The following is a 72,089-nucleotide window of genomic DNA, read 5'->3' as shown; positions in this document are numbered from 1 at the left end:
GGAGAGAAGCCTAGCTCTTCTGCTTAATTAGTTCTGTAATATTAGAGGAAATTATTTACCTCACTTGAATCTCTATCTCTTCATCTATAAAATTAGATATAGGGACTTCCACTTCCAAGAAAAATTTCCTATTCCTCCTGCAAAGTACAACTAACAATCCTAAACATTATAAACATAAAAAATAAGAAACATTTTGTATATATATTTATGTATGTTTATATATATAAACATAAGAAAACTCTGAAAAGTCGAGAGTGGAGAGTAGAAGGAAGACCAGCTAGAAACCTCAAGACTCAAGAAACAACACAACAGTGAGTCCTCTGGGCTTTCTTTTTTTCATATGTTGCACACTGGACGCTAAAGAAGCCAGCAACCTGGAAATGCCAAGGAGTGCAGAAAAAAAATCCTGTTCTATCTTGCCATAGGACCATGAAAGAGGCAGCCTATTGAGACAAGAAACTTTTAGGAAATAAGGGCTTGAATCTAGCCTGACACCATGGAACAAACTGTGATCTCAGCACTACCAGGGTGTAACAGAGCATCCCCAGATTCCCAGTATATGAATCTTTTCTTTACTCAGAAAATGCTGAGTAAAGATCCAGGACTTTCAACCACACCAGAAAGTAACAAGCACTCCCCAACTGCAGTGATACTTTCCCCATCCTACTGCTAGAAAGGTGTCAGAGGAAGCCAGCTAAAACAGAAGATTCAAATAAGACTCTGAGTCTCACAGTATAATATACAGATTGTCAAGCTCTCAATAGAAAATTATGAAATATATGAAGAAACAGGAGAATCTTAAACTGAATGAAAAAACCAATCAATAGATACCAACACCAAGATGACAGAATGTCAGTTTCTGACAAAGAAACTAAAGCGGCCATAATACTTTGACAAGCAATAATGTACATGCTTTAAACAAATGAAAAAAAGAAGAATGGCTCATCAAACAAATCGAATTTATTCAGAAAAATACAATAACTAAAATTTTAAAACCTCAGTGGATGGACCCAAGAGTTAAATGAAGGACATGGAGAAAAGAATCAATGAACTCAATGACAGAAAACTAGAAATCATCCAACCAGAACAACAGAAAGAAAACAGACTGAAAAAAAAAATAGCAAAGCCTCAGAGGATTGTGGGATTATAACAAAAGGTCTAACATTCATGTCATTGCAGTCCCAGAAGGAGAAGGGGAAGAAAGTGGAGCTCAAAACGTATTCAGAGATAAGTTTTTGGTCTGGAAACTTCCCTAATTTGACAAAAAAATAAAGCCACAAAACATGAAACTACAGATTCAAGAACCTAAGAGGTGTACAAACATGATAAACTCCAAGAAATTAACACTAAAACACATCATAATCAAGACTCTAAAAACTGAGGGAAAAACCTTAAAAGCAGCCAGAGACAAACAACACATTACTTATAGGAGAAAGATAAAATGACAGTGGATTTACCAACAGAAAACATGGAGTCCACAAGGAATTGGCACAATATTTTTCAAGTGCTAAAATAAAAGAACCATAACCCAAAATCCTATATCCAGCAAAAATAGCTTTCAGGAATAAGAGGAAATCAAGGCATTCTCACATGAAGGAAAATGAAGAGTTTGTCACTGACAGACTTATACTAAAAGAATGGCTAGAGGGAGTTCCCTAACAAAGGGGGAGTGATAAAAAGAATAACACAGTATGTAAAAATATGAGTGAATCCAGTAGACTTTTCTTCTCCTCTTGGGTTTTTTAAATCATATTGGATGGTTGAAACAAAAATTATAATATTGTATGATGATGTCATAGATAGTGATTCCTCTAATGGATCTGGGCAGAGTCAAATGAAAATCTTCTAGAAAGGATGCACCATTCTAGATGCCATTAAGAACATTTGTGATTCATGGGAAGAGGTCAAAGTATCAACATTCACAGGAGTTTGGAAGAAGTTGATTCCAATCCTCATGGATGACTTTGAGGGCTTCAAGACATTAGTGAAGGAACTCACTGCAGATGTGGTGAAAATAGCAAGAGAATTAGACTTAGAACTGGAGACTGATGATGTGCCTGAATTGCTGCAACCTCCTGATAAAACTTGAAAGAATGAGGATAAGCAAAAAGGTGGTTTCTTGAGACAGAATCTACTCCTGGTGAAGATTACTGAAATAACAAGGGTTTAGAATATTACATAAACTTAGTTGATAAAGCAGCCGCAGGGTTTGAGAAGATCGACTCCACTTTAGAAGAGGTTTTACTGTGGGTAAAATGCTATCAAACAGCATTGCATGCTACAGAGGAATCCTTCGTGAAGGGAAGAGTCAATGTGGCAAACCTCATTGTTGTCTTATTTTAAGAAACTGCCACAGCCATTCCAACCTTCAGCAAGCATCCACCCTGATCATTCAGCAGCCATCAACATCAAGGCAACACCCTCCACTGGTAAAGATTATAACTAGCTTAAGTTTCAGATGATAGGTAGCATTTTTTAGCAATAAAGTATTTTTAATTAAGGGATACACACTGGTTTTTTTTAGATGTAATACTACTGCACACTTAAGAGACTATAGTATACTGTAAACATAACTTTTATATGCACTGGAAAACCAAAATATCAGTGTGACAAGATTGCAACATTCCCTTTATTGTGGTGATCTGGAACAAAATCTCTGATATATACATGTGCACATATTTCCATGTGTGTTGTACCTTGCCTCCACCTGTAACTACCAAGCTCAAGCCTCATCTTTTCCAAGAAATATTACTTAATTCTTAATTCCTTTCCCTTTCTCTACTATCCTATATCCATTTTGTTCTATCTCCTTCTTGTCTTCCCACCAAACTAGATTATAATCTTAGATATAAGGATTGTGTCATTACTTGTGTCTTCCACATTTTCATGAAGATATAAAAGCTAGACATGTTTAGTCGGAGCAGGTATAGAGATGGAGAACACATTGTCTGGCATGCTCTACCTACCTAATGGATAGGCCCATGGACTTGAAAACCTCTACTAGGTTACTGGATTGCATCTTGGGAATTATACAATATCTTTTCTTGAATTCATTGTTTATTGCTTTATCATGAAGATAAAACTTGGGAGAAAATGAGCATTTTCAAACAGCAGCCAGTGAAAATATTATAGGCTTTGGAGTAAGAGAGACTTGGGAATAAAACTGAACTGCTGCCAATTAGTTACATGATCTTAAGCAAGTTATTTAACTTCTTTGTGCCTGAGTTTATCTTATATAAAATGGGGATTATGATAGCACCTACTCTACTGGATGCCTGTGAAAATTAATTGAAATATATGTACAATGTCTTTCATAATGCCTACCAGTCAATAATCAATAGCTTAGCATTCAATAAATGGCAGCCATTACTATCTATTCACCTAATATCCACTGAGCACTCACTATATGACAGCCCTGTGGTAAGCACTAAGTATATAGAGATAAACAAGATACATTCTCTGCCTTTTAGCAGCTCAGATAATACTTCCTAGTGAGCTTGAAATCAGGCCTTTGCCTAGAGTTCTCCCATTTGAGGTTAAACATCTAGAACCAAATTTTTGTTCAATAAACTCACCAGGTTCTTTTAAACAGAATTTACTGTTAAGCTAGGTATACCCCATCCTTTACTTACAAAATTGAATATTTTAAGTGAATTATATAATTTTATATTATCTTTGCTGAATTGCATCTGGGTATTTTCAGCCCATAATTTCAATTTATCTTTTAAATACTTTGATCTTTAGATTAAATGTATTGTTTAATACCACCAATAAAAATTTATCAAGCCTACCTTTTGTATTTATTCAAGTTACTGAAAATTCTGAATTGGACAGGAACATCCAGCCCTATCTCTAAGTCAATGCTTAATTAAAATTCAATACTCGTATAGTGTAGTTGTCCATCTGCAAATCCTTCAAAATACAGAATTTATCTCTATATCTATCATAGCATTTATCACAACACCTTGTGCCTATTCAAAAATTATTTACGGAAAAAATGTATACATATATTAATAAAAATGATAATTTTAAACCATAGCACAATTAGTTATGCAAAAAAATCGTACATGAAAAACTGTTAACTAAATGGCACAGGCAATGAATCTAAAGGAATTTGGGAAAAGAAAGATCAAGAGGTTCAGGAAAAGTTTTACAAAGAAAGTAGGATTTTTATTTTATTTTGTGTGTGTGTGTGTGTGTGTGTGTGTGTGTGTGTGTGTGTGTGTGTGTGGTACGCGGGCCTCTCACCGTTTTGGCCTCTCCCATTGCGGAGCACAGGCTCTGGACGCGCAGGCCCAGTGGCCATGGCCCACCGGCCCAGCCGCCCCGCGGCATGCAGGATCTTCCCAGACCGGGGCACGAACCCGCGTCCCCTGCATCGGCAGGCGGACTCTCAACCACTGCGCCACCAGGGAAGCCCAGAAAGTAGGATTTTAGTTGAGAATTTTCTGGTAGAAAGTAGGACTGAAAATTGGGTTGTTTTAGATTGCAGGGAATATTAAATGCTGACTAAGGTGTTTAGGCTTTATATTTTAAACAATGGAGAGGCACTGAAGGTTTTTTGAGAAGGGAAAGTCACATAGTCAATTTTTTTTTTTTTTTTTTTTTTTTTTTTGCGGTACGCGGGCCTCTCACTGTTGTGGCCTCTCCCGTTGCGGAGCACAGGCTCCGGACGCGCAGGCTCAGCGGCCATGGGTCATGGGCCCAGCCGCTCTGCGGCATGTGGGATCTTCCTGGACCGGGGCATGAACCCGCGTCCCCTGCATCGGCAGGCGGACTCCCAACCACTGCGCCACCAGGGAAGCCCCCACACAGTCCATTTTTTACCTTAAGAAGACATGAACATCACTGGGTAGAATGAATTGACAATGATTTTTAAGCAATTATTTATTAGGTACTTTCACATGAATTATATGATTTAATTCTAACAAAGACATAAGATAGGAATAATTATTTCCATTTTATAAATAAGAAAACAGCCCCAGAAAGGGTATATGGTTTACCCTAGGCCAGAAAACTAGTGCAAGTATTATTATTTCTGTATCCCCAGTGCCTAGCATATTATCTAGTATATTATAGGCTGATGATAATATTTGTTGAATACCTAATTACTCATATAATCCTTCATTCCTAAGAAAATGTTTTTTTTTCAACCTATTGTGTTGGAATTGCAAAGTATAGTCTTAGATGATAATGATGCCAGGTATAATCAGCATCATTATTTATACAGTAAGTTTACTTTTTCAAAGAAAGTTTCTATTATCTAATTTCATCCTCAAATGTGTTCCATGACTGCAGATATTATTATTTCCACTTTATAAATGGGGAAACTGAGATCCAAGTTATTTATCTTAGGGCTCATGCCTTGCTTATGGAATAGCTGGTACTGCTGATTAACGCTGGCGGGACCAAGTATAACAGTATAAACAGTGGGTATGTGTAATTTAGACTTTTTCAAGACAAAATTATTCTTGTGTGTCTGGCATGGAGAGAGCTAAAAACCATACTTCCCATAATACAACATCAGATTTTCTTCTCTGTGTAAGCCAATTTTATATAAATAAATATACATCTCACACAGATAAAATCTCCTTATAAAGAATTACAAAGAACTGTTGAAAATACCTTTGTTGGGATGCTGTTTTACTTAATCCTTACTCTTGAAATAACTCGGCCAGTTTAGAAAGAACAAGAATAATTTAGTTAAGATTGGCTTAATCGGCTTTGACTTTTATAGTGATTTTGGGATGAGTACACAACCAAATCTCCTTCTGGTCCTATCCACAGGTTTTCTGTAGCACAAGGCCAAGGCATAATTCAAGTACTGCACAATAAAAGCTAAGTATTAGGGTGTAAACCTCCAAGTAGAGGTTCACAAATATATCACAAAGTGAAGCTGAGTATTTGGAAGATAATAGGAAGAAACCAACTTAATCAAAGGCATCAAATCCTAACCATCTCCCATTAATTACATCATCCTTAAACTCCTGAGAAAACTTTCCTTCCACATGCTCAGCCACCATTTACCATATCTTAGTGACAAATGGAGATGCTGTAGTATAATGTGGTAGTAGCACATTAGAGTCAACTTTCCAGAAAACTTGAGGATACTTACAGTGTTCTTTCCAGAACAAAAACTGTTTCATTACAAATATATATTCTAAAATATGAGTGGCATGTGCACCAAGTTTATTCCCAATGCCTTTCAAAAATTAAAAGCAAAGCTTATCTCTGTCTTAGTTTGCAAAGTATTAAATCATCTAAGGCTATTGAAATAAGCAATTTTATCCATTTTTTTCATTCAAATATTTATTTATTGATTCCTAGCAGTGTGACTTTTGATATTCCAACTTGGTTAATAGTCAATTTAATTAATTCAATTTTTACTTGAATTAAATTGATTGATAACCCCTGATTAATCAAACAATAACTAGATATACCATGAAGTTATTTTGCTGATGTAATTAAAGTCTCTATTCAGTTGACTTTAAGAGAGATTATCTTAGATAATTTGAGGGGGTCTGTCTGAGTGTTATGGAAAAGTTTAAAAGCAGAATTGAGGTTTCACCAGGGAGAAGAGAAATTCCACTTAGGAACAACAGCTTCAGCCCATGCCATGGGTTCAAACCTTCCCATAATCTTCCCTTCCTGACTACCCATACTAGGGATTCAGGACTGGCTTGTTCCCAAAATAGTGTAAGCCAGTTCTTTATAATCTCATTCTTCTGTGTTCGTTCTCTCTCTCTCTCTCTCTCTCTCTCTCTCTCTCTCTCTATATATATATATATATATATATATATATATATAATGGTTAATTGTAATTTTATCTGTCAACTTGGCTAGGCTATAATACCACTGATCTAAGTGTTGCTGTGAAAGTATTTTATAGATGTGGTTAACATCTACAATCAGTTGAGTTTACATAAAGGAGATTACCATCCATAATGTGGGTGAGCCTCATCCTATTAGTTGAAGGTCTTAATAGCAAAAATGAGGTTTCCAGAGAAGAAATTAAGAAGTATGTGTGAGAGATATAGATACAGATACAGATCTCACATAATTTTATTATTATGTATTATATAGTTACATATATTACCTATATTATATATGTTATATATATAGTATAGGCATATCTCCTATTGGATCAGTTACAAATAGATACAACACATTTCACTGTGCTCTCCAGAAGATACAGACATAGATAGGAGCTTACCATCTAGTCAAAAAATAAGAAAAGAAGAAATAATGAATATACAATAGAAAGTAATAATAAAACTATAAAAGAGGTAAAGGTAAAATGATTTGGAAGTTCAATGGGGAGAAGTTATGGACAAACCGAAAAACTCAAGAAGGGTTGAACCCAATGATTTATCAATTTATATCTGATTTTACTTAGAGTACATTTAAGACATATAAAAGTTGTTTTGTTTCAGTTCTAAACTTACACAAAGTATATCACTTCCATTTTTAAATCTTTTTCACTGCGAACTCTTAAGAAATGGCTGTGCTTCACGGCTTTACAGATAGATATGTAAACATATGATAGATATAGATAACCTATGATAGGTTGATTGATTAAGCAGAATTCAGCAAATAAGTATGGCTTTTTATGGTGTTTAACTTATGGTACAGTTTAGTTCGATAGCTGACTTATAAATCCGTTGCCCTGAGGGCAAAATGTACATTCTATTCCTTTGGTTGGCATCATATAGAAACAATTTAGAATAAGAGGGATGATGATTAGAGAGAATGTCTCTAAGGACACGGATTTTTTTTTATTTAATATTTTACCATGCTACATACAACAACATGTATGCATTGGAGACCCTTAATGAACACAAATAAAATATGACTGTGGCAATTACTCTTCATTTCTGGGACAAATCAAAATTTTGTAACTTAGTTCAAACTTGATATTACTAATAATTTCATAGTCAATCTTATTTGATAGAACAAATCATAGCTGTTATAAGAATTAAACAAATATATGTCCTGGCCACAGTTCCCCATTTGTTTTAGCCTGTAGTACACCCTGTTCCTCCTCTCATAATTTCTCTCTTATTGTTCATTTCCTTTCATTTTCACTTCAAATCTACAGCACCGCAAAAGCAAGTTGTTTTCCACTGAAGATGCTAAGATAAGTAAGGTACAGTCATCAATGAATCTTACAATCTTTCTGAAAATGAGAAAAGCATTCAATTAAATTGAACAGAGAGCATTCCCCACCTGGTCAAAAATTTAATACCAAACAGGCTCCTAGGTAAACAAAGTTAGGGTTTTAGCTAGAGAAGAAAAAGTTCTCTCCGTGCAATATGAACACAGGGTTAATGTTGGCTCTCCTTGTATGGGGGGAGTCCATATGGCAATAACACAACATATACACATAATAAGTTTAGGTTGAGTAAGTTGCACCAAATGTCTCCCTGTTTATATTTTTTCAGGTCCATTTTAAAATGTATTATGTTATCTCCCAGATGAAATAAATAAGAAGCTCCAACTGCAGGGTTATAAGTTCTCTTCTACCTACTGCAAGGCTGTCTCAGCAGGAAACACTGTTTCTTGGGAGCAGGTACTATGACACATTTATAATCAGAGTTCTACTAATTAATCCCCCTGGAATGGTATACCTGAGAGAAGCAAATGCATCCTTTCATTAAAATCGAAGTCCCTTCCATAAAAACCAGTAATTTCCATTTTCATTTACAGAAAAGATGATGAGAATTCACCAAGTTAGCTCCTAGTGTGGTATTCAAGGAGTAAGTGTAAAGGTCAGAAAACAAATTAACACAAACCTCAATCAGATATTCACGAGCTTAATACTGACAAGTGTAGGAGTAGATTAGTTATTTCTTAATTCCAGCTGAATAAAACCATTTAATTGAAATGAGACAAGTCACTGAGTTAACAGTTTAACTGCATCAGCATGAGGCTTAATAATATTTTATTTCTTTTACCAAAAATCAACAATGGAAATAGTATAGAAATTGCTTTTCACTACCATCGGTAACTAACACTATCTTTGTATCCCATGGTTGTAATAACCAGGAAATGTGTGATTTATTGCTCTTAGATTAGAGACCTGTTTTCAACACAGTTCGGTTACTGTGATAAGCATTTGTGCAACAGTAATGTGGTTACAAGAAATGCTATATGATAAAGTACAAAAAGATACAGTGGACAGTATCTAAAACTATGAGAATCATCCTGCAGTAGAAAGTAGGGAAGAGTGCCCCTTTGCAAATTACCTCCAATTCCATCTCCAAATTTCTCTAATGTGAACATTTTCTCTCAAGATTATTTCAGTTAATGAAATCATTTATCTATACAGACTCTGCCTAAAGCTCATAAAGTTGTAGTAAACCAACCCAACTAAGGCATAACCAAGCAAAATGACTTGTGAAATCTGAATCAAAATCAGATCACTGAGAGGAGAAAAGTCAAATCCACTATTTGGTCTTTGATTGAAAAAATGCCTGCATGAATTCTAGACTGTTATGCAGCTATTAAAAGTGTGGATTTTACAAGAAACATGGTTAAGAGTTATGCCACTTTAAATTCAAAGCAAAAAACAGAACAATATGCACAACAAATTGCAATTATGTGAAAACGTGTGTGCAAGTGGATAAGGACAAGAAAGGAATACATGAGGACAAAAATAGCTGCTCTGTTAGGATTATATAATTATGGAATTTTTCTCTTTCAAAGACCCCTTTAATACTGTTGATACATCAACTTCTTCACTAAAATCAAATGAACAGAAAATCCAAACAAAAAACCAACCTAGCCAACAAAGAAAAATTTTAGTTCATGGCTCAGTAAAATTTTCATTTCAAGCACTATACTGTAATATCACAAAAACTGTGGTACAGAATGGATAGGTCAAATTAAAAACTCTTGTTATGGTTGGGTCCTCTCCTCTTCCCATCCAAGAACTTTCTCAGAATATTTGAAAAAAAAAAAAAAGGCAGAACCATTAGACAGTGTGGTTCATTAGCAGGACTTCTATTGTAGGAAAGATTTTACTTTAAAACAATAGAATTGCTCATTTGAACATCATCCTCAGGGTCTTACTGATCTTTGTATTCTTAGTTTAGGCCTGGCATGTATCAGTTGCTCAATAAAGGTTTCTAGAATAGAAAAATGATTATTATTGTATCCGAGCACAAACTTTTCTGCTACAGTCTTTGTACAGTAGCAATTATGAATAAGATTTATTGAAGATTCCAGAATAATTACACAGTCCACTATTGAAAACATAATATTCAGTGATTTTTATAAAATTGGTCTACTGAATCAGAAGCCCTAGATGATTTATTTTAAAACTTTCCAAATATTTAATAAGCTTGTAAAAAATTTTTAAAATACATATTGTGTATGTTAACTGACTTTTCAGGACGCTAAAATGAGAGGGATGCGCCAGTAATGTATTCTGCAAAGAATGTACTCCCAAGACGTTTGATAATAATAAACATCATGAGAGCAATGTTAAATACTATTTTTCTTGCATTTCGTTACTATTCTTTCATAAACATAGGCAGACGCACATGTGCACACATACACACTCTTATGAGCAGAAGTGTAACCATGCATTTAGTAGAGGCAATGTATTGTAATAGCAACTAATGATGAGAGATAATTGGTATGAACTTGTTGTCCAAGATAATTTCCTAGGAAGTCAACCAGGTATCTGACAAATGCTGTACATCGATCTTTCCATTTTTTGAACACAACCCATTGATCTGGCATCACAGGAATTTTTGAATCTTTAGAGAAGAGTTCATCCTAACTTGCCTTCTCTAATGTTTATGAGAAGAAAAACTTTTCTCACTATCTTGAAGAAAATCTGTGGGCTAAACTATGCATTGCTGCCTTATGCTAATTTAACATATAGGATTATAATTTTATAAGACTTCTACAGCATATGGTAAATTTATTTCATATAAATCAAAGAATAAAGGTTAGGAAATTCCCACTCTGGATTACATTATTATTACCTTAACATAGAAAAAAGTAGTTTGCAGGTTAGCCCTATTAGACTTTGTATACAGGCAGAGGAAAAGTGAAGGTGAGATAAAGTTGAGTTATTTAACTCGTTACTGACTGGGGGATTTTTGCAGAAACGAATGCCTGTGGCCAGCGATTTGTTACATAAATGAATATTGAAACATCTCTGGTCAATAACGTTCAGGTAACAAAAGACATATTAATACGTCTCTGATCAATAATGTGTTAAATCAAGGACCTACACTGCCCAAACCAGCAGTGCTAACAGTGATACAGCAGGACATTACATCCCCCTTCCCCACCCGATGGCAGCAGAACTCCGCTATCCCTGCAAAGGGGGTGCCAACAAGGCTAGTGTTTCCTGGGCCCCCACTCAGCAGCAACAGAAGATCCAAGTCTTGTATCTCCCAGCCATTCACACAGCAACAAAAGGCAACCAAAATCTCCTGTCTCCCAGCCCTATACTCATGAGAACAAGATGGTCTAGGCTTGATGTCTCCCATCTAACTACTCAACAGTAGAAGAAAACCAGGCTTGATGTCTCCTGACTCCAAATCTAGTGGCAGAGGGTGACTTAGAAAGAACATTTATCAAGCCCTCCACCCAATAACAAAAGGTAGCCCAGGCAAGTGCCACCCCCCAGCAGAAGTGGCAGAGATTGACCAGGAAGCTTACTGGCACCAGGCAACTCAGAAAGCAGAATGGGAGAAATGCTCTCTGCCCCACAAACCCAGTGTTACTCATACCCTTAGTGGCACACCAAGAGGCCTAAGGAACCCCTTCTGCCCACATGGGATAACCAGCAGGAAATGAGGCATAAGAAAACTGCTTCATCTGGCGATTATAAATTATCTTGAAGCAAATGAAAAAAATATAAAATCTCAGCAAAGAAACTGAAGCATGGAAAGGAACCAAATGGAATTATCAAACTGGAAAAGACAAAAAAAAAGAAACAAAACCTTACTGAATGGTCTCAATACATGAATGGAGAAGACAGAGAAAAGAATCAATAAACTTCAGGACATATAATTAGAATTCACACAAATTGAAAACCAGAAAATATACTGAGAAAAAAAGAACAGGGCCTTGGAGACCTATGAGACAATAACAAAAGATCTAATATTTGTATCACTGGATAAGGAAAAGAGAGTGGTACTGAAAAAGCAGTTAAAGCCTTAAAAATGGCTGTAGAAAGTTCTCCAAAAATAAAGAAAATGAAAGCAAAAGAAGGCATGGAACTTCAGAAAGGAAAAGGAGAAAAAACGAATGAATAAAATAGAGATAAATATAGCTTTGTGAGTTTCTTAAATCATATTTGATGTGGTACTCAATGCTTTTATATTTGTATATTTTAATACCTATAGCAACCATGAAGAAAACTATAGGGTGAAATAGTTTTTAAAGACTATAAATAAATCGAGACTTACAAAAATATACAAATCACCCACAGGAAAAAAAGAGCAACAGAGAAACAAGAAACAGAGGGGAAAAAAAAACAGTAAACAAATATTAAAATGGTAGACTTATGCATAACATATCAATAATTAACATATGTAAATGGCATAAGTACACAAAAGACAGAGATTAGCAGAGTGGATAAAAACCCATACACAATTATACGCTATTTACACAAAATTCACTTCAAACTAAAAGGTTGAGTATAAAGGAATGGAAAATATAGATAACTCAAACATCAAAGTAAGTGGGAGTAGCTATGTTAATATCAGCTAAAGTACATTTCAGAGCAAAAAAAATTATTAGGGGTGAAGAGGGACATTCATTACATAATAATAAAAGGATAAATCCATCAAAAATAGGATCCTAAATGTGTATGTATCAAACAACAGAGTTGCAAAATATGTGAAGCAAAAACTGATTGAGCTGTACAGAGAAATAGATAAATTCACAATTATACTTAGGAAATTCAACACCTCAGTTTCACCAATTAATAAACTACTAAAAACAAAATCAGCAAAGATATAAAAAACTAAACAATACCATCAACCAACAGCACCTAATTAACATTTATAGAACACCCCCACACTAAAGTAAGATAGATATTATCAATATTTCCAAGCACCCACTGAACATTCACCGAGATATACCATACACTGAGTCACAAAAAAACTCAATAAAATTATATAAAATGTTTTCTGAACATAATGGAATCAAACTAGAAATCGATAACAGAAAGAAAACAATGTCTTTTAAAGACAAGCATTTAAAAATTAAACAATATACTTCCAATAACCATCAGTCAAAGAAGAACTCTCAAATTAAATTTCAAAAAGTACCAGAACTTACTGAAAATGAACATACAATATATCAAAATATGTAGTATACAGTTAAAGCAGTGCCAAGAGGGAATTTTATAGTACTAAATGCATACAATAGAAAAGAGAAAAGGTCTCAAATAAATATGCTTAGTTCCTTCAAGATGCTAGAAAAAGGAAGAGCAAAACAACCTGAAAAAAACATAAGGAAATAATAAAGAGAATAAATCAATAAAATTAAAAATAGAGAAAATAAAGGAAACAAAAAGTTGAATCGTTGTCGCTTCGTTGTTGGCATTTTAAATAATAAGGTAAAATATTCTCTACAAAATTAAGATTTGATTATGCACTATATTAAAAGTAAATGTAGAGACTTCGCTGGCGACACAGTGGTTAAGAATCTGCCTGCCAATGAAGGGGACACGTGTTCAAGCCCTGGTCCAGGAAGATTCCACATGCCGTGGAGCAACTAAGCCCATGCACCACAACTACTGAGCCTGTGCTCTAGAGCCCTCAAGCCACAACCACTGAAACCCGCGCACCTAGAGCCCATGCTCTGCAACAAGAGAAGACATCACAATGAGAAGCCCGCACGCCGCAACCAAGAGTAGCCCCTGCTCACCGCAACTAGACAAAGCCCGTGTGCAGCAATGAAGACCCAATGCAGCCAAAAATAAATAAATTAATTAATTTTTTAAAAAAGTAAATGTAGATGCAGTTATCAGTTAAACTGATAAACTGCAAAGCCCAAATTATTTCATTGACTTTGAATGTTAGAAGACTTAGAGATTTTCTATATCAGAAGTCCTTAACTGGTCTATACAGAAAAATCTGTGGTGGGCTTTTAGAATATGGCTACCCAAACTCCTAACTACTCACATCTTCTTCTCGCCCAGTAATTTGTAGATATGGTACTGAAGCTTTATAATTTTGAAAAACAATTCGATATGTTAAACACCCAAGGGGAGTATTTTCTTCATATATATATATATGTTTAAAAAAATCTAAAACTCTAATTCTGTATTTTAGAGACATGGGACAGTTGAGTAGGGGAGATGTTTTTCATTAAGGCAGGATAGGCACCTTCTCAAAACAAGCAGAGGACAATATCACATTTATTACACCTACAGGTGAGGATAACTATAATCTCTGGAAAAGAACATCAACCAGAATTTGGAAAGGAAGGAGACTCCAGAAGCCATCTGGGGTACAGTGTGGACAACAGATCAAATAAACTATTTGTCAAGTTCCTAAACTGGAGAATAATAGTGTAATTTATTTAATGTATTTGTTTAATGTTAACATGCTTTCCACTAAATGAAAAACAAATTTTGAAGGTCTTAGGTATAAACTAGAAAAACATGTATGAGATGTATAATTTAAGACTCAACACAGTAAAAATGTCAATTCTCCCTAAATTGGTCTATAGGTTTAATGCAATTCCTATCAAAATTCTAACAAGCATTTTTGTAGATATAGACAAGCTTATTCTAAAATGTATATGGAAACGCAAAGGACTTATAGTATCTAAAACAAATTTGATAAAGATGAAGTGGGAAAAATCACTCTTCCAATGTAAAGGCTTACATAGCAACAATTAAAAAAAAAGAGTTTGGTACTGGCGAGAAGACAGATACGTAGAAGATCAATGTAGCAGAACCCTAAAATAGATCATGACAAATATGTTCAACTTATTTTTTACAAAGGTGCAAAAGCAACTCAAAGGAAGAAGAAAAGAATGTTCAACAGCTGGTGCTGGAGCTTTTGGACATCTATAGCTCAAGAAAACCAACTCTTACCTAAAACCTCATATATATTTACAAAACAATTCAAAGTGGATCATGGATGCTAATGTAAAAAATGCAAAACTATAAAACTTTCTGGGAAAAAATAGAGGGACTATTTCAGGATTTAGGGCTAGGCAAAGAATTCCTAGACTTGAAACCAAGAACATTATCCATAAAAGGAACAGTTGATAAAATGGACATCATCAAAAAAAAATTTTAATGCTCTGCAAAAGATCCTGTGAAGAGGATGAAAAGACAAGTAACTGACTTACAGAAAATATTTGCAAACTTCCTATCTGAGAAAGCCCTAGATGTGGAATACGTAAAGAATTCTCAACACTCAATGGTAAAAACTGAAACAATTCAGTTTGAAAATGAGCAAAAGACATGAACAAACATTTCACTGAAGATATATAGATGGCAATTAGGCACAAAAAAGATGTTCAAAGTCATTAGCCTTTAAGAAAATGTAAATTAAAACAACAATAAGACAAGACCACATACCTATCAGAATGATTGAAATTTGAAAATAGTGAAAACACCAAATACTGGCAAGCACACAGGTAAATTTGATCAATAATAAGTCATTTGTGGTAATATAAAATAGCACAGCCATTTTGGTAATGAGTACAGCAGTTTCTTACAAAACTAAACATGGGCATACCATATGACCCAACAATTGGACTCTTGGACACTTATTTCGAAAAGTTTCTGTTCACACAAAACCTGTATGTAAATTTTTATACTAGACTTATAATAGTCAAAAACTTAAAACAACCTAATTTCCTTCAATAGGTGAATGTTTAAACATACTGTAGCATATTTGTACCAAGAAATACTACTCAGCAACAAACAGGTAAAACTATTGATACATGGGACAACCTTGAAGAATTTCAAAGGGAATCATGCTGAGTGAAAAAGCTAATCTCCATCCCCAGGTATATATCCAAAGAAAATGAAAACATTAATTTGAAAAGATTCATACACCACAATGTTCACAACAGCATTATTTACAGTAACCAAGATATGGAAGCAACCTAACTGCCCATTGACAGATGGATAAAGAAGATAGGGTGTGTGTGTGTGTGTATATATATATATATATATATATATATATATATATATATACATACACATATATACAATGGAAAACCACTCAGCCATAAAAAAATGAAATTTTATGCATTTCCAACAGCATGGATGAAACTTGAAACTGGAGGGTATTATGATTAGTAAATTAAGCCACAGAGAGACAAATACTGCATGTTATCACTTATATGTGGAATCTAAAAATAAAACAAATGAATGAATACTAAAAAAAACAAAACAAAAAAACAGAAACAGACTCACATGCATAGAAAACAAACTAGTGGTTACCAGTAAGGAGAGGGAAGGGGTAGGGGCGAGATAGGGGTAGGGGATCAAGAGGTACAAACTAAAATGTATAAAATAAATAAGCTACAAGGATATATTGTAGAGCACAGGGAAATACAGCCATAATTTTATAATAACTTTAAGTGGAATATAATCTAAAGAAATATTGAATCACTGTTATATACCTGAAACTAATATAATATTGTAAATAAACTACAACAAAAAAAGGAAAAAAGCTGATCTCTAAAGGTTACATATTGTATGATTCCATTTATAAAACATACTTGAAATGACAAAATTTTAGCTATGGATAGCAGACTAGTGATTGCTAGGGCTTAGAGAGAAAGGAGAAAAAGCATGGGAATAGACACAGCTTTATAGAACAAGAAATACTTGTGGTGATAGAAGAGTTCTGTGTTTTGATGATGTTGACTGTTACATAAAACTACACATATGATAAAACTGCATAGTACCATACACACTCATACATGAAAATGAGTGATTTTTTGTTTTTACAAGTGATGAAATCTAAATAAACTCTGTGGATTGTACTAATGTCTATTTCCTGGTCTTGATATAAATAATTTGGTAAGCCCTTAATATTGGGGAGGCTGGGTGAAGCATTCACAAGAACTTTCTAAACATTTTTGCAACATTCTGTAAATCTATAATTATTTCAAAATAAATATTTAAACAATATATAAAGTCAGATAATTGCAAGGTATTGAAGGAGCTCTTATAATCTAGGAAGGAGCAACAAGCAACAGCAAAGATAAACTTTGGAGGTAGCAAATAGCTGAAATGGCATATAAGAAGAATAAACACACAACAAAATTTCTGATATCAATCATAATGAGTTTACTATACTCTTCAACAGGAAAGGGGGTTAAATTCTTCTAAAATGCTTCCTGCCTAAAAATTTTCAGCTAAGTTTATTGGAGTAATATATATGTAATTGTCAATAGCAAAATAGAATTTGCTTTTAATTTTTTAACAAAATAAAAAGATGTAAAATATGATGTCAAAAACATAAAGCATGGCAGGGAGTAAAAAATAGAGCACAGAGTACTCAGTGTTCTGTGGTAACCTAAATGGGAAGGAAAAAAGAGAGGATATATGTATACATATAACTGGTTCACTTTGCTCTACAGCAGAAACTAACATGACATTGTAAAGCAACTATACTCCAATAAAAATTAATTTTGAAAAATGTGGAGCCTTTAGAATGAGTCTGAATTTAAGTTACCACCAGCTTAAACCAAATATATATATATATATATATATATATACACACACACATACACACACATACCTCATAGTAATAAAAAAACCAAAATACCTACAATAAATACACAAAAAATAAACAGGAAGAACCTAAACATAACACTAAAGAAAATCATCAAACCACAAGGGAAGAGACAAAGAAGAAGAAGAAAGGAACAGAGAAGAACTACAAAAACAACAAGAAAACAAGTAACAAAATGGAAATAAGTACATGCCTATCATTTTAAATGTAAATGGAATAATTCTACAGTCAAAAGATATGGGGGTGACAGAATGGATAAACAAGACCCATATGTATGCTGCTTACAGGAGACTCCCTTCAGACCTAAAGACACAAATAGACTAAAAATGAGGGGATGGCAAAAGATATTCCATGCAAACGGAAACAAAAAGAAAGCTGAGGTAGCAATATTCATAACAGAAAAAAATAGACTTTAAAACAAAGACTATAATGAAAGATAAAGACAGGCATTACATAATAATAAAGGAGACAGACAATCCAAAAGAATATAACATTTATAATTATATCTACCCAACAGAGGAGCACCTAAATATATAAATAAATTGTAACAGAAATAAAAAGAGAAATTGACAGTAATATAAAAATAATAGAAGACTTTAATAACTGACCTATGTCAATGAATAGAACACCCAGACAGAAAATCAATAAAAAAATATTGGCTGTAAACAACACATTGGATCAGATGAGCCTAATAGATATCTATAGAACATTCCATTCAGAAACAGAATATACATTCAAGTACACTTGGAACATTCTCCAGGATGGATCACATGCTAGGCTACACAACAAGTCTCAATAAATTTTAAGACACTGAAATCACATCAAGCATGTTTTCTGACCAGAATAATATGAAAACAGAAATAAATTATAGGAAGAAAACACAAACATGTAGAGACAAAAGAACATGCTACTAAAAAACAATGGGCCAATGTAGAAGACAAAGAGGAACTAAAAAAACCCTTCAGATGAATGAAAATAGAAAAACAACTTTCCAAAATCTTTGTGACACAGTAAAAGCAGTTCTAAGAGGGGAGTTCATAGTGATACAGAACTAACTCAAGAAACAAAAAATCTCAAATAAACAAACTTTACATCTAAAGAATTAGAAAAAGAAGAACATGCACAGCACCAAAGTTAGAAGAAATAGAAAAGTTTAATAAAACTAAGAACTGGCTCTTCGAAAAAAATAAACAAAATGGGCAAACCTTTAAGGAGGCTCATCAAGAAAGAGAGAGGGCCCAAATATATAAAATTAGAAATGAAAGAAAAGAATTTACCAAAACAAAAATCACAGAACTACCTACTACTAAGAGACTACTACAATTATATGCCAAAAAGTTAGACAATCTAGAAGAAATGAATAAATTCCTAGAACCATATGTTCTTCCAAGACTGAATCAGGAAGATATAGAAAATCTGAACAGACCAATTACTAATAAGGAAATTGAATGAGTAATCAAAAACTCCTAACAAACAAAGGTCCAGGAGCAGATAGCATCACAGGGGAATTCTACCAAACATTTAAAGAACAGTAATTAGTTATTATTCTCTAATTTCAAAAAAAAATGAAGAGGCGAGAATACTTCCAAACCCATTGTACAAGGCCAAGATTAGCCTAAACCAAAACCAGACAAAGACACTACCAAAAACAATAAAAATTTACAGGTCAATATCTCAAATGAACATGGATGCAAAACTCTTCAACAAAATACTAGCAAACCAAATTCAATACATTAAAAAAAAATCATACATCACGATCAAGTGGGATTTATGGCATGAACACAATATCAATCAACTTGATACACCATATTAACAAAACAAAGGGCAAAAATCACATGATCATCTCAATAGATACAGAAAAAGCATTTGACAGAATTCAACATCTATTCATAATAAAATCTCTCAACTAAGTGGGTATAGTGATCATACCTCAACATAGTAAAAGTCATGTACTACAAACTCATAGCTAACATCATACTCAATGGTGAAAAGATGAAAGCCTTTCCTCTAAGATCAGGAACAAGACAAGGATGCCCACTCTCACCACTTTAATTCAATATAGTATTGGAAGTCCTAGCCAAAACAGTAAGACAAGAAAAAGAAATAAAAGGCACCCCAATAGGAAAGGAAGAAGTAAAATTGCCATAATTTGTAGATGACATGACACTACATATAGAAAACCCTAAGGAATCCACAAAAAACTATTAAAACTAATAAATGAATTCAGTAAATTTTCAGGATACAAGTTTAATATACAGAAATCTGTCAGATTTCTAAACATTAAAAATGAACTATCTGAAAGAGAAATTAAGAAAACAATGCAAATTACAATAACATGGAAAACAATAAAATACCTTGGAATAACTTTCAACAAGAAGATGAAAGACTTGTACTCTGAAAACTAGAAAGTTTATGAAAGGAAACTGAAGATGATACAAGTAAATGGAAAGATATCTCATGTTCATGGATTGGAAAAATTAATATTGTTAAAATGTCCATACTACCCAAAACCATCTACAGATTTAATGCAATCCCTATCAAGATACCCATAACGTCTTCACATAATTAGAACAAATAAGCCTAAAATTTTTATGAAACCACAAAAAAACTCTGAATAGCCAAAGCAATCTTGAGAAAGACAATAAAGCTAGATGCATCATGCTCCCTGACTTCAAACTACACTACAAAGCTACAGGTAATCAAAACAGTATGGTATTGGTACAAAAACAGACATATAGATCAATAGAACAGAACAGAACCCACGTATATATGTCAATTAATCTATGACAGAGGAGGCAGGAATATACAATGGGGAAAAGACAGTCTCTCCAATAAAGGGTGCTGGGAAAACTGAATAGCTAAACATAAAAGGATGAAATGAGACCATTTTCTTACACCAAGTATAAAAATAAACTCAAATCAATTAAATGTGTAAATGTAAGACCCATAACCATGAAATTGCTAGAAGAAACCATAGGCAGTAAGCTCTTTGACATCAGTTTTTGCCATAAATTTTTGGACCTGTCTCCTCAGCCAAAGACAACAAAAGTAATAATAAACAAATGCAACCACTTCAAACTAAAAAGCTTTTGCACAGCAAAAGAAACCATAAAAAAAAAAACAACCCAAAAAGACAACTTACTGAATGGGAGAGGATATTTGCAAATGGTATGTCAGATAAGGGGCTAACATTCAAAATATATAAAGAACTCATACAACTCAATATCAAAAAAGTAAACAGGGCTTCCCTGATGGCACAGTGGTTGAAAGTCCGCCTGCCGATGCAGGGGACAAGGGTTCGTGCCCCGGTCTGGGAAGATCCCACATGCCACGGAGCGGCTAGGCCCATGAGCCATGGCCACTGAGCCTGTAAAAAAAAAAAAAAAAAAAAAAAAAAAAAAAAAAAAAAAGCACCACAAACTACCATATCCGGTACCACCATGTTCTATTTATTCTACCTCTCATTGACTTTTCCACGTTTCTCTCTCCCCAATGCTTTTACTATTACTGCCATAATTCAGACCCTCACCATCTTCCAAAAGATTTATCACCTGTCTTCATGAAACACTTCAGTTGGATTCCCACCATATATAAATTAAAGGACAATTTACTTAGCAAGACATGGAGCACTCTGTAAGCCGCATCTGTTAGTCCAAAATTAAACCAAATCTGTCTCAAAACACAGTGTTTATTCCACAGAAATGATGAGGAATATGAAAGCTAAATTGATCAGATCTGAGATGATTGTGCTATTCTTCAACCTCCCCGCACTGTTCCTTCCTAAACATGACACACCTCCTTCAAGCACTTATCCTAGCTCATCTTCCAAAATGCTTCAACTTCAGCAGTCTCTCCCTTCTCTGAAATCTAACTGTACTAAGAGCCATTTTACAATACAGTTTACTATTTATTGGTTTCTGATAATCTTATTAACATAAATTAATGCTACTGACCAAAACTGTATGCTTATTGAGGGCAGGAATCCTGCTTTTTGTTACAGGCATTCCTTGGAGATATTTGGGGTTCAGTGCCAGACCACCACAATAAAGCAAATATCACAATAAAGTTAGTCACATGAATTTTTTGGTTTTCCAGTGCATATAAAAGTTATGTTTACACTATACTGTAGTCTATTAAGGGTGCAATAGTATTACATCTAAAAAACCAATGCACACACAGTACTTTAAAAATACTGTATTGCTAAAAAAAAAAAAGCTAACCATCATCAGAGCCTTCAGCAAATCGTAATCTGTTTGCTGGTGGAGGGTCTTGCTTCAGTGCTGATGGCCGCTGACTTATCAGGGTGGTGCTTGCTGAAAGCTGGGGTGGCCGTGGCAATTTCTTAAAATAAAACAACAATGAAGTTTACCACATGGATTGACTCTTCCTTTCAGGAACAATTTCTTTCTTTCATGAACAATATCATGCTGTTTGATAGCATTTTACCCACAGTAGAACTGCTTTCAAAATTGGAGTCAATCCTCTCAAACCCTGCTGCTACTTTATCAACTAAGTTTATGTAATATTCTAAATCCTTTGTTATTATTTCAACAATCTTCACAGCATCTTCACCAGGAGTAGATTCTATCTAAAGAAACCACTTTATTTACACATTCATAAGAAGCAACTCATCTTCTATAAAGTATTATCCTGAGATTGCAGCAATTCAGTGACATCTCCAGGCTACCCTTCTAATTCTAGTTCTCTTGTTATTTCCACCACATCTGCAGTGACTTCCTTTACTGAAGTCTTGAACCCCTCAAAGTCATCCATGAGAGCTGGAATCAACTTCTTCCCAACTCCTGGGAATGTTGCACTTTGACCTCTTCCCATGAATCACGAACGTTCTTAACGGCATCTAGAATGGCAAATCCTTTCCAGAAGGTTTTCAATTGACTTTGCCCAGATCCATCAGAGGAATCACTACCTATGACAGCTACAGTCTTACAAAATATATTTCTTAAATCATAAGACCTGAAAGTCGCAGGATGGATATTGTGTTAGCAAGCATGAAAACAAAATTAATCTTGTTGTATGTCTCCAACAGAGCTCTTGGGTGACCAGGTAAATTGTCAATGAGCACTAATATTTTGAAAGAAATCTTTTTTCCTGAGTAATAGATTTCAAGAGTGGGCTTAAAAATATTCAGTCAACGGTGTTGTAAACAGATGTGCTGTCATCCAGACTCTGTTGTTTCATAGAGCAGAGGCAGATGAGATTTAGAATAATTCTGAAGGGCCCTAGGATTTTCAGAATGGTAAATGAGCATTGGCTTCAACTTCAAGTCACTAGCTGCATTGGCCCCTCACAAGAGAGTCAGCCTGTCCTTTGAAGCTTTGAAGCCAGGCATTGACTTCTCCTGTCTAGTTATAAAAGTCCTAGATGGGAGACTTCCCTGGTGGTCCAGTGGTAAATTGCATTCTAATGCAGGGGACACAGGTTCGATCCCTGGTCGGAGAACTAAGATCCCACATGTTGCGGGGCAACTAAGCCCGCGCACCACAACTACTGTGCTTGCTTGCCTCAGCGAGAGAGCCTGCGTGCTGCAAACTACAGAGCCCATGTGCTCTGGAGCCCGCGTGCCACAACTAGAGAGAAGCCCGTGCTCTGCCACGAAGAGCCTGCGTGCCGCAGCTAAGACCCAAAGCAGCCAAAAAATAAATGAGGGAAAAAAAAGTCCTAGATGGCATCTTCTTCAATAGAAGGCTGTTTTGTCTAAATTGAAAATCTGTTTTTTAGTGTAGCCACCTTCATTAATTATCTTAACTAGTTCTTCTAGATAACTTGCTGCAGCTTCTACATCAGCACTTGCTGCTTCTCCTCGTACTTTTATGTGATGGAAATGGCTTCTTTCCTTAAGCCTCATGAACCAACCTCTGCTAGCTCAAACTTTTCTTCTGCAGCTTCCTCATCTTTCTCAGCCTTCATAAAACTGAAGAGAGTTAGGGCCTTGCTCTGGATTAGGCTTTAGCCTAAGGGAATTTTGTGACTCATTTGATCTTCTACCCAGACCATTAAAACTTTCTCCATATCAACAATAAGGCTGCTTCACTTTCTTATCATTCATGTGTTCACTGAAGCAGCATTTTAAATTTCCATCAAAAACTTTTCCTTTGCATTCGTAACTTGGCTAACTATTTCACTCAAGAGGCCTAGCTTTCAGCCTATCACAGCTTTTGACATGCCTTCCCCACTAAGCTCAATCATTTCTAGTTTTTGATTTAAAGAGAGACTTGCAACTCATACTTTCACTTGAACACTTAGAGGCCACTGTAAGGTTACTAACTGACCTAATTTCAATATTGTAACAGGGAATAGGGAGGCCTGGGGAGAGGGGGAGAGACAGGGGAGTTTCTGGTCAGTGGTGCTGTAAGAACACACAAACATGAAGTTCACCATCTCATATGGGAGTGGTTTGTGGCACTCCAAAACAATTTCAACAGTAACATCAAAGATCATTGATCACAGATCACCATAGCAAAAATATACAGTAATGAAAAAGTCTGAAATATTGTGAGAATTCAAAATGTGATACAGAGACACAAAGCAAATGCTGTTGGGAAAATGGAGCCTATAGACTTGCTTGACTCAGGGTTGTCACATGCCTTCAATATGTAACAATCGCAGTATCTGCAAAGCACAACAAAGAGCAATAAAATAAGGTAGGCCTCTATTTGGCATGTCCAACATCACCTAGCATCAGTCTAGTTATACAGTAGGTGCTCAGAAATTTTATTAATTATTATTTAGACAATTCCAGAACTCTTCAATATCGATCAGTCCATTAATATGCAATATGCCTATACGACTGCATTAATAATTATATACTACTAAACATTATTGATTGTCCATGTGCCAGGAACTCTGCTATGTACTAGAAATACAAAGAATAAGATAGAGTCCCTGCCCCTAAGGAGCTTAAAATCTATGGGGGGAAATGTGCTTTTAAAACGATTGTATTACAGGTGTTAAGTGCTCTCTTAAGCACAGGATCCTATGGCCGCAAAGAAGAAGACCAACTAACTGAATTTGGGGTTGTGGAGAAGAGAAGACTTCTTAGAGGAGATGACATCTAAACTGGATTGAGTTATAAAGAAGCATAGAATTCACTTTTAGGTATTTCCCCAACAGAAATAAGGGCACATATACATCAAGAGACATATATAAGAATGTTCATAGCAGCTTGATTTGCAGTAATTTCAAAGTGGAAACTACTGAAAATGTCCATAAGCAGTGTCATGAATTTTTAAATGGTTGCAAATTCATACAATGGAATACTAAATAGCAATGAGAATGTGTGTGAACTACTGCTACATGCAACAATATGGATAAATCTCACAAACATAATGTTGGACAAAAGCAGCAAGTTATAAAGTTATTTCTATATATATATATATATTACATTTATATCAAATTTTAAAAACAGCCAAAATAATCTATGATGATGATGATTAGGTTTGGACAGAAGCAAATAGTTTGAGGGATCATGAAGAGATTTTATGGGTTACTGTAAAGAGAATTTAGTTATGTTCTCTTTTTTCATCTGGGCAGTGGTTACATGAATGTATTCATGGATATAAAAAAACCATGAGAATAAGAAATATGGTACAGGTGCGAAACAACAATCAGTTAAATTTTACTGAAACTCAAAGTTCCAGGCATAAAATTTCAAGAGGTAAAGCTGGAGGAATCACAGAGGGACTTAAAACCATTAAACAGAGATTGAGCTTTATCCTGAAGAGAATTTGGAAGTGATGAACTATTTTAAGTAGAAAGGGTATAAAATACTTTTAGTTTTTAAAGATATACCTGCATGCTCTAAGGAAAATAGTTTGGAAGGGATGAAGAATGACAGCAGGAAGACAAAAAAGATGGCTATTAGAGTAGCATGGGTGAGAAATAAAGTTATATCAAGGTTGTAGTAAAGATGGAGAAAAGTGGACATATGCTGGATGTTTTGAAGGTAGTGCTGAAAGAACTGGGGTATTATTTAGATTTGATACCTGAAGATAAAGAGAGAAATTTAAAATGATTTTTAGGTTTCTGGATTAGTTTATGTGAATTCATTTCGTGTAATGGATAGTGTTTTAGCCATAGGTGTTTGTTTTGGATTTTAAATCTGAATAGTGAGAGACCAGAGCTACATAATGCCAGCATCTGTCTGCCCCAACCCTGTATATTTAGGCTAGCCTGGTCACTTTCTGTCCCCCAACACACACTATAGTAAGTTATAGACACCACATTATCTCACTTTTACCCACACTACTCTCTTGCTGTATCCTAGATATGGCCTTGATCCTGACTGTGGACTTTGTCCCTCTTTCCAGCCAGCCCTGCCCTAACCCTTTATTGCCTGATCTTGGTTCTTTAAGTCAGCTCTTCACATTCTTTTGGTACAGCATTTCCCAAACTGTGATTTGTAAAGAAGCAGAATCAGAATCACCAGGGAAACTAAGTGATAATACAGATTCTGAGACCATTTCCTTCACAGCTACCTTAAACATAAAAATTGGGATGTGTCTGTATTGCAAGGATATTGCCATGAATGGAATTAGGTCTATTGCCATGAATGGAATTAGGTCCCCTACAAATTCATGTTGGTGTCCTAACCCCTGATGTGATGGTATTTGAAAATGGGGCCCTTTGGAGGTAATTATATTTAGATAAGGTCATGAGAGGGGGATGGGGAGGTCTCATAATGGGACTAGTACCCTTATAAGAAGAGGAAGAGATACCAGATCTCTCTCTCTCTCTGCCATGTGATAACACAGCAAGAAGTTGGCTGTCTACAGCACGAAGAGAGTTCTCACCAGAATATGACCATGCTAGCACCCTGATCTAGGAATTCCAAACTTCAAAGTTTGAGAAAATAAATCTCTGTTGTTTAAGCCACCCAGTCTACTGCATTTTGTTATGGCAGCCCCAGCTGACTAATACAGATATAGAACCCAAAGGCAACAAATGTAGCTGGCCTACATAATGGAATGACACTGGGAACTAGAAGGCTGACAGGAGCTCTAATTATTCTCTTCCTACCTCTGGAGCTACATGAGCTGTTGTCTCCCCTTCTCTCTGTGATGTCGCATCAGTCTTCTCTCTTTCTCTGAAGATTGATTTTCTCAAGTTTTCCATAAACATGGTCCTAACATGGTTAACCCAGAATGGCAACCTCAGTTCCTGAGTCTAGATCTTCTCAGTTCCAGGGGCCAGAAAAGACTAACTAGAATTGTTGTGATCCAATTCCAAACTCGTAGCATGGACAACATGAATTGTTCTCCCTGGATCAGGTATCTGCCCCTAGTTCAATTAACTGTGGCCAAAGGAGAAAGTCATATAACTCACTGCTCACCCAGTAGGCTGTATAGAGTAGGCTCTCTAAGAAGTAAGTGCATGTACTGGACCATATGTCCTACCAGTTGCAAGAGATGTGAGTCCTCTGAGGTATTATAAATGTAATACTCCAGGAAGTGATCTGTGTCTTTGTAGATTTTGACTATTTTTATCAGTACACGTCTACTTGTTTCTTATTCTTTTCTCTTCTTAAAATTATTAACAACATAAGTCTACTGTGTTTCACTTCTTCCTCTTTTTCATTTTCTACCTGTTTTGTTTTCTTTCCCCCTCTCTTCCTCCTCCACCACCACATTTTCCTCTTCCTCCATCTCTTCTTTTTCTTTCTCTCTTTCTGTCTCTATTATTTTTAGAAGCCAGTAGTGCATTAATCCTTACAAAGAATACCTCTATTATCAGAAATGCTGATTTAATGGAATATGATACTGAGATTGACATTGCCAAGTTTAATAACCAAATCATCTATAACAAGATGTATTTAAAGTCAAATTGGCTGTTATTCATGCTATTTGAAAATATGAATAGCATTAAGTATACTTTTCTGAAGTGTTTCATTGTTTCCTCTTGGATAGATAATTGCCACAGTACCAAGCTGTACCTGAGGCTTCTTAGAGATCTCAGTCTTTAAATTGATTCCAGGATGCCTTTCTCTCTGAAAAGAGAGAAAGCCAGGGGAAATTATAATACAGAGGAAGAAAGGGAATGAAAAACTGTAGTGCATAAATAATGACGAGGCCCCTGGGATTTTCAGCTCTTAAAAACTGGGCAAGGTTACACAAAGGCAAATCTATTGGCAGTCCAGTCACACATTGCCCCACTCATTAGAAATGCACTTAAAGGCCAGATTATTTTTCTAGTGGTACCTACACTGATATCCTTTGAAAGAATGCTACCCACATTGATGTCCTTTGCCAACAAAATTTTACAAAAGGCTGCACTTTGGAAATTTCAGAATAAAGGCATAACCCCAGTACCTCAGTACACTGGTGAGACTTCAGTTACTTGGTAGTTGCCAAGTAGCTAGACATTTGGTTGCCTATGGTAGTAATCATCAGTAAAGAGCTACTGCTTTCTCCTCTTTGATAAGAGTTTGTTCAAATAAAACAAATAAAAGAGAAAAATAAAACCTGGGTAAACCTTTAAAGAAACAAGATGTTAAAAAACTATTACATTTCATCCTATCATAGGAAAATATATATATTCCCTAATCCAACAATCCCTGATATATTTTCCTCCATAGAAAACAAAGGTCAATTTGGTCAAAGCAATGACTAATTCATGATTATTAACATTTTCTGAGTTCAATTCATTTAAGCAAGTATTTATACAGTACTTATTTCATACAAACATTGAATTAGGCCCAGTGGGGGACAAATATATATGATATGGCCTCTACATCTTAGAACTTAAAATCTAGCAGGAAAAAGCAGACATGTAGATGAGTGTATATTGCAATTACTTAGATGTAGTAGAATGTGCACAACCAAGTAAAAGAGAAGTACAGAGACAACAGCCTTCTACCAGGAGATGGGTTTGAGTGGGTCCTTGAGATATTTAAGATGTTAAAAAAAATTTCCAGGCGTAGGTGGGAAGTGAATGGACGAGAAAAGAAATGAGAACCAGAACTGGGATGATATACTAATTAGAATATAAAAGAGGAAATGGATGAAATATTGGAAGGGGAAAATAGGTTAGATTTTGTGAATGATTGAAATGTTTACGAAAGGCAGGAAAGATGAGAAAATGGTATTAAGAATGACTACAATTTTAATGTGTGCTGACTGGATAGATGGTGAAATCATAAGAGAGAAAACATATGAGATTAAGAACACAGGTTTGGAGAAGTAATGATATATTAGACTTTACACATATTAAGGTTGAACTGCACAAATTTAGTCATAAAAGTCATATACATACAAATCAGTCAAAAATGCATGTCCACAATTAAATATGAGTGATATTTAGACATGTGAGCATTATATAAGGGGAAGAGTTGAATTCAATAAAATATACACACCATGAAAGTAAAAAGGACAGAGTACAAGACAGTTTTGGATAGAGGTCTGGGGACAAAAGCCTTATGAAGTATATCAAGAAAGAGTTGTCTATGAACAACATGAAAATAAAAAGTCAGAGAGTTAAGAGAAGAATCTAAAGAGGACTATGCCAGACACAAAACAGATGAGTTCTAAAAAGAAGGTAGTTAACAGTATCATCCCTGTTCTCATAAGACTATTAATAGAATACTTTAAAAAACTCCTGAACTTACATCTCATGACATATTTGTTATCTAGCAGAGGAAACATCACTTAGTCAAATTAATAATTTGATATCAAGTAAACAACACAATTTCTCCTTTTAAATGATTGTTACAATCTCATAATGCTGCTATATCAAAAAATCTGTATTGTCCTCTGAGAAGATTTATTTATATATATGTAAACACATACATACACATACACACATATAAAAACATATTTAAGCATAGGTGGCAAGTGAATGAATGAGAAAAAATTATATATGTGTAATAATACATATAAAAATTATACATACATATGTATATTTAAAATAGAGAGATCCCTAGTTCTGTCTACATTAATCTAAGAGTAAAGGTTATCATAAGTGTACCCAACTCAACTTCATTGGAACTTTCTTCCCTCTCAGTATTAACAATGACTATGCCTAATACCTGGGTGTAAATCTTCTCCAAATGAGGCCCAATTCTTCCTCTCTATCTCTCTGCAAAGTCCAGTGGCTAACAGCTTCACCAGAAGCCAAACAGCAACCTCTATATAGTATTCTTGTATCTCAGATGCTATCACACTGCCTACTCTAGCTTGAAAGGAGAGATACACTATGGCTACTTTTTACACCTTCGTATTGGACAGTCACTGTACAATCATTTAAACCACTCTAAATGGTTCATTGTGGAAGGACAGGCTGTGAATGAATTATTCACTGAAGCACCTGGCCACTGTATTCAGAGTAGACCCTGGAAGAACTCTTTGCTTAAAAGGGTTTCTGTTCAAAAAATGGTTTGAAAAGAAATACCAACCTAGATATATTCCATAATGCCATCATGGTTTATTTAAAGCCTTACTAAAAATTGAAGACTTCCTTACTAGAGCTCTTTGAATGACATAAAAAATGGATTACTATTCCTAACACAGATTCTGTGTGGCATAGGGATCACAGCAGGAAAGAACATGTAGGAAATATCTTAAGTATCTTCTGTTTACCCCTCAAATACATGTTTATTACCTACTCAGCTGGCAGATTGTGCTTTGTTTATAGGATACCAAGGGCTTTATATTAATAAAATATATATTTAAAACACATAATCAGGTTTAAACTTCAGAACACCTTCAGAGTTAACCCCAGGGAGCTAAGCTAAATCAACTGCTTTCATAGAAAAGTCCTCTGACTAGGCTCAAAGGGTGATTTAAATTAACATGTTGCTATATATAGAATCTAAAAAAAAAGTGGTTCTGAGGAACCTGGGGCAGGACAGGAATAAAGACACAGACGTAGAGAATGGACTTGAGGACACGGGGAGGGGGAAGGGTAAGCTGGGACGAAGCGCGAGAGTGGCATGGACATATATACACTACCAAATGAAAAACAGATAGCTAGTGGGAAGCAGCTGCATAGCACAGGGAGATCAGCTCGGTGCTGTGTGACCACCTAGAGGGGTGGGATAGGGAGGGTGGGGGGGAAGGGGCAGGAGGGAGGGTATGTGGACATGTATGTTTATGTATGGCAGGTTCACTTTGTTGTGCAGCGGAGACTAACGCACCATTGTGGAGCAGTTGTACTCCAGTAAAGATGTTTAAAAAAATTAACATGTTGCTTTTGAAACTGATCTTTACATGGTGAAATAATTTATGGACTTCCTACATGTTACTCCTTACTTCCAAAATGATACCACATTCACCTTTAGCTCTGAAAAAGATAACAAGGAAATTTTATCAGATGAACAAAGTATATTTCATAGCAAAGTTCATACAAAACCAAGATCTATCTAAATCCCTATTTGGAACAGATAGGTAACTGGTTAGAGGGGCTTCTTGCTGCCAAAGACATTTGAGAAGGTTTGTTTTCCCCAAATATCACAAATTACAGATTTTTTTCACCATATTCTAACTCAGTATTTCCATAGCTCTGTTCCCAAAGCAATGCAAATTGTAGCCAGGATTCTAAAATATTCAAAGACTTTTATCTGCAAGAAGGCTAGGAGGTATGGTTAGGAAGAATTGTTGAGAATGTAGCACCGTGATACAGTTTTCAATATTCATGTATTCACAACAATCCTTGTTCCAGTCCCTTGGTTTTGAGTAAGAAGTTAAATGATACCAATTTATTTTAGAGTTCTCTTTTCCCTTGAGATAATCACTAGTAGTCCACTTTGGTCTTTGAGTCAGAAAGTGATACATTTCATAGAACGAAGGAAAAAATCCAAAATATAAAGAATTCATAAAACTCTTGTAAGAAAGTAGACTTTGAGTAGGTAAAGGCAAGTTAACTGACTTGTTGAACAGAGAGCATTCTGGTGCTGCTTCAAAATCATTATACTTATGGAACATACCTATTGAGGCTGCTTACCCTACTCAGATCACTCCTTTGCTTTGTGTGGATGAACATCTAATTTTTAACTATATTCATTTGCACTCACTTGTTGAGTAAGGACTGCACCTTCTGCTTATTCACAGATAACCCACTTATTCCGTAATGCCTAAGTGTTCTTTGTAACTTTCAGTATGCTCTGCACAGAGCAGACATTCGATAAATGTTTATGCTTAATAACATAATCGACATAAACAAAGTGAGTAGTCAATAAATACTGTTGATTGACTAGTCTTGTTATTCTAAGCATTTTTCTAAATATCATTTAGGAAAGTTACTTTTCAAATCAGTGATTTATTTGATATCATTCATCATGTTTCAGTAATGGAAAGCAGAATGGCATATTAATTTATTTTGAAATAAGCCTCCCAGCTTATCACATTCAAGAATCTCTCCCAAATGACTGTTGCTGACCCTAGTATCAGCTAGCATCATATTCAGTGAAACCCCCTCTTGTCCAAATTCACTGTATACTCTCCTTTCAAACCTCATCATCTTCTAAATTTTGTTATGAGCTGAACTCGTTCAACTTCACCTGTGCATGAACAGAGGATAAATAGGTACTGTGCACAAAAAAATATTTCATGTCCTGCATGACAGAATTTTTTTAAATTAATTAATTAATTAATATATTTTTGGCCAGGTTGGGTCTTCGTTGCAGTGCACGGGCTTCTCATTGCGGTGGTTTCTCTTGTTGCGGAGCATGTGCTCTAGGCGCATGGGCTTCAGTAGTTGTGGCACTTGGGCTCAGTAGTTGTGGCTCATGGGCTCTAGAGCACAGGCTCAGTAGTTGTGGCACATGGGCTTAGTTGCTCTGCGCATGTGGGATCTTCCCAGACCAGGGCTGGAACCTGTGTCCACTGCACTGGGAGGCAGATTCTCAACCACTGCACCACCAGAGAAGTCTGCGTGACATGAATTTAATACGATAAATGAGTTTCTGTGAGAGAGAGAGAGAGAGAGAGAGAGAGAGAGAGAGAGAGAGAGAGAGTCGCCCAACATAAATAATTTGGTTTCGGTGCATATAACTATCAGTAGTCTACTGCAATATTCTGAATAAATAACTTTATAGAAAGTATACCTGAACTGAATAGTTCATGCCTAATAGAACGAATTTTACAAAATTGTAATAAAATACCATCTATTTACTTCTGAAAGAGTCTCTCCTTAGAAATTGGTATCATCAATCTCTGACACCAATCCCAGCTGTCACTACCCATCAGAATATGGAGTAGCTTAAGTGTCTGTTGTACACACAATCACCAAAGTGGATCTCACAGTTAATGCCCTCTTTGATTGATTTTAACGTGTATTTTCTCTAAATTAAGGTTGGCCTATTTTACCTAGGATAATTCTGTTCTTCACAGAAACTGTCATTTCTCTCACAAAGCCACTGTCAATCTTCTAATTCTTTCTACAGACTCCCTCAGACTGCCCCCTACAGCTCACAAAGCGAATAAGCATTCTAAAATGCTAAGACCATCAATGATCTTACTCATATTTTTCTTACTCTCATTTAAACATAGTCAAAAAAAGTGTGTTCCAAAAAAAACATATTACAAATTTACAAGATGTTGAACAAATGTGGGTTCTGAAAACGATCCTTTATTACCAAGATATTTAAGAGAATATAAATCCCAAGATCCCCAGAAGCCTCCTTTAAAACTAGACCTATCTTCTGAGGTAAATGTGCTTCCAGTGGGCCCTGTTCCCAGAAAGAACTCAGATGGCATGTGATCTATCAGTCACCAATGCACTAAAAAGCACCTGGTAATCAGTCTACTCCAGGATAAGGGGCAGCAAACATACGTGAATCTCTCCTTATGCATTTAAATTGCTTCTAAAAGGCTTCTCCTTTTGTGCCTCCACATTTTCCTAATTATTTTAATTGCCTGAGCAATTATCATTTGTCAGCTCAGAAATTAAAGGGAAACAATGATAAATCCCAGACTTTGGGTATTTATTCTTGGCACTAACAACTTTTTGCTTATTACCTCAATTTGAATGGCAATATTTTAATTTGGGTGAGAGTTATCTTTAATTCAACAGGTAACTAAAATCTTCTATGCTTTCCCTAAAATGATGCCTCTCAGGTGAGGTGGCCTACATGTAGAAAAAGCACATTGAAAATTTTCCTTTCATATAAAAACATAGAGGCATAGGTGCACATTTCTTTTCAGAGTTTGCATGGGAGGTAGATGGAGTGGAGGAAAAATATGTAAACCAAAAAACAAAATATAAATACATGGGAGACTTCCACTTTTAGTTATGGTTTAGACAGTCACAAAAGAATATCTTTCCCATCCTAAAAATGAGAAGTTGCAAAAGCTATAATAATCATATTTTTAACACATTAGCGGACTGAGGATACAAAGAAAACCAAATAATCTAAATTACATAAAGTCATGAGCCCTTCTTAGGAGAGAAGAAGCAACTGATTTATTCTCTGAGCAAAGCAGGAGCAACAACAAACTTGTCATAGACTGGAGAAAAGATAAACCAACCAATATATTAACTTTTAACCACCATACGTGGGCTGGAATGGTGGAGTAGAATCTTGCAAATCCCTAGTCACAGTGCAATCTGCATCACTTTGCTGATCTTTTCCCATGGAACTTTCACTAAGTGTACAGTGGTAGCATACCAAAGCCTGGTGACAGGGTAGGAGTGCTAAGAGAGACTTCAAAGGTGAACAGGGCCTTAATTGAGTTAATGACATGAACAGACCAAAGGTTGAGACACTAAACCAAATATGAGATCTTGAGATATACCGGCCTTCACCAAGTCTAAGAAATGACCCACCAAAGGCCAGGGTGCACAGTAGAAGGATGGCGATACAGAAACCTAGGCTTACAAAGCCAGAAGTAAAACTATACAGCAAACAGAATTACCCCAACACTTAAAATGCTGGCATTTGAGCTATACAACAGAAAGTAACCAACTGTGATTTGGAAATTTGACAGCTGGCTTCTAAGGCATGGAGAGAATCACCAGAATCTTACCAGTGTGCTGGTAACAAACTCTGAATAAGGGAAATTCCTGACCCCAAACTTTAAAATATTTGGCACCACTGACGAAGTAATGAACTGACATTAACTGTATCTGCAACAAAGTCCAGATCCAGAAAGTCTTCCCTGACAAGAGGAGAATGAGATCAGAATTCAGGGAGACTGAGACATCTAAAAATTTAGGGGAATACCAAATAGAAAGTAAAACCCAGAAAATACACTCTAGAAATCTGCACAGGGCTTCCCTGGTGGCGCAGTGGTTGAGAGTCCGCCTGCCGATGCAGGGGACACGGGTTCGTGCCCCGGTCCGGGAAGATCCCACGTGCCGCGGAGCGGCTGGGCCCGTGAGCCATGGCCACTGAGCCTGCGCGTCCGGAGCCTGTGCTCCGCAACAGGAGAGGCCACAACAGTGAGAGGCCCGCGTACCGCAAAAAAAAAAAAAAAGAAAAGAAAAAGAAATCTGCAAAGCAGTCCCCTTGCACCTTTAGATAAACTCTAAGCTGAATGAATATGGGATGAAATTTCACAAGGTCAGGCAAAGAACAAATATCAGCAAAGAATAACTACTCAGCAATTACAGTAGAAACATCTTATTGAACACCCAAAGCATCCAGTATGGACATAAGGAAGGTCACAACATAGGCATAGAACTAAATTGGTACTATTAAATACTGCACTAGAGCCACACTAAGAAAGCTTTAAAAAAGATTCACAAGGATATAACTGATTCATAAATATCTTCACTGCTTGTCAGAACAAAGCTCATCACGTTTTATAGAGAGACATGTATAAACAGACACACAACAAAATGATATTCACAATATCCAGGATACAATAAAATTTAATAGACATGTGAAAAAGCAGGAAATTGGTTGCCAGGGGCTAGAGGGAGGGTGAAATGGGAAATTGTTGCTCAATGGTTATAAAATTTCAGTTACACAGCAGGAATAAGTTCCAGAGATCTGCTAAACAACTTAGTACCTATAGTTAATAATACAGTATTGCGCACTTTAAAGTATGTTAAGAGGACAGATCTCATGTTAAGTCTTCTTGCCACATGCAAAACACACACACATACAGAACACAAGGAAATTTCTGAAGGTGATGAATATGTCTAGTACCTTGATTGTGGTTATGGTACTATTGGTATATGCATATGTCCAAACTCAACAAGATGTATGCATTAAATGTACGCAATTTTTTTACATGATATCTCAATAAAGCTTAAAAAGTAAATATAAACATGTAAGTGTAAATATACGTTACCTGTGACTGCTTAACAAATAACCACAATCTTTGTTGCTAAAAACAACAGAAATTTCTTAAAGGTCTTGAGGCTAAGTCCAAAATCAAAATGCTAGCAGGTCCTCACTCCTTCTTCAGGCTCTCAGAAGCATCCTTCCATGTTTCTTCCAGCTTCTGGTGTCTGCTGGACTTCCTTGGCTTTCTTGGCTGCATCATTCTAACCTCTGTCTCTATGGTCACAATGCCTCCTACCCGTCATGTGTCATAAACCTTCTACTGCCTTTATCTTATAAGGACACTGGCCGCTGGATGTAGTATCACGTGGATAATCCAAGACAACCACATACTGAGTTCTTCAATTACATTAGCAAAGATACTTTTATCCAAATAAGATAATTTTCACAGGTTCTGGGTGGACATATCTTTTTAGGGGCCACCAGTCAACCCACTCTAGCACCTAACAACAGAAAACCAAAATAGATGAAGCAAAACCGACAAATTTGAAGAAGAAAATGGACAGTTCAACAATAGCAGATGGGGACTCCAATCCTCCAACTTTCAAAAATGAATAGAACAACAAGGTATAGTATCATCAAGGAAATCACATGACTATAAACCAACATATATATATATGTTATATATATAACAACTATTTACAGAAAACTGCACCCAACAACAGCAAAACACACATTTTTTCTTGAGTATCCATGGGATGTTCCTCCAGGATAGATGATGTCTTCAGCCAAAAGGCAAACATCAACAAGTTTAAAAGACATGAAATCATACAAATACATTAGATGAAATTAGAAATCATTAGGAATCAAGGAAAATCAAGGAAATTTAGGAAATCCTCAAATATGTGGAAATTAAACACACTATTTACTAAAAGAGTCAAATAATAAATCACCAGGGGAATTAGAAAATATTTTGAGATGAATGAAAATGAAAATTAAAAATTATAAAATTCAGTTAAAGTAGAGCTTATAGAGGAATTTACGGATGTCATTTGTATATTAAAGATATCTCAAAACAATAACCTAATCTTCCACCTTAAAAAAAAACTAAAACAAACACACTAAATTCAATATATGCAATACATGCAAATAACTAATAAAGGCTATAATGGCAATAAAAATAAATTAGAGAAGTATAGAAAAAATATTTTTAAAAGATGGTTCTTGAAAAGATCAACAATATTAACAAACCTTTGGCTAAATGGACCAAGGGAAAAAGAGATTCAAATAAGTAAAATCAGGAATAAAAGAGGGGAAACCACTACTGATCTTATAGAAATAAAAATAATTATAAGGGAATACTATGAACAATTGTATTTCAACAAATTAGATAACCTAGATGAAATGAAGAAATTTCTAGAAAGATACAACCTACCAAAAGTGACTTGAGAATAAACAGAAAACCTGCATAGACCTATAACAAGGACAACAAAAAAATCAGTAATTTAAAAATATTCCACAAACTGTAAAAATTTTTGTTCTAACTCTGTGAAAAATTCTATTAGTCATTTGATAGGGATTGCATTGAATCTGTCAAATACTTTGGGTAGTATAGTCATTTTGACAATATTGATTCTTCCAATCCAAGAACATGGTATATCTCTCCATCTGATTGTGTTATTTTATATTTTTTTCATCAGTAATCTACAGATTCAATGCAATCCCTATCAAATGACCAATAGCATTTTTCACAGAATTAGAACAAAAAATTTTTCTATTTGTATGGCAACACAAAAGACCATGAGTAGCGAAAGCAATCTTGAGAAAGAAAAACGGAGCTGGAGGAATCAGGCGCCCTGACTTCAGACTATACTACAAAGCTACAGTAATCAAAACAGTATGGTACTGGCACAAAAACAGAAATACAGATCAATGGAACAGGATAGAAAGTCCAGAGATAAACCCATGCACCTATGGTCACCTAATCTATGACAAAGGAGGCAAGGATATACAATGGAGAAAAGACAGTCTCTTCAATAAGTGGTGCTGGGAAAACTGGATAGCTACATGTAAAAGAATGAAATTAGAACACTCCCTAACACCATACACAAAAATAAACTCAAAATTTATTAAAGACCTAAAATGCAATGCTAGATACTATAAAACTCTTAGAGGAAAACATAGGAAGAACACTCTCTGACATAAATCGCAACAAGATCTTTTTGGATCCACCTCCTAGAGTAATGAAAATAAAAACAAAAATAAACAAATGGGACCTAATTCAACTTTAAAACTTTTGCACAGCAAAAGAAATCATAAATAAAACGAAAAGACAACCCACAGAATTGAAGAAAATATTTGCAAATAAAGCGACCAACAAGGGATTAATCTCCAAAATATACAAACAGCTCATGCAGCTCAATATCAAAAAAACAAACAACCCAATCAAAAAATGGGCAGAATACTGAAATAGACACTTCTCCAAGAAGAAATACAGATGGCCAAGAGGCACATGAAAAGATGCTCAACATCACTATTATTAGAGAAATGCAAGTCAAAACTACTATGATGTATCACCTCACACCAGTCAGAGTGGCCACCATCAAAAAATCTACAAACAGTAAATGCTGGAGAGGGTGCGGAGAAAAGGGAACCCTCCTGCACTCTTGATGGGAATGTAAACTAGTACAGTCACTATGGAGAATAGTATGGAGGTTCCTTAAACTACTAAAAATAGAGCTACCATATGATCCAGCAATCCCACTCCTGGGCATATATCCAGAGAAAACCATAATTCGAAAAGATACATGCACCCCAATGTTCACTGCAGCACTATTTACAATAGCCGAAACATGGAAGCAACCTAGATGCCCATCGATGGATTAATGGATAAAGAAGATGTGGTGTATATATACACAATGGAATATTACTGAGCCATAAAGAAGAATGAAATAATGCCATTTGCAACTACATGGATGGATCTAGAGATTGTCATCTTGAGTGAAGTAAATCAGACAGAGAAAGACAAATATCATATGATACCGCTTATATATGGAATCTAAAAAAAATGGTACAAATGAACTTATTTACAAAACAGAAATAGAATCACAGATGTAGAAAAACAAACTTATGGTTACCAAGGGAGAAAGGGAGCGCAGGGAGGGATAAATTGGGAGATTGGGATTGACATATACACACTACTATATATAAAATAGGTAACTAATAAGGACCTACTGTATAGCACAGGGAACTGTATTCAATACTCTGTAATGACCTATATGGGAAAAGAATCTAAAAAAGAGCGGATATATATATATATATATATATATATATATATATATATATATATATACATATACATATATATAGAAAAGAACTGTAGTAAACAATTTAGCCATAAATATCTTATTTTTTTATGATTTAAAAATAATAAAAATAAAAACTTTCTACAAAAAAAGTTTAGGCCCAGATGGCTTTAATGGTGAATTCTGTTGAATGTTTAATAAAGGATTAATAACATCATTCACAAATTATTTCAAAAAAAAGAAGGGGAGGAAACACTTCCTAACTCATTGTATGAGGCCAGTAGTATACACATACTAAGAGCAAAGATGCAACAAAAAAGGAAAACTGCAGATCAACATCTCTTATGAATATAAATGCAAGATTCCTCAATAAAATACCAGCAAACTGAACCCAGAAGATATTTAGAGGATTATACATCATTACCAAGTAGGATCAATCTCAGGATGCAGGTTAGTTTATCATCTGAATGTCAATCGATGGAATACACAATATTAATAGGAAAAGGACAAAAAATTGCATGCTCATATCAACAGATGCGGAGAAAGTATTTGACAAAATCCAATGCCCTTTCATGAAAAAACACTAAATAAAATAGGAAAATACGGAACTTTCCTTAATCTCATAAAAGACATTTATGATAAACCACAGGTAACATCATATTAAATTGAAAAGCCTGTGTGCTTTCCTACTAAGACCAGAAACAAGACAAAGATGTTCACTCTTGTCACTTATATTCAACATTGTACTGGGGGTTTTAACCAGGTCACTCAGAGAAGTAAATAAAAGGTATACATATTGGGAAGGAAGGCTCTCTAATCATAGATGACATGATATTGTATTTAGAAAATCCTAACAAATCCACTAAAACACTAGTTCAGCCAAGTAACAGCATACAAGATCAATACACAAAAATCAATTTTATTGCTACACTCTAGCAATGAAAACTCTGAAAATGAAATTTTAAAATGATTACATTACCAAACCATCAGAAAGAATAAAATATGTAGAAACAAATTTAACGAAAGAAGTTCAAAACTTACACTCTGAAAACTACAAAACATTACTGAAAGGAATTAAAGAAGATCTAAATAAATGGAAAGTCAACTCATGTTCATGAATCAAGAAGAGTTAATATTGGTAAGAAGTAATATTCTCTAAACACTCTACAGACCCAACAAAATCCCTCAAAATCCCAGCTGCCTTTCATGCAGAAATTTGTATGATTACCCTAAAATTCATATTGAAACATAAGGGACCTAGAAGAGCCAAAACAATATTTTAAATGAAGAACAAAGTTGGAAGACTTACACTTCCCAATTTTAAAACTTATTACAAAGCTACATTAATCAAGATTGTTTGGCACTGGGATAAGAACAGATATCTAGATCAAAGGAATAGAATTGGGGATACATAAATAATTAAATTTATGGTCATTTGATTTTCAATATAGGTGGCAAGCAAATGCAATAAGGAAAAATATTCTCTTCACCAAATGGTGCTGTGATAACTGGATATCCTCATGCAAAGGATGAAGTTGGACCCCCTACCTTACACCATATACAAAAATTAATTGAAAAGTATTGTTTATCTAAATTTAAGAACTAAAATGATAAAAATAAAAGTCTCCAGAGAAAATAAAAGAATAAATGTTCACGGCCTTGTATTACACAATGGTTTGTTAGATATGACACGAAAAGCACAGGTGATGAAAGAGGGAATAGATAAACTGGACTTAAGAAAATTAAAAACTTTCATGCTTCTTGGTCTTCATCAAGTAATTGGAAAGAAAACCCAAAGAATGGGAGAAAATATTTGCAAATCATGTATTTGATAAGGGATTTGTATCTAAAAAAATAAATAACATTCTTTCAACTCAACAATAAAAAACAAATAACTCAACTTTAAAATGGGCAAAGGACTCGAATAGACACTACTCCAAAGAGTAACAGGAATGGCCAACAAGCTTATGAAAAGAATCTCAACATCATTAGTCATTAGGGAAACTCAAATAAAAACCACAATGAGATGCTACTTCACACTTACTAGGAAGGCTATAATATTTTAAAAAGGAAAACAGTAGTGAAGAGGTATGGAGATATTGAAACCCTTGCATATTGCTGGTTAAAATATCAAATGATGCAGCACCTGTGGAAAACAATTTGAGTTTCAATATAAGTTTCAAAATATTGTACAACAGGATTGTTTTTAATTACCTGAAGAAATCTGGGTAAAGAGAAAACAAGAGTTGCACAATAAGAAAAAGCCAGGTTTAAGTTTAATAAACAAGGTGCATGCATGAAGTCTTACAATTACTAGAAGTCAACCGTTCAAGTGAACTTTTCTTAAAATTTATTTATTTATTTATTTATGTCTGCATTGGATCTTCATTGCTGTGTGTGGGCTTTCTCTAGTTGTGGTGAGCGGGGGCCACTCTTCATTGCGGTGCATGAGATTCCCATTGGGCGGCTTCTCTTGTTGTGGAGCATGGGCTCTAGGTGCGTGGGCTTCAGTAGTTGTGGCACACGGGCTCAGTAGTTGTGGCTCACGGGCTCTAGAGCACAGGCTCAGTAGTTGTAGTGCACAGGCTTAGCTGTTCTACAGCATGTGGGATCTTCCCGGACCAGGGCTCAAACCTGTGTCCCCTGCATTGGCAGGTGGATTCTTAACCACTGCGCCACCAGGGAAGCCCTGAAGTGAACTTTGGCTCTTCCTAATAGCCAATACAAAAAGCAAAATTTCATCTCTTACCTGATCATAAGATAAAACTTGACCTGAAAAATCTCTTTTCTGTATCCTTATAGAAGTGACATTACAATTTACCCAACAACACCTTTAGGGTTAACAAAACAATGACTTTCATAGGGCTATCTATCATGTATATTTGTAACATCATGATAAAGCTTAATTCAGTAAAACTAGTTATATCAGCAGCCTAAATAATGCAGGTTAGGTGTATAGCTTTCTGATGGCCAGGCTTTGAATTTGAGCCATTTTGGAGTATTTACAAAACAGAACAATTGCATCCTTTAAGAGATCTTCTATCAAAATTCTTTTTTTTCAACCAAGTTTTAGATATGTATTAGAAGGGTGACAAACAAATCTTCACAGGGGCGAGTACAGTAAAATAGATGAGAGAAGTGGGACTTCCTAATAAAAACAAACTACAAATACAATTGAAAAATGGTATTTAATATACAGCCACCTCCATCTTAGGGGTTAGGGGCTATGGTAAACCAGAGCCTATTATACTTCCAACCAGTCTATTTTCACTATAACCAAAATATGTGTTATATATTGCTAGATCTCTTACCTTTCTTAGTTGTATCACCCAGAGGTCAATTACAGAAAACAGAAACCATTAAGGTTATTTCATGCATAAAGAGTAAAGGGCTTCAATATGGGAAACTGAGTGTTTGCAATTTGTTGAGGGTGGGTCTTCAGAAATGACTGCCAGGAGAATGATGAAGAATCACACCTCAAGTAAGCTGCCACCCTACTTCAATTAGGAAAGTGGGAAATTTTGAATCTTTCACTTTAACTGTTGACTCCAAGAACCATACAATTAAGAAGTTACTACTGCTTTTAGTCGTTAGTTCCAGAGTCATCGCTTTCCCATTAGGTCCACACTGACAACAGAAATAATAGCAACAACAACTAAAGGATGCATCTTCTGGCCCTGCTTCTTGATTTCCACAAACCTGGTGACAGGAATACTGCTTTACAGGTAAACCAAAAACCTCCATGATCATGTTTGCCATTGGGAACAACTGGAACCTCTGCTTTTAAAGTATCACTTAACTATATCTGATTGGTGAATGCTAAAACTAAATAATTTCTTTCTGGAATCTCCAATTAGAAATGTAATTTTTAACTTTTTAACTAAAAATGTGTCTGTGTGGGCATGAGAGATGTATTCAGAATAGTAGTGCACTTTATCTGCCATATACTTTTATGATAAAATGACCAGAGTTTTAAAGTGCTGGCAATTAATTCAATTTTCAAAAAATGTTAATGGGCAGGCTAACAGTGTGGGAGTTGATAAAGTACAACTGTGAGCATATTTGGCTTCATGAGGATGGTAGTTTGTGGTCTGCTTCAGTATGGAGGAACATCAAGATCAAGCTCTGCCCTCCAGTCTGTAAAGAAATACCAATAGTGCTTTCCTCTAATAAAAGCATTTAAAATTGTATTTATCTTACAAAAGTAGAAATTCTTGATAAAACAGGCCAACAATATACAAGTTTATATAGTAAAAATGAAAATTTCTCACCTATCACTGTCACTCCCCTTTTGTAACCTCTATTAACATTGTGAAATAAATCATACCTCACTTTGAAAAAAAAATGAGATGAAAAAACAGGAAAATGTGACCAATGATCAAGAGAAAGTACTTTTAAATAGAAGCTAACCATGAGATAACCCAGATGTCAGATCTAGCTTACAAAGACTTAGCACTTTAAAACAGCAAAAAGGAAAGTACTTATAATTCTGTGGGCTGACTGAGTGATTCTCCACTGCATGCAGTGCCAGTTGGGGTCACTCATATAACTTCATTCATTTAAGAGCTTAGTTGGAGTGCCTTGGTTCTCCTCTATGTGGACTCACTTTTCACACAATGTCTTATCCTCCAGGACCTTCTACATTTATACCCTTGATTTGATCTTGACCCTGGGAAGTGCTCAGGATTTAATCAACTCCATGAGGCCATTCCTTATTTTGAGAACCATTTGCCAGGTGGAGAAGCTACAAATGAGAAAAAAAGTTTTATTTTCCAAACCAGTAAGTCTTATATTAGACATATTTACTCCATATTATTCTTGAAAACTGAACAGCTCCTTCTTTAGCTCATCTCTCTCTTATGCTTTATCATAGATAGCTAAAAGAAGCTAACTGACACTTCTGAATTCTTGACAATTTCATTGCCTGGCTATCACCTTAACCAGTTCTAAAATTTTATTAGGTATATTTTTCTACCTTCCAGGTTATCACAAGTGACAATTTTGTCAATGTCATATCAATATATAACAGAGAAAAGGGCAAAGGCAGTTTCCTCCCTGTTCTCTCAGCCTTCAATCACAATCTCCTCACCACTTTTCCAGCCACCCAGTCTCAAAGACAATGGCATTATTTTATGTTTTTGTTACAGAAACACTCCACTTCTAGGGGGCAATTCTATTTCAGTTATCTATTATTGTTTAACAAGCACTACAAAACTAGTAATTTAAAACAATGATGATTTATTATTTCTTACAAGTCTATAGGTTGACTCAGTAGTTATTCTGTCCCACATAGTATCACCTGGAATCACTCATATGACTGCATTCACCTAGGAGTAAAACTGCTTCACCTCAGTCTTCTGCATTGTACTTTCTCATCACAGGGTGTCTCAACTCCCAGTGCTTCTCTACATGCCCCCCATAATAGAACGATAGCTAGCATGGACTTCCTTACAAAATAGCAGCTGGTTTCTAAGAGAGCAAAAAAAGAAAATTCAAAGGCCCTGAATGGTGATTCCCAGAAGTAGTATAGCATTGATTCCACTGCATTCCATTGGTCAAAAAAGTACAAAGACAGCCAGGATTCAAGGAGAGTGAAAACAGACTCTTACTCTTTTATGGGAAGAGTACTAGACAATACTGGGAGGGGAGAAAATTTTTGAAAACCAATCTATCAATCTCAGCAACCTACAGAACCAAAAAACTCAGAACCCAGGTAGGATACATACAAAGAAAACTCCGGCTAGGCCCATATAGTCAAACTGGTGCAAATCAATGAAAAAGATAATCTTAAAATGTCAGATAAAGACTAAATACTATATAGATGAAAACAGTAATAAGATTGACAGTAGGCTTCTTATCAAAATAAAATAATGGTGGCTAGAAGACAATGGACTTACATATTTAAAGTGCTGAAAAAAAGTAAAGTTAGAATTCTATACACTGCAAAAGATCTTTCAGAAAAAAACTAAATGAACACATTTCCAGACATATAAAAGCCAAAGCATTTGTCTCAAATATGCCTAGACCACAAGAAAAGATTTTAAAAAGATGGTGGAGTGGAAGGATGTGCGCTCACTCCCTCTTGAGAGAGCATTGGAATCACAACTAACTGCTGAACAATCAGCAACAGGAGGACACTGGAACTCACCAAATAAGATGCCCCACATCCAAGGACAGGGGAGAAGCTGCAGTGAGATGGTAGGAGGGGCGCAATCACAATAAAATCAAATCCCATGGCCATTGGGTGGGTGACTCACAAACTGGAGAACACTTATACCACAGAGGTCCACCCACTGGAGTGAAGGTTCTGAGCCCCACGTCAGGGTTCCCAATGCAGCCAAAAATAAATAAGCAAAGAAAATAAATTTAAAAATAAAATGGGCAGAAGACCTAAATAGACATTTCTCCAAAGAAGACATACAGATGTCCAAAAGCACATGACAGGCTGCTCAACATCACTAATTATTAGACAAATGCAAATCAAAACTACAATAAGGTATCACCTCACACCAGATAGAATGGGCATCATTAGAAAATCTACAAACAACAAATGTTGGAGAGGGTGTGGAGAAAAGGGAATCCTCGAATGGATAAAGAAGATGTGGTACATATACACAATGGAATATTACTCAGCCATAAAAAGGAACAAAATTGGGTCATTTGTAGAGATATGGATGGATCTAGAGACTGTCATACAGAGTGAAGTAAGTCAGAAAGTGAAATACAAATATCATATATTAACGCATATATGTGGAATCTAGAAAAATGTTACAGATGAACCGGTTTGCAGGGGAGAAATAGAGACACAGGTGTAGAGAACAAACCTATGGACACCAAGGGGGGAAACTGGGGGGGGGGTGGTGGTGGGATGAATTGGGAGATTGGGATTGACATATACACACTAATATGTATAAAACAGAGAGCTCATAAGAGTTTGCTGCATAAAAAACAAATTAATTAAATTAAAAAACAAAAAAAGTAAAAGCTAATGACATGAGATAGTTCATTTGGACTTTGTTAATGTATAACATTAACAGTTTCTGCAATTTTAAATGCATTAAACTGTGGTTGACTAAAAAAAACCAATGATTAAAAAAAATTGTTCTTCACGCAAAAGGTGCAGATTGTCAGGGAAGAAATGAATAGCACCAGAAAAGATAAGTATGTGGGTACATATAAAAACATATATTAAATAAAAATAAAACATTAAATATACATGTGCAGCAATTTATTATAGGGTTTATAACATATATATAAATTCTATCACACCAAAGTACATATATTCACAGTATATGGACTTATACTAATCTAAGGTTTTTATATTGTGTGGAAAATAGTGAGATATTATGTGAAATTAGACTGCAATTAGTAAAGGATGTATTCTATAATTTTTAGAGAAACCACTAAAATTAACACAAAAAAAGATACAGTTAAAAGTCAGTAGAGGAGATAAAAGCAAATACTAAAATATAACTAGCACAAAAGAGGGAAGGAAAGAGGGAACAGAAGTAAAAAGAAAGATGGCATGGATATAAAACAAATAGCAAGATGACAGACTTAAACCCAACCATAGCAAAAATTACATATAAATGGTTCAAATACTATAATTGAAAACCAGAGATTATCAGATAGGAGAAGAAAGCAAAACCCAACTCCATGATTTACAAGGACTGTACTTTCAATATAAGGACATAAACAGGTTGAAATTAAAAGGATGAAAAGAGGTGTTCCATGGCAATATTAATCTCAGAAAATGTAGACTGTAGGGAAAAGTGTAATGCCAGAAAGACATTTAATAATAATAAAGGGGTAATTCATCATGAAGACATAATAACACAAAATGTGTATGCACCTAGGAAAAGAGCTTCAGAATACCAAAAAAAAGTTGAAATTTTAAGAGATAAATAAATATACAATCATTATCAAATATTTTAATACCTCTGTCATAAAGAGATAGAACAGGTAGATAAGAAATTGGTAAAAACATAGAAGATTTGAACAATAATATCAGTCATCTTGACCTAATGTGCATTTATAGATTCCTATACTGAACAACAGTAGATAACATTCTATTCAAATGCAGATTAAACATTCACCAGGACAGACCAAATGCTCAGCTATAAAACAAGTCTCAACAAATTTCAAAGGAATGAAATCATATAGAGTATTGCACTGGCCACTTGGAATTATATTATTAGAAATCAATAAAAATTAGATACCTACAAATTTATAAATACTTGGAAATTATTCAACTTATCTATAATTTAACAGTGATTCAGAGAAAAACTGAGAAAAATTAAAAACTAAACTAAATTATGAATATACAGAAAATCAAAAATTGTGGGATGAAGCTAACACCATGTTTAGAGGTAAACATATAGCTGGAAATGTTTAAATTTTGAAAAGAAATGTTTAAAATTAATGACTTCTACTTTCATCTTATGCTAGAAAAGGAAGAGCAAATTAAACCCAAAATAAGTAGAAGAACTGAAATCAATGAACTAGAAATTGGATAAGTTATACAAAAAAGTCAAAGATTTTTCTTTTAAAAAGTTAATAAAATTTGTAAATCACTAGTAGGACTGATGAAGAAAAAAAGAAAAACAGCACAAATTATCTACATTAGGAATGAATGAGGGAACATCACTAGAGTTCCTACAGACATTAAAATTATAAAAAGGGAATGTTATGAACTTTATTCCAGTCAATAGGACAACTTGAAGGAAATTATCAATGTCCTTGGAAGATAAAAACTACCAAAACTCAAACAAGAAAAAATAGAAAACGTAAATCACCTTCTATTCATTAAAGAAAATGAATAAAAAAATCAACAGCCTTCCCACAAAGAAACCTTTAGGCCCAGATGCTTTCCCTGGTGAATCCTACTGAATACTTAAGGAAGAACTAACACTAGTTCTTCCTTAGTAACTAACACCAATCCTACACAAATTCTTCTAAAATTTAGAGGAGGAGAGAATACTCTCCACCTCATTTTACAAGGCTGCATAACACTATTACCAAAACCTGACAAAGAATGACAAGAAAAATTAGAGATGGATAGTACTCATGAATATAGGAGCAACATTCCTTAATAAAACAGTAGCAAATAAATATCAGCAATATATTAAAATGATAATATATCATGAATAAGTAGAGTTCATTCTAGTAATACAAAGGTGATTTATCATTTCAAAAGCATTGATGAAATTCACCATTATAACAGATTAAAATTAAAACCATATTATCTTCCCAATAGGTACAGAAAAAGCGTTGGACATACTTCAATATCAATTCATGATTAAAATGAAAACTTTCAATACATTAGGAATAGAAGGAAATTTCCTCAACCTGATAAAGGCATCTACGAAAAATATACAATGTTAGTTAGCCTGGAGATACAATAAACAAGACCAAAAGACAACCCTCAGAATGGGAGAAAATATTTGCAAATGAAGCAAGTGACAAAGGATTAATCTCCAAAATATACAAGCAACTCATGCAGCTCAATATCCAAAAAACAAACAACCCAATCCAAAAATGGGCAGAAGACCTAAATAGACATTTCTCCAAAGAAGATATACAGATTGCCAACAAACACATGAAAGGATGCTCAACATCATCAATCATTAGAGAAATGCAAATCAAAACTACAATGAGATATCATCTCATACGGGTCAGAATGGCCATCATCAAAAAATCTAGAAACAATAATTGCTGGAGAGGATGTGGAGAAAAGGGAACACTCTTGCACTGTTGGTGAGAACCTAAATTGATACAGCCACTATGGAGAACAGTATGGAGGTTCCTTAAAAAACTAAAAATAGAACTACCATACGACCCAGCAATCCCACTAGAGGGGTGGGATAGGGAGGGTGGGAGACGCAGGAGGGAAGAGATAAGGGAACATATGTATATATATAACTGATTCACTTTGTTGTAAAGCAGAAACTAACACACCATTGTAAAGCAATTATACTCCAATAAAGATGTTAAAAAAAAAAAAAAAAGTAAAGGTACAAAGGACTTCCCTAGTGGCACAGTGGTTAAGAATCTGCCTGCCAATGCAGGGGACACGGGTTTGATCCCTCGTCCAGGAGGATCCCACATGCCGCAGAGCAACTAGGCCCGTGTGCCACAACTACTGAGCCTGTGCTCTAGAGCCCACGCACCACAACTATGGAAGCCTGTGCACCCTAGAGCCCGAGTGCCGCAACTACTGAGCCCAGATACTGAAACTACTGAAGCCCATGCACCTAGAGCCCGTGCTCCACAACAAGAGATGCCACCGCAATGAGAAACCCGTGCACCGCAACGAAGAGTAGTCCCCACTCAACACAACTAGATAAAGCCCATGCACAGCAATGAAGACCCAACACATTATCCAGCACAAACTAATTTCCAACTTGGATTTAAGGTCCAATCACAACAAGGTGTAAGCATTCACGTACATACACACACACACACACACACACACACAGAAATACACATAAATGTATATGACAAACATATGTTCACAGATATTTAATAAAGATTGTTATTGGAAATTTTAAATTATGATTTTCCAAAATATCCTAACTCCAATGGAGACAGAAGCAGGGTTGCCATGTACAGCTGAGCAAAGTGTACACTGCACAACTAGTGGGGCACCATTCACACAGACAATAATGTGAATGGCATCCCTTGGAATTGTAAAATATAGTGGCCCTTTATGAGGCATTTGCTTCTGGCAAAGTTATTCAAGGAGTATGAATTACATTTACCAAATTGCTTCTTATCAAACTCATACTGCATGAAGAAACCAGGCTCCTACTTACTGATAAAGTAAATTTTCATATCTGTTCCCAAACTTGTTTTCAGTGTTCTGCAAAACTAGTTTTGAATACTCATTCAAGCTACCAACAAAAAGCCTTGCATTTCCTTAGAAGTTTTCTGATGCAACATACCTCTCTATCACATTTTCCTTCCTCAAAATGAACCTGTCTTGAAGTATATGCTCTCAGAAGGCAATCTGAAGAATTATTGTTGAGGTGCTAATAGAATTTATATTATCATATAAATTGTCTACTATTATTTATATTATTAACATAGTGGATCATATCTTCCAGATACTTTTTCCTAGGAAATACAAAACGTTTTTCAAACAGCTGTTTCTTATTGGATCCTCTCGTAGAAGCCAAGGTCAACCACTAAATTGTAACTCAAGTGAAAGTATCATTGCTGGGAACTCAGCTAATAGAGGACAGGTCTATTGCATTCTGTAGATCTAACTTGGTATAGGAATAATTGCATTCTGTGGATCTAACTTGGTATAGGAATAGAACTACAAGAATCTAGAAGAATTTATAGTTAATGTAGCACAGGTATTCTCTCTCAAATATCAGTTTTCTCAATTGCACTTTTGTCAGGAGCTGTATAGCAGTCACTTCACGGTTGGGCTCTTAAAAGTGTGTCTAGAATTCTGATATCCCAAGACATTGATTAACATGAAACCCATATACTTTAGATATCAGATAAGCTAAAGACTAAAGTGACATTATGTAATGACAATTCACAGACCTAACTTGTATTCTTGCTGAGGCAGACTAGCCCACCTATACACACAGATGTGCCTACAGGGTTGCGTTCAGGCATAGCCAAATGTTCCCTTAAAAAATAAATTTTGAATCTATTCTAGTGTTTAAATGGGAATCCTGTTGTGTTCTCAGAGTTCAGAATCATAGGACATGGAAGATATCACCTTGACCTAGAAAAAAGTTAAGGAAAAACCTTACCATGAACTTAAATTATCCTAGCTTATCACCTGTTGCAGACAATCTAATTTGAAGTAGTACTTCATTGAAATGGTTCTGCCAGGTTGGGTACCCTGAAATATTTCAACAAATTAACTTACTAGGTGGAATTACTGGTATTCACATGAACAGTTTAAAATATACCAATAGGGACGGCTCCCTTTTTCTATGCCAGACTATGTTTTATATTTTGATCACAATGAGGTAGAAATGTCTAGTCAGTAAAATACAGATACTTGTCAAAAAGGCTTAAAGCATCATTCTCTATCCAATGAAATACTCAAACAACATACAGATAATATCAACAATGCTTTCAGCCCACTGAACAAATATTCAGTGGTAACACTCATAAGCCCAGTATTGACACTACTCCCTCAGTGATTGTGGTGTAGACAAAAGTGATTTTTACCTACAACCAAGAGCAGGATCACTGTAGAGACTACAGAATGGATATTCCAGAAAAGGAACTGAATGCTCTAACACATTTATTCATTTCTGTGGGTAGATACCATCAACCTAAGGTGAAATCAAATGACAATCTCTCTATATCTTACCTGGGATTCAAAGGAAAATGTTTCTCCATAAAATATATTTGTAGCAAAAAAAGAATGAGATTACAACATCCCAAATTAAAAAGGAAGGTACTATTCTCCCTCACTGCAGATCTGTAAGTCCATAAGGACTTTGGCATATCTCACTTAGGGCCAACAGTCAAAAACTATTAGTCTTATCTGTTCCCAATATAAAGAAAAAAAATCATCAAAGTGTGGTCCATAACATCAGAAAATCAATTAATGTAATACACCATATCACTAAAATAAAGCACAAAAACCACATTATCATATCAACAAATACAGAAAAAAACATGTGCCAAAACCCAACATCCCTTTATAGTAAAACCAAGAAACTAGAAAGAGAAGGAAACTTGCTGAAGTTGATAAAGGGCATCTATGAAAAATAGAGCTAACATCATTCTTAAATGAGAGACTAAGTGTTCTACCCTTAAGATCAAGAACAAGACAAGAATGTCCACTCTCACTAGTCCTATTCAACACTGTACTAGAGTTTCCAGCCAAAGTGATCATGCAGGAAAATGAAATATCATAGCTTTTATACTGGAAATAAACTATTTGCAGATGACATGATCTTGTATATACTAAATCCTATGGAATTCACACACAAAAATCCATTAGAACTAATAACTGAGTTCAGCCAGCTGGCAGGATACAAAGTCAATATAAGCGAACCAATTTTATTTCCATACACTATTAATGAACAATCCAAAAATGAAATTAACAAAACAATTCAATTTACAATAGCTTCAAAAAGAACAAAATACCTAGGAATAAACTCTGAAAACTATAAAAATTGTTGAAAGAAATTAAAGATGGCTGAAATACATGGAAAAAATCCCATGTTCATGGAACAGAAGACAATATTGTTAAGTTGACAATACTCCTGAAATTGATCTACAGATTCAATACAATCTCTATCAAAATGCATGCTGCTTTTCTGCAGAAATTGATAAGGTGATCCTAAAATTTGTATGGAAATTAAAAAGAACCAAAATAGCAAAAACAATCTTGAGAAAGAAGAAAGTTGGAGGACTCACACTCTAGATTTTAAAACTTACTACAAAGCTACAATAATCAAGAAAGTGTGTTAATAGCATATAGATATATAGATCAAGGGAAGAGAATTTAGAGTCTAGAAATAAAACCTATTTGTTTATGGTCAACTAATTTTCAACAAGACTGTAACGATGAATTATTGAGGAAAGAATAGTTTTTAACAAATGGTTCTGGTACAACTAGATATGCACATGCAAAAGAATGAAACTGGATGACTTCCTCACATCATAAAAAAAATTAACTCAAAATTAGCTGTAGACCTAAATGTAAGAGCTAAAAATATAAAATTCTTAGAAGAAAATAGAGGAGTAAATCTTAGATATTACATTAAAAGGGCAAGGCACAAAATAAAAAAATAAATAAGTTGGAGTGATCAAATTGAAATTTTTGTGATATAATGGACAACATCAAGAGGTTTAAAAGACACCCTAGTGATTTTCTCATATACGGGTTGTTATCTGAGGCAATTAAATGGATGGTTGTAGCTAAAAATATTTTACCAATATTTTTGGTATTAAAGTGTCTCTATATGGAGTGACATCAACAAAAAAGGTAGAGCAAGGAGTTCCAAGGATATGTCCTTCCACTGAAGTAATGATAAACTGTCAAAAACTGTCAACATTGACTTTTTCAAAACTAAGTAAATCAGATTGCCCTCCTCAATGTGAGTAAGCATCATTTAATCCACTGAGGGCCTGAATAGAACAAAAAAGCAGTGGAAGAGAGAATTTCACCTCTCGGCCTAAATGTATGAGCTGGGTCATTGGTCTTGTCCTGCCTTTAGACTGGGACATGCACCATCAGTTCTCCTTGTCCTCAGGCCTTTGGATTAGAACTAGAATTTATACCATTGGCTCTTCTGGTTCTCAGGTTTTCAGACATAGACTGGAACTACACCACTGGCTTTCCTGGGTCTCCAAGAATACATAATACTTATATAAATATATATGACATAAAATATATAAAACTATATATTTAAAATATAAATATATCCCCTATTGGTTCTATTTATCTGGAAAACCCTGACTAATACAGACTTTGGTATGAGGAGTGATTCTAGGGGAATACAATTTTAAGGACTTGTTTTCTAAATATTAAATTGTTCTTGGGTTTCTAGAATTGGCTCTCTTATCTGATTAGATTTAAAGAATCACTCTATTTCAAGTAGTAAAGAAAGCACTGATAGTCCATAGTGTGATCTGGCAGTATAGATATGCAAAAAACATTACTGGATATTCCTAATCAACTATTTTATAAGAAGGAGCTAAGTGCCTGTGTACATGATACTTTCAAAAATTTTTGCAAAATAAACAAATGTAATAAGATTGGTTGGTTGCGCCTAAGCTTACTGGACAAAGTGGTAAAAGAAAAGGATGAGCCCTAGGATTCAAATTGCCAGCTCAAGTGCAGCACCAATGACCTGAAAGCTTCTATGTATAACCTGAAGGACACACTTATTTCCTATAGCTATAGGGCTGAGACTGCTGAAAATCAAATATAGAATAATGGCATCCTAACTGGCTGAATTACAACACAAGTTGAAGTCTCAGTCTCACAGGGTATCTATTGTTAAAGTGAGCACACTGATTGGGAAAGATGGTATCATATAAGCTGGGATGGGAAGTGTGAGAAGACCTTGATGAAGCTGCAGTCATTTAGGCCCTAAATTCTGATGAGCTTTTTTTTTTTTTTAAACCAGTGGAAGCGGTCTCCCTCCCTCTCCCCATCAGAAGGAAGGACTAACCCTGCATTATTTGAGAAAACTGTACTGGCCACCCCTGAGGCAGTTGTGTTGCAAGACAATGCTGATTATCCTCAGCACCCTACCCACAACCCTTCTTTGTTTCTAGACCTATAAGTAAATTCAAGGCCCAGGAGGCCCCTAATATGAGGTTCAAAGTGTGACCCATAATGAGGTATACTACATTCCAAAAGAACAACTTCTGTTTTCAAATTTAGACAGAAAGAAATACAGGAAATATGTGTGTGAATAGATATTAAGGATGTGGGATAATGGTAAAAGGAACATAAAGTTGGATCAGGAGGAATTTATTGATATGGACTCACTAAGCAGAGATTCTGCATTTAATGCTGTGACTCTGGAGTTACAGAGGTTTCTAACATTTTGTTTAGTTGGTTGGCTGAAAAGTGGATGAAAAGGTGGTCCACTGTGAACAAAGTGGGCATGCTGGACCTTCTTTGCTTTAATGGAGAGAAAGAGTGGGTGTGTCATTTAAGACCTACACACCCATACTGGGAAGATACAGAAGACATACCTTTCACCAACACTGTGAGAAATAAATTTGTGAGGGGAGTCTTGGCAACCTTGAGGAGCTCTGTAATTGGTCTTCTGTGTAGGCCAGACCTTACAGTGGGAACTGCAGTCACTGAGATGGGAAACCTATATGCAATGGGACTAAATGGATTCCAGGGTGGCAGTGACCAAGTGGCAGCACTCATCTGCTAAAAGCAAGGTGGATGGAGTTACTATAATGGACAACAGAGTCAAAACAGCAGTCAGATTATAGACCCAGAACACATAGAATGCAAGGGAGTCCAGGCCCCCTTACGGAAGGAATTTGATCCGCTACCAAAAATTTATACTGTTAATCTATCTCCCAGCATTCAAAGGGACATGACTGTGGATTGGGGGAATGAAAGTAATCAAAGCTTTTGGGGACTTTTGATCAATCAAAGTCAATCGTTGTCCTATATACCAGCAATGAACAAGTGAAATTTGAAATAAAAGCACAATACCATTTACATTAGCACCCCCAAAATGAAACACTTAGGTATAAACCTAACAAAATATTGTAAGATCTATATGAGGAAAACTACAAAATTATGATGAACAAAAGCAAGGAATTAAGCAGAGAGAAATCCCATGTTCATGAATAAAAAACTCAATTTTATCAAGATGTCAGTTCCTCCCAACTTGATCTATGGATTCAATAGAATCCCAATCAAAATTCCATCATGTCATTTTGTATATAACAACAAAGTGACTGTAAAGTTTATATGGAGAAGCCAAAGACCCAGAATAGCCAACATAATATTGAAGGAGAAAAACAAAGTAGGAAAGCTGATGTCACCCAACTTCAAGGCTTACTAAAAAGCTACAGTAATCAATACAATGGTGGTATTGTTGAAAGAAGAGAAAAATAGATCAATTGAACAGAATAAAGACCCCAGGAATAGACCCACAAAAATATAGATATAGTCAACTGATTTTTGACAAAGGAGCAAGGGCAAGACAACGGTGCAAAGACAGTCTTTGCAACAAATGGTGTTGGAACAACTGCATAGCCACATGCCAAAAAAAAAAAAAAAAAAAAAAGCAGAAGAAGAAGAAGCTAAACACAGACCTTATACCTTTCAGAAAAATCAACTCAAAATGCACCACAGTCTTAAACATAAAATACAGAAGTATAAAATTATAATAAGACATAGGACAAAACCTTGTTGAACTTGGGTATGGGGATGACTTTTTAGATACAACAGCAAAGGGACAATCCATGAAAGAAATAATTGATAATCTAGACCTCATTAAAACACTGATAATCTAGACCTCATTAAAAATTAAAAACTTTTGCTCTGTGAAAGACAATGACAAGAAAATGAGAAGACAAGCCACAGACTCGTATAAATATTTGCAAAATATCTGAAATAGAACTATTAAACTATACAAAGAACTATGAAAACAAAACAATAAGGAAATGAACAACATGATTAAAAAATGGTCCAAAGACCTTAACACACACCTCAAAAAAGAAGATAAAGATGGACAAAAAAATATGAAAAGATGCTCCTTATCACGTCATATATGTCATCAGGCAAATGCAAGTTAAAACAACGGTGAGAAACCACTATATACTTACTAGAATGGCCAAAATCCAGAACACTAAACAAAACCAAATCCTGATAATAATGCAAAATGACACAGTCACTTTGGAAAACATCTGGGAAATTCCTTACAAAGCTAAACATACATTTCCTGCATGATCCAGAAATCACGTTCCTTGCTATATACCCAAATGAATAGGAAAACTTATATCCACATGAAATCCTGCACTTGAATACTTACAGCAGCTTCTTTCATAACTGTCAAAACTTAGAAGCAACCAAGATGTCCTTCAGTAGGTGCATGAATAAACTGTGGTATGTCAAGACAATGGAATATTCTTTAGCACTAAAAAGAAATGAACCATTAAGGTAAGAAAATGCATGGAGAAACCTTAAATATGTATCACTACGTGAAGGAAGCTAACCTGATAAGGCTATATACTGTATGATCCCAACTACAGATATACATCACAGATATTGTGGGTTCAGTTCCACACTACTACAATAAAGCAAATATCACAATAAAGCAAGTCACACAAATTATCTGGTTTCTAAGTGCATATAAAAGTTATGTTTACACTACACTGTAGTCTATTAAGTGTACAATAGCGTAATGTCTAAAAAATGTACATACATTAATTAAAAACACTTTATTGCTAAAAATGCTATCATCTGAGACTTCAGCAAGTTATCTTTTTGCAATAGTAACATGAAATATCACTGATGACAGAACACCATAACAAATATAATAATGAAAAAGTATGAAATACTGCAAGAATTACCAAAATGTAACACAGAGACTCAAAGACAGAAAATATTTCTGGAAAAATGGCATCTATAGGCTTGCTATATACAAGGTTGCCAGGAATATTCAATGTGTAAAAAAAGTGCGTTATCTGTGAAGTGCAATAAAGTGAAGCGTAATAAAATGAGGTATTATTCTATATGATGTTCTGGAAAAGGAAAAACTATGGATTCAGTAAAAGATCAGTGGATACCAGGGGTTGTGGGGGTGGGAAAATATGACTAGGTGGAGCACAGGGGATTTATAAGACAGTGAAAATATTTTGTATGATACCATAACAGTGGAAATGTGTCATTATATATTTATCCAAATCCATAGAAAGCACAACATTAAGAGTGCACTGTAGGAAGCAAGAAGAACTATAATTCTGCAGCCTGTGGAAGGAAAAGCACATTCACAGAAAGACAGACAAAATGAAAAGGCAGAGGACTATGTACTAGATGAAGGAAAAAGATAAAACCCCAGAAAAACAAATAAATGAAGGGAAATAGGCAACTTTCCAGAAAAAGAAATGAGAATAATGATAGTGAAGATGATCCATGACTTCGGAAAAACAATGGAGGCAAAGATTGAGAAGCAAGAAATGTTTAACAAAGATATAGAAGAATTAAAGAACAAACAAACAGAGATGAATAATACAATAACTGAAATGAAAAATACACTAGAAGTAATCAACAGCGAATAAGTGAGGCAGAAGAACAGATAAGTGACCTGGAAGACAGAATGGTGGAATTCACTGCTGTGGAACAGAATAAAAAGAATGAAAAGAAATGAAGACAGCCTAACAGACCTCTGGGACAGCAATAAATGCAACAACATTCGCATTATAGGGGTCCCAGAAGGAGAGGAGAGAGAGAAAGGACCCAAGAAAATATTTGAAGAGATTATAGTTGAAAACTTCCCTAACATGGGAAAGGAAATAGCTACCCAAGTCCAAGAAGCACAGAGAGTCCCAGGCAGGATAAACCGAAGGAGAAACACACCAAGACACATAGTAATCAAACTGACAAAAGTTAAACACAAAGAATAATTATTGAAAGCAACAAGGGAGAAACAAAAAATAACATACAATGGAACTCCCATAAAGGTAGCAGCTGATTTCTCATAAGAAACTCTACAAGCCAGAAGGGAGGGGCACGATGTATTTAAAGTGATGAAAGGGAAGAAGCTACAATCAAGATTACTGTATGCGGCAAGGATCTCATTCATATTTGATGGAGAAATCAGAAGTTTTACAGACAAGCAAAAGCTAAGAGAATTCAGCACCACCAAATCAGTTCTTAAAAAAATGCTAAAGGAACATCTCTAAGAGGGAAACACAAGAGAAGAAAAGGACCTACAAAAACAAACCCATAACAATTAAGAAAATGGTAATAGGAACATACATATTGATAATTACCTTAAATGTGAATGGATTACATACATATTGATAATTACCCTAAACATGAATGGATTAAAAGCTCCAGCCAAAAGACACAGGCTCACTGAATGGATACAAAAACAAGACCCATATATATGCTGTCTACAAGAGACCCACTTCAGACCTAGGGACACATACAGACAAAGTGAGGGGATGGAAAAAGATATTCCATGCAAATGGAAATCAAAAGAAAGCTGGACTAGCAACACTGATATCAGATTAAATAGACTTTAAAATAAAGAATGTTACAAGAAAAAAGGCAGGACACTACATAATGATCAAAGGATCAATCCAAGAAGAAGATATAACAAGTATAAATATATATGCACCTAACATAGGAGCACCTCAATACATAAGGCAAATGCTAACAGCTATAAAGAGGAAACCAAAAGTAACACGATAATAGTGGGGAAATTTAACACCTCATAAACACCAATAGACAGATCATCCAAACAGAAAATTAATATGGAAACACAAGCTTTAAATAACACAATAAACCAGATAGATTTAATTGATATTTATAGGACATTCCAACACAAAATAGTAGATTACATTTTCTTCTCAAGTGCACACGGAACATTATCCAGGACAGATCATATCTTGGGTCACAAATCAAGCCTCAGTAAATATAAGAAAATTGCAATCATATCAAGCACTTATCTAACCACGCTATGAGATTAGAAATAAATTAGAGGGAAAAAAACATAAAAAACACAAACACACGGTAGCTTAACAATACGGTATTAAATAACCAAGACTCACTGAAGAAATCAATGAGGAATTCAAAAAATACCTAGAGACAAATCACAACAAAAACACAATGATCCCAAACCTATGGGATGCAGGAAGAGCAGTTCTAAGAGGGAAGTTTATAGCAATACAAGCCTACCTGAAGAAACAAAAAAAATGTCAAATAAACAATCTAACCTTACACATAAAGGAACTAGAGAAAGAAGAACACACAAAACCCAAAGTTAGTAGAAGGAATGAAATCATAAAGATCAGAGCAGAAATAAATGAAATAGAAACAAAGAAAACAACAGAAAAGATCAATAAAACTAAAAGCTGGTTCTTTGAGAAGATAAATAAAATTGATAAACCTTTAGCCAGACTCATCAAGAAAAAGAGGGAGAGGACTCAAATCAATAAAATTAGACATGAAAAAGAAGAAGTTACAATGGACACTGCAGAAATAAAAAGCATCATAAGAGACTACTAAAAGCAACTCTATGCCAATAAAATGGGCAATCTGGAAGGAATGGACAAATTCTTAGAAAGGTATAACCTTCCAATACTGAAAGAGGAAGAAACAGAAAATAAGAACAGACCAATCAAAAGTAATGAAATTGAAACTGTGATTAAAAATCTTCCAGCAAGGGCTTCCCTGGTGGTGCAGTGGTTGAGAGTCCGCCTGCCGATGCAGGGGACACGGGTTCGTGCCCCGGTCCGGGAAGATCCCACATGCCACGGAGCAGCTAGGCCCATGAGCCATGGCCGCTGAGCCTGCGCGTCCGGAGCCTGTGCTCCGCAACGGGAGAGGCCACAACAGTGAGAGGCCCGCGTATGGCAAAAAAAAAAAAAAAAAAAAAATCTTCCAGCAAACAAAAGTCCAAGACCAGATGGTTTCACAGGTGAATTCTATCAAACATTTAGAGAAGAGCTGACACCCATCCTTCTCAAACTCTTCCAAAACACTGCAGAGGAAGGAACACTCCCAAACTCATTCTATGTTGTTATGTGGCCACCATCACCCTGATACCAAAACCAGACAAAGATACCACAAAAAAAGAAAATTACAGACGAATAGCATTGATGAATATAGATGCGAAAATCCTCAACCAAAAAAATAGCAAACATAATCCTACAACACATTAAAAGGATCATACACCATGATCAAGTGGGATTTAACCCAGGGATGCAAGGATTCTTCAATATACACAAATCAATCAATGTGATACACCATATTAACAAATTGAAGAATAAAAACCATACGATCATCCCAATAAATGCAGAAGAAGCTTTTGACAAATTTCAACATCCATTTATGATAAAAACTCTCCAGCAAGTGGACATAGAGGGAACCTACCTCAACATAATAAAGGCCATATATGACAAACCCACAGCCAACATTATTCTCAAAGGTGAAACACTGAAAGCGTTTCCTCTAAGATCAGGAAGAGGACAAGGATATCCACTCTCACCACTACTCAACAAAGTGATGGAAGTCATAGCCACAGCAATCAGAGAAGAAAAAGAAAGAAAAGGAATACAAATTGGAAAAGAAGAAGTAAAACTGTCACTGTTTACAGATGACTTGATACTATACATAGAGAATCCTAAAGAGGTCACCAGAAAATTACTAGAGCTAATCAATGAATTTGGTAAAGCTGCAGGATACAAAATTAATGCAAAGAAATCTCTTGCATTCCTATACACTAACAACGAAAGATTAGAAAGAGAAATTAAGGAAACAATCCCATTCACCACTGCAACAAAAAGAATAAAATACCTAGGAATAAACCAACCTAAGGAGGTAAAAGACCTGTACTCCGAAAACTAAAAGACACTGAGGAAAGAAATCAAAGATGACACAAACAGATGGAGAGATATACCACGTTCTTGGATTGGAAGAATCAATATTGGGAAGATGACTATGCTACCCAAAGCAATCTACAGATTCAATGCATTCCCTATCAAACTATCAGTGGCATTTTTTTACAGAACTAGAACAAAAACTCTTAAAAATTGTATAGAAACACAAAAGACCCCGAGTAGCCAAAGCAGTCTTGAGGGAAAAAAACGGAGCTGGAGGACTCAGACTCTCTGACTTCAGACTATACTACAAAACTACAGTAATCAAGACAATATGGTACTGGCAGAAAAACAGAAATATAGATCAATGGAAGAGGATAGGAAGCCCAGAGATTAAACCCACGCACCTATGGTCAACAAAACTATGACAATGGAGGCGAGCATATAAAATGGAGAAAAGACAGTCTCTTCAATAAGTGGTGCTGGGAAAACTGGACAGTGACGTGTAAAAGAATGAAATTAGAACACTCCCTAACACCATACACAAAAATAAACTCAAAATGGATTAAAGGCTTAAATGTAAGACGAGACACCATAAAACACTAAAAGGAAAACATAGGAAGAACACTTTTTGACATAAATCACTGCAAGAACTTTTTTGATCTACATCCTAGAGTAATGGAAATAAAAACAAAAATAAACAAATGGGACCTAATGAAACTTAAAAGCTTTTGCACAGCAAAGAAAACTACAAACAAGACAAAAAGACAACCCTCAGCATGGGGGAAAATATTTGCAAATGAATCAACGGACAAAGGAATAATCTCCAAAATATAGAAACAGCTCATGCAGCTCAGTATTAAAAAAACAACCCAATAAAGAAATGGGCAGAAGACCTAAATAGACATTTTTCCAAAGAAGACATACAGATGGCCAAGAAGCACATGAAAAGCTGCTCAACATCACTAATTATTACAGAAATGCAAATCAAAACTACAATGAGGTATCACCTCACACCAGTTAGAATGGGCATCATCAGAAAATCTACAAACAACAAATGCTGGAGAGGGTGTGGAGAAAAGGGAACACTCTTGCACTGTTGGTGGGAATGTAAATTGATACAGCAACTACAGAGAGCAGTATGGAGGGTCCTTAAAAAACTAGAAATAGAATTACCATATGACCCAGAAATCCCACTATTGGGCATACACCCAGAGAAAACCATAATTCAAAAAGACACATGCACCACAATGTTCACTGCAGCACTATTTACAATAGCCAGGTCATGGGAGCAACCTAAATGCCCATCAACAGATGAATGGATAAAGAAGGTGTGGTACATATATACAATGGAATATTACTCAGCCATAAAAAAGAATGAAATAATGTTATTTGTAGCAACATGGATGAATCAAAAGATTATCATACTAAGTGAAGTAAGTCAGAAAGAGGAAGACAAATACCATATGATATCACTCACATGTGGAATCTAAAATATGACACAAAGTTACAAAACAGAAACAGACTCACAGACATAGAAAACAAACTTATGGTTACCAAGCGGGAAAGGGGGTGGGGGAGGAATAAATCAGGAGTTTGTGATTAACAGATACAAACTACTATATATAAAATAGATAAACAAAAATGTCCTGCTGTATAAAAAACCATAATGGAAAACAATATTAAAAAGAATATATATATATATATATATACACACACACATATAACTGAATCACTTTTGTGTACACCAGAAACTAACACAACATTGTAAATCAACTATACTTCAATTAAAAAAATAATACTGGGACAGCTATATGTCCACAGGCAAAATAATAAAGTAACTCATATTGCAGATATGTTATCTCAAAATAGAATAAATACTTAAATAGAGGAGCTACAACTATAATAATCTTAACAGGAAACATAAGGGTAAATCTTCATGATCTCAAATGTGGCAATGTCTTCCTAGATAGGACACAAACAGCACAAGCAAGAAAGCAAAAAAAAAAAAAAGAAAGAAAGAAAAGAAATTGGGCTTCATTAAAAATTAAAACTTGAACCGGGGAAGATGGCAAAAGAGTAAGACGTGGAGATCAACTTCCCTAGTGATGGTACAGAACACCTAGTGAACGCTGACAGAAGACCTCAGACCTCCCAAAAGGCAAGAAACTCCCCACGTAACCAGGTAGGACAAAAGAAAAAAGAAAAAACTGAGACAAAAGAATAGGGATGGGACCTCCACCAGTGGGAGGGAGCTGTGAAGGAGGAAAGGTTTCCACACACTAGGGAGGCCCTTCGCGGGCAGTGACTGTGGGTTGCAGAGGAGGGGAGCTATGGAGCCATGGAGGAGAGTGCAGCAACAGAGGTGCAGAGGGCAAAGTGGAGAGATTCCCGCACCGAGGATCGGTGCCAACCACCACTCACCAGCCCGAGAGGCTTGTCTGTTCTCCTGCCGGACCGAGCAGGGGCTGGGAACTGAGGCTCAGGCTTCGGAGGTCAGATCCCAGGGAGAGGACTGGGGTTGGCTGCATGAACACAGCCTGAAGGGCCTAGTGTGCCACAGCTAACAGGGAGGGTGTCCGGGAAGAAGTCTGGACCTGCCAAAGAGGCAACAGACTTTTGCTTGCCTCTTAGTTTCCTGTTGCGCGAGAAGAGGAGATTAACAGCAGTGCTAAAAGGAGTTCCTGAGACAGGTGTGCGCCGCGGCTATCAGCGTGGACACCAGAGATGGGCAAGAGACTCTAAGGCTGCTGCTTCTGCCACCAAGAAGCCTGTGTGCAAGCACAGGTCATTATCCACGCCTCCCCTCCCGGGAGCCTGTGCAGCCCACCACGGCCAGGGCCCCGTGATCCAGGGACAACTTCCCCGGGAGAATGCACAGCGCTCCTCAGGCTGGTGCAACGTCATGGTGGCCTCTGCCGCCGCAGGCTCGCCCTGCATCTGTACCCCTCCCTCCGCATGGCCTGAGTGAGCCAGAGCCCCTGAATCAGCTGCTCCTTTAAACCCATCCTGTCTGAGCGAAGAAGAGTTGCCCTCAGGCGACCTACACGCAGAGGAGGGGCCAAATCCAAAGCTGCGCCCCGGAGCTGTGCGAACAAAGAAGAAAAAGGGAAATTTCTCCCAACGGCCTCAGGAGCAGTGGATTAAATCTCCACAGTCAACTCGATACGCCCTGCATCTGTGGAATACCTGAATAGACAACGAATCATCGCAAATTGAAGAGGTGGACTTTCGGAGTGAAGATATATTTTTTCCCTTTTTCTTTTTGTGAGTGTGTATGTGTATGCTTCTGTGTGTGATTTTGTCTGTATAGCTTACCTTTTTACCATTTTTCCTAGGGTTCTGTCTGTCCGTTTTCTTTTTTTTTTTTTACTTTTTAAAATTTTTTCTTAATTATTTTCTAATTTTTATTTTAATAACTTCATTTTACTTTATTTCATTTTATCTTTTCTTTTCTTTCTTTCCTTCTTTCCTTCCTTCCTTCCTTCCTTCTTTCCTTTCTTTATTTTTTCTCCCTTTTATTCTGAGCCATGTGGAAGAAAGGCTCTTGGTGCTCCAGCCAAGCGTCAGAGCTGTGCCTCTGAGGTGGGAGACCCAAGTTCAGGACACCGGTCCAAAAGAGACCTCCAGTTCCACATAACATGAAATGGCAAAAATATCCCAGAGATCTCCGTCTCAAGGCCAAGACCCAGCTTCACTCAATGACCAGCAAGCTACAGTGCAGGACACCCTATGCCAAACAACTAGCAAGACGGAAACACAACCCCATCCAGTAGCAGAGAGGCTGCCTAAAATCATAATAAGGCCACAGACACCCCATAACACAGCACAAGATGTGGACCTGCCCACCAGAAAGACAAGATCCAGCCTCATCCACCAGAACACAGGCACTAGTCCCCTCCACCAGGAAGCCGACACAACACACTGAACCAACCTAAGCCACTGGAGACAGACACCAAAAACAACGGGAACTACGAACCTGCACACTGCAAAAAGGAGACCCTAAACACAGTAAGTTAAGCAAAATGAGAAGACAGAAAAACACACAGCAGATGAAGTAACAAAGCAAACACCCACCAGACCCAACAAATGAAGAGGAAATAGGCAGTCTACCTGAAAAAATTCAGAATAATGATAGTAAAGATGATCCAAAATCTTGGAAATAGAAGACAGAAAATACACAAACGTTTAACAAGGACCTAGAAGAACTAAAGAACAAACAAACAGTGATGAACAACACAATAAATGAAATTAAATATTCTATAGAAGGGATCAATAACAGAATAACTGAGGCAGAAGAACAGATAAGTGACCTGGAAAGTAAAATAGTGGAAATAACTACTGCAGAGCAGAATAAAGAAAAAAGAATGAAAAGAACTGAGGACAGTCTCAGAGACATCTGGGACAAAATTAAACGCACCAACATTCGAATTATAGGAGTATCAGAAGAAAAAGAGAAAAATAAAGGGACTGAGAAAATATCTGAAGAGATTAGAGTTGAAAACTTCCCTAATATGGGAAAGGAAATAGTTCATCGAGTCCAGAAAGCAAAGAGAGTCCCATACAGTATAAATCCAAGGAGAAACACACCAAGACACATATTAATCAAACTATCAACAATTAAATACAAAGAAAAAATATTAAAAGCAGCAAGGGAAAAACAACAAGAAACACACAAGGGAATCCCCATAAGGTTAACAGCTGATTTTTCAGCAGAAACCCTGCAAGCCAGAAGGGCATGACAAGATATATTTAAAGTGATGAAGGAGAAAAACCTACGGCCAAGATTACTCTACCCAGCAAGGATCTTGTTCAAATGTGATGGAGAAATTAAAACCTTTATGGACAAGCAAAAGCTAAGAGAATTCTGCACCACCAAACCAGCTTTACAACAAATACTAAAGGAACTTCACTAGGCAGGAAACAAAAGAGGAGGAAAAGGCCTACAATAACAAATCCAAAACAATTAAGAAAATGGTAACAGGAACATACATATTGATAATTAAATTAAATGTAAATGGATTAAATGCTCCAACCAAAAGACACAGACTGCCTGAATGGATACAAAAACAAGACCTGTATATATGCTGTCTACAAGAGACCCACTGCAGACCTAGAGACACATACAGACTGAAAGTGACGGGATAGAATACGATATCCCACGCAAATGGAAATCAGAAGAAAGCTGGAGTAGCAATTCTCATATCAGACAAAATAGACTTTAAAGTAAAGACTATTATAAGAGACAAAGACAGACACTACATAATGATCAAGAGATCAATCCAAGAAGAACATATAACCATTGTAAATATTTCTGCACCCAACATAGGAGCACCTCAGTATATAAGGCATATACTAACAGCAATAAAAGGGGAAACAGACAGTAAAACAATCATATTAGGGGACTTTAACACCCCACTTTCACCAATGGACAGATCATCCAAAATGAAAATAAAGAAGGAAACACAAGCTTTAAATGATACATTAAACAAGATGAGCTTAATTGATATTTATAGGACATTCCAGCCATAAAGAACAGAATACACATTCTTCCCAAGTGCTCATGGAACAACATACATAAAAATAAACTCAAAGTGGATTAAAGACCTAAATGTAAGACTGGACACTATAAAACTCTTCAAGGAAAACATAGGAAGAACACTCTTTGACATAAATCACAGCAAAATCTTTTTGACCCACTTCCTAGAGAAATGGAGATAAAAACAAAAATAAACACATGGGACTTAATGAAACTTCAAAACTTTTGCACAGCAAAGGAAACCATAAACAAGAAGAAAAGACAACTCTCCGAATGGGAGAAAATATTTGCAAATGAAGCAACGGACAAAGGATTAATCTCCAAAATTTACAAGCAGCTCATGCAGCCTGGAGAGGGTGTGGAGAAAAGGGAACCCTCTTGCACTGTTGGTGGGAATGTACATTGATACAGCCACTATGGAGAACAGTGTGGAGGTTCTTTACAAAACTAAATATAGAACTACCATACGACCCAGCAATCCCACTACTGGGCATATACCCTGAGAAAGCCATAGTTCAAAAAGAGACATGTACCAAAATGTTCATTGCAGCTCTATTTACAATGGCCAGGACATGGAAGCAACCTAAGTGTCCATCAACAGATGAATGGATAAAGAAGATATGGCACATAGATACAATGGAATATTATTCAGCCATAAAAAGAAACGAAATTGAGATATTTGTAGTGAGGTAGATGGACCTAGAGTTTTTCATACAGAGTGAAGTAAGTCAGAAAGAGAAAAACAAATACCATATGCTAACACAAATATATATGCAATCTAAGAAAAAAAAAAGAAAAGGTCATGAAGAACCTCGGGGCAAGACAGGAATAATGATGCATACCTACTAGAGAATGGACTTGAGGATATGAGGAGGGGGAAGGGTAATCTGTGCCAAAGTGAGAGAGTGGCATGGACATATATACACTATCAAACGTAAAATAGATAGCTAGTGGGAAGCAGCTGCATAACACAGGGAGATCAGCTCGGTGCTTTGTGACCACCTAGAAGGGTGGGAGGGCGGGAGACGCAAGAGGGAAGAGATATGGGAACATATGTATATGTATAACTGATTCACTTTGTTATAAAGCAGAAACTAACACACCAGTGTAAAGCAATTATGCTCCAATAAAGATGTTAAAATAATAAAATAAAATAAATTTAAAAAATTAAAAAAACAAAACTAAAAACTTTTGCACATCAAAGGACGCTATCAAGAGAGTGACAAGATAACCCACAGATTGGGAGAAGATATTCACAAATCATGTCCCTGATAACGTCTAGCATCCAGAACATACAAAGTACACTTGCAACTCAAAAAGAAAAAGTCAAACAACCCAATTAAAAAGTGGGAAAAGAACTGGATTAGATATTTGCAAAGAAAATATAAAAATTATCAACAAGCACATGGAAAGATATTCAACATCACTAGACAGTGAAGAAATGCAAACCAATAGCACAGTGAGGCACCACTTCACAGCCACTAGGATGGGTATAAAAATAATTTTCTAAAATCCAAAAATCTGAAGTGTTTTGAGGATATGGAGAAGTTAGAATCCTCATATGTTGCTGGTGGGAATGTAAAATGGTGCAGTCAATGTGGAAATCAGTATGGAAGTTCTTCGATAAGTTAAACAAAGAATTTCAAATGAGCCATCAATTCTACTCATGGGTAAATAGAAAAAAACGGGCGGGGTGTTTCAAACAGCTTTCAATCAAAAACTGGCACACAAATGTTCATAGTACCACCATTTACAATAGCCAAAAAGTGGAGTCAACCCAAACGTCCATCAACTGGTGGAAAAACAAAATATAGTACATCCACACAATGGAATATTATTTAGCCATAAAATGAAATGAAAAACTGATACTGGCAACATCACGGATGAAAGCACACTAAGAAACCAGATACTGAAAAAAAAGTCACATGTTATATGACCTCATTTATATGAAACATCCAGAATAAGCACATCCACAGAGAAAGCAGATTAGTGGTTGCTGGGGGTCAGCTGGGAGACAATAGTGAGTTTTTCAAATATCATATATTAACGCATACATGTGGAATCTAGAAAAATGGTATAGATGATCTTATTTGCAAAGCACAAACAAAGACACAGACGTAGAAAACAAATGTATGGATACCAAGGGGGAAGGAGCGGGAAGAATTGGGAGACTGGGATTGACACATATATACTATGTATAAAATAGATAACTAATGAGAACACACTGTATAGCACAGGGAACTCTACTTAATGCAGACCTAGAGACTGTCATACAGAGTGAAATAAGCCAGAAAGAGAAAAACAAATATCTTATATTAACGCATACATGTGGAATCTAGAAAAATGGTATAGATGATCTTATTTGCAAAGCACAAACAAAGACACAGACGTAGAAAACAAATGTATGGATACCAAGGGGGAAGGAGCGGGAAGAATTGGGAGACTGGGATTGACACATATATACTATGTATAAAATAGATAACTAATGAGAACACACTGTATAGCACAGGGAACTCTACTTAATGCACTGTGGTGTCCTAAATGGGAAGGAAATCCAAAAAGGAGAGGATATATGTATATGTATAGCTGATTCATTTTGCTGCACGGTAGAAACTAACAACATTGTAAAGAAACTCTACTCCAATAAAAATTAATTTTAAAAATAGAGAATGAGTTTTTAACGGGTATGGGGTTTTCCTCTCCGGTGCTAAAAACATTCTGGTATTAGATAGTGGTGATTACTTCACAAAATTATGAATTTACCTAATGTTACTGAAATGTGTACACTTTAAAATAATAGTTAAAATGGTAAATTTATATTTTGTATATTTTATGACAATAAAAACTTGGGCAAAGTATCTGAATAAACTTTTATCCAAAGAACATATACAAATGGCCAATAAGCACATGAAAAGATGCTCAACATCATTAGTCATTTGAGAAATGTAAATCAAAACCATAGAATACCTCTTTCCACCCAGTAGGATGGCTATAATCAAAGACATGTCTTTTGAAGCCCTCATATGCAGCGGTAGGAATGTAAAATGTTACAGCCGTTTTGAAAAACAGTTTGGCTGTTCCTCCAAAAGTTAAACACAGCATTACCATATGACCCAATAAATTCCACTCTAAAATCAAGATATTTAAAAACATGTATTCAGGACTTCCCTGGTGGTCCAGTGGCTAAGACTTCCACACTCCCAAAGAAGGGGGCCAGGGTTCGATCCCTGGTCAGATCCCACATGCCACAACTAAGAGTCTGCATTCCCCAACTAAAGACCCCGCATGCCACAACGAAGATCTGGCACGCAGCAATGAAGATTACGCGTGCCGCAACTAAGACCCGGCGCAGCCAAATAAATAAATAATTTTAAAAAAATAAACAAACAAATAAAAACATGTATCCACATAAAACTTTGTACCTGGATATTCATAGAAGCATTATTCATAAGAGCAAAAATGTGGAAACCATCCAAATGTCCATCAACTAATGAATGGACAAAACAAAATATCATATACCCATACAATGGGATATTATTCATGCATAAGAAGGAATGAAGAGGAATGAAGTACTGATACACACTACATCATAGGTAAACCTTGAAAACATGCTATGCTTTCATAGTGTGGAAAAACAATCCAGAAGCAAAAGACCACATTTTGTATGACTACCTTCATATGAAATGTCCACAACAGTCAAATCCATAGAGACAAAGTAGATTAGTGGTTGCCGAGGGCACGGGTGGAGAGATAGATAGTGACTGCTACAGTGTATTGGGTTTCTTTTATGGGCTAATGAAAATACTCTGAATTTAGATAGTAATGATAGTTGACAACCTTGTGAGTCTACTAAAAACCCACTGAATTTGTACATTTATAAAAAGTGAAATTTATGGTATGTGAATTATATCTCAATAGTTATTTTAAAATTATAATTGAGCCTTTCAGAAGAGTGGTTTTATAAAAGTCAAGCTTCTAAAATATGATGAATTGGATTGTAATTAAAAAAAACAAGGAAGGAAGGAGAGAGGGTCAAATGGAGGGTGACAGAAAGGAAATATATGAACTTACTTTGAAAATCATAAAAATTGGAGTCCCAAAATTGAATGCATATCAGAATAACTCTGGAATCTGGATAAAATTAGATTCCTTGGACTCATTCCCAGATATCTGATCCAGTGGGTATGGGATGAGGTCAAGGAATCTGTATTTTAAAAAGTTTTGCCAACCACTAACATACTATGCTATACAAATAGAAAGGGTTATTATTATTATAACTCAGCAGTAATAATGTAATGGGGTTCCTGGTTGAGTCTGGATCTTACAATTTTTGAATCTGGAAAATTGCCATTTTAGTGACGGACAGTAGTCTCTGCATTGTGGTACAGAAATAGGAATTTACCATTAGCATAGGTTGTCCCTTTAATTTGAGGAGAAACATACGTGTAGCCTCTTTTAGTTACACTGACATAAGTTTTAATCTAATACTTCTAGGGACTAAGGACATAGTTGGACATTTTAGGCTTAGTAAAGGCCTTGAGCTGTAATGCTTCTGTTGGGTGATGTGAAACTCCTACCACAAACATCTAACTTTATTCACAGATTTCACAGGGTTTAAGATGCTCCTAGGAGAAGAAGGACTGGAAAACCCACCAACCCTTTCCAGAAACTATAAAAGTTAGTCATGTCTGATGGACTGAAGTGACCCCAGTCAAGATAATCTGACAGAAGACTAGAGACTGAAAGGGAAGACTTAACTGATGACCCAAAACCCAATATATGGGCTCAAATCATTGGAAGCGAGGTTGGGCTCTGAACATAGTACGTAACTATTTCGCTAGACTCACTCCTGACCCCGCTATGCTGGCTCCACGGATACTGCCTCATAAATGGATAGACGCATTCTTTGAAAAAAATAATCACAACATTCTCTAAAAGAGAGGGCACAATTTTGCAGGTGGGATATCTATGACTAACCATGACAGTAAAAGAAGAGCTTTCTGCCTCATAATTTAAAGGGCCATGAAGGTGTGGGTTAAATATCAGACATAAGTAACAGTGAATGGAGAATTTGGATTTCTTAGATGTTGAACTGATGATATTTTATCTAATATTAAGCAGGGACTTTTTATTCTGTCAGCGTTTTCCAGATTTTATAGACCACACTCCTGTTCTGCAACCAGTAGGAAGGCAACACTTAGGACAACTGTGACTAGCAGAATGTGTTGTAGAGACGTCAGCATTTGTGGAGATTGACCTCCAAGGATTCTGGAAGATGGAGTGTTGAGAAAACCAATGAA

Source organism: Physeter macrocephalus, chromosome 21, assembly GCF_002837175.3.
Source record: "Physeter macrocephalus isolate SW-GA chromosome 21, ASM283717v5, whole genome shotgun sequence".
NCBI lineage: Eukaryota > Metazoa > Chordata > Mammalia > Artiodactyla > Physeteridae > Physeter > Physeter macrocephalus.
The sequence above is the reverse complement of the archived record's forward strand: the minus strand, read 5'-3'. Positions refer to the sequence as shown.